The following is a 72089-nucleotide window of genomic DNA, read 5'->3' as shown; positions in this document are numbered from 1 at the left end:
AACACATTTGTGATGGAACTTCTTGCCTTAACAACTTTGATATGTATTTTATCTATTTTTTAATATTACAAAGAAAGACGAAGGTCTTTTTTAAATCAACCATCATGAGCCAGATACTTATTTACAATATTTAAAGACACATTTACACCTAACATAAATGAACATCCATAGATGTTCACAAACGTCATGTCATTAAGACGACTTGCGTCTAACCTGTGATACTGTGCAAACGTGGTGTTGACGTCGTCATTGGCACTGAGTAACTGCTCTATAAGCTTCTCGTCGCTCAGTCTGGGTATGAGCTCCACCATCCGGCCCTGCATATCTTTGGTCATGAAGTGGAGCTGCTACTGACCGGCAGAGAGAAGAGAAACAGCAACAATCCTTCACATATTTAGACCAAAAATCAGTGTGTACATGAAGGAAACTGAGGGTGTGTGATTTGATTCCCACCTGCAGCAGCTCTGTGTCCGACGGCTCAAGACTTGCAGGCTCCATCTGACCCATCATGTCAGACATCACTGATATATTATTACGCACCACCTCCAGTTCTGTCTTCAATGTCTTCATCTGAAACACAAACACACTTGAAACCAGCTGAATCCAATAATACAGTAATAAAATCAATCACTGTACAGCACGCAGTTACCTTGGTTAATGTTAATTTCTACATATAATAAGTTGTATAACATGTACTATAAACAAACAATATGTATATTGAGTACATATTTATTAATTATAAGTAATATAAGTATATTAAATATTAATAGTATTTTTAAAAATTAACATTAACTTGAAAAAATATTTATCTGTTACTCCATAGTAACACATTAAACCTTGGTACTAAAATGTTTTCTAATATTTATATAAGTGTCACCCTGTTGGGGTTTAATTTTGTAATTAGCAAAATTTGTAATTTATATTTTAATATTTATTCAAATAAATATTTATCCAGAAAATCTAGAAAAAACAGTAATGTTGTAAAATATTTCAAATGCAAATGTTTTCTATGTGAATATATTTTAAAATGCAATTTATTCCTGTGACGTGACGCTGGGTTTTCAGGATCGTTACTACAGTCTTCAGCGTCACATGATCCTTTCAGACATCATTATCAATGTTGAAAACGGTTGTGCTGTTTAACATTTTGTTGGAACGTGTGACACTTTTCCCCCCAGGATTCGTTAACAAATAAAAAGTTAAAAAGAACAGCATTTATCTAAAATAGAAATCTTTTGTAACAACATAAACTACTATTTAAAAGTTTTTGGATTTTGTTCTCTCTTTATTTTTTAAAGAAATTAATATTTTTATTCAGCAAGGATGTATTAAATTGATAAAGTGATAGCAAAAACTTGTATTGTTAGAAAAGATTTATATATTGAATAAATGCTGTTTTTTTTTTTTTTTTTTTACTTTTTTTTATTATTAAGCAGCACAGCTGTTTCCAACATTGATAATAAAAGTAATAAATCAGCATGTTATAATGATTTCTGAAAAATCATGTGACACTGAAGACTGGAGTAAAGGCTGATAAATAATTTATTATAATTTATATTTTAAAATATATTAAAATTAAAACTGCAATAACATTTCACAATATTACAGTTTTTTTTTTCAGTATTTTTGATCAAGTAATGCAGCCTTGATAAGCATAAGAGACATCTTTTTAAAAATAAATAAATAAATCTTACTGATCCCAAACTTTTGAACTGCAGTGTAGATATAATGTGTATTACAAATAAATATAATTAATTTAATTTTAATAATTTATTATTATACACAGCCAGTCAAAAGTTTTTGAGAAAGATGTTTTTTAAAGAAGTCTGCATTTATTAAAGTACAGAAAAAACTGTAAAATTTAGTAATATTTTTGCTATTTAAAATAACTGTTTTCTATTTGAATATATTTAATAAAATGTAATTTATTCCTGTGATTTCGAAGCTGATTTTTCAGCATCATTTCTTCAGTCACACGAACCTTCAGAAATCATTCCAATATTCTGATTTGCTGCTCAAAAAACATTTATTATTATTATGTTGAAAACAGCCAAGAATAGTTTTTTTCCGGTTGCTTTGACAAATAGAAAGTTCAGAAGAACAGCATTTATCTGCAATAAAAATCTTCTGTAACATTATACATTTTTTTAATTAACACTTTTGATCAATTTAAAGCATCCTTGCTAAATAATAGTATTAACTTCAATCATTTCTTCTTTATACTATCTCTAAGCTTTGTAACGGTAGAGTGTATAATGTTACAGAAGCTGCTCATTTAAGATAAATGCTAATCTTTGGATCTTTCTATTCATCAAAAAAAAAAAAAAAAAAAAAAAAAAAAAAAGGGACTCAACTTTTAAATATTAATAATAATACAAATTTTCTAGAACAGCAAATCAGCGTATTAGAATGATTTATAAAAGGATGATTTATAAAAGGATGTGACACTGAAGACTGCAGTAATGATGCTGTAAATTCAGCATTGCATCAAATAGAAAAATAGAAAACAGTTATTTTAAATAGTAAAAATATTTAAAAATTTTACATTAAACATTAACAATCTTTGACTGTTAGTGTATATTCCCCAGGGTGTATACAATTATCAGTCTATTGAGGTTACTTTTGCCATGATAATCATATCATGTAATACCAAATTATTATTTAAAGACAAATATTAATCTAAATATTAAAAAACATATGTTCTAAATAGTACTAATGGGCTACTGCACACACACACACACACACACACACACACATATATATATACACATATATAAAATAATGTGACAATTATATATAATTAATAAAATAATAAAAATAAAAATTAACAATATTAATATTAAATATTTTGATATTTAATTTAAAGCAAAATTGAGTCCTGTTGAATAGTTAATGCTGTAGTTGGCCAAGTCAATTTAGTCTATCCAAAACATTTTGTTAATTCCTAAAATATTCCAGTCCTACTCACATTCCCGCCTGAGTCAGTATTGCTGCATATGTGTGTGTGTGTGTGTGTGCTACCTGTTGAGATGACAGCGTGACAGGCGTCTCTGGATTCTGTGGCTGTGAGGATGTGACGGAGTGACTTTCTGTGTGAGCCATTACCGGAGACGTGGAGTCAATGGTCTGTTGGAGTCAAGCATTAATAAATAAATAAATGGATAAATCTAAATCTGAAATGAAACGCATAGCACATATTGGATGCTAGCAGTCTATATAGAGGATATATTGTTTGATTTTGAGATCTGCAGCTTTTCATAAACACATAGGAATCCCAGTATATCTTTATTTGGATTTATATCTGTTTATAAACAATGTGTTGTCATGTATTTGAGTTTATACCCTGTTGGGAGTGTGAATAGGGGAACAGCCATTCAGTTCAGTCATGGGAAACTCCACGCCTCTTCTCCTGAGATCCTCATAGACAGTCACAACACCCGTCAAATCTGGAGAGCTGCGAAAGGCATCGGACCACGCCTAGAGAGAGAGAGAAAGATACAATCTGATGCCAGACACACTCAGAGCTCTGTTTGAATACTTCACACTTGACAGCAAAAAATAGGAACCACATGAAGATGTTTACTGTGAGAGTTTATATAGGGTTTATCTTGACCTGTATCATGCTTAAGACTCTGTCCTGAAGAACCACAGGGGCGTTGTTTTTAGGCAGGATGGTCTGGACCAAAACATTCTCCACAAAGTCTCTGGTGGACACGAAGATGTGAAATCTGTGCCCGCAGTTCTTCACACAGGCCTCCAACACCTGCAGCAAAACCAGGAGAACGATTGCAAAGATAATGTGAGATATTATGTGAAACAAGACATTGAGTTGATGGTAATGGCAAAATGTTTGACACTTACACTCAAGGTCAGCATAACCTCTTTGAAATTCTTATTTCCCAGTATCCTCTTCTTTATTGCTCTGACTGCATCTTTAGGGCTGCAAACAGAGCAGCATCACAAACAATTATGTCATACAATGTATGGAATACTATCTAGAACCTCAAAGCACCATATAGTTACATTAAAGGAGAAGTTTACTTCCAGAACAAACATTTACAGATAATTTATGTTCATGTTCATGTCTTTCTTTAGTTGTGAAGAAACTGTTTTTTTGAGGAGACACTGGTACTTCTGCAGCAATGTTGGATGATTTTGAAGTTGGAGGAGAAAATAAGATGGGAGTTTTTTGACATACCCTAAGTGTCTTGAACCGGAATACACAGTACATGCATGCAGAGCTAGACAAGACGAGCATTTGAGGTTAAAAAGTATGTAAATAGTCTTTTTTTTTTTTTTTTTTTTTTTTTTTTTAGAAAATAACCGTTCTTTTCGCTAGATAAAACCCTTCTTCCTGAGCTGGGATTGTTTGGAGCCCTTTGAAGCTACATTTAAACTGCATTTACTGCAGAAAAGTTGTCTTGTTTCTAGCCAAAATATCTAAAAATCTTAAATCAAGAAGGATTTTCTAGACAAGTCAAATATTGTCTTGCTTTCAGACAAAAAGTGTTCGCTTAAAACAAGCAATGTAATCTGCCAATGAGGTAAGGTAAATAATCTTATTTCTATCAGAAAACTAGATTATTTTGCTTACCCCATTGGCAGATTATTTTGCTAATTTCAAGCAAAAACTAAATTAAAAAAAAAATATATTAAAAAAAAAATTAAAATATAATAACTTAGTTTTAACTTCTTTTTTATGAAAACAAGACAAGAATTGTTACTTGTCTAGAAAATCCTTCTTGATTTAAGAATTTCTAGATATTTTGGCTGTAAACAAGACAAAAAAAAAATTTTTTTTTGCAGTGAATGCAGTTTAAATGCAGCTTCAAAGGGCTCTAAACGATCCCAGCCGAGGAACAAGGGTCTTATCTAGCGAAACGAATGGTTATTTTTAAAAAAAAAGAGACTATTTACATACTTTTTAACCTCAAGTGCTCAACTTGTCTATCTCTACATGCATGTGCTGTGTATTCCGGTTCAAAACAGTTAGGGCATGTCAAAAAACTCCCAACTTATTTTCTCCTCCAACTTCAAAATCATCCAACACTGCTGCAGAAGTACCGACCCAGTGTTTACAAAGTGAACAGGCAAAGAAGATCAAACGCCCCTTTCCAAAAATAAAAAGGTAAAACAGCGATGTAGTTTTGAGATGGGAGTTTTTCAACATACCCTAATTGTTTTGAACAGGAAGACAAGCATTTGAGGTTAAAAAAACAATAAGGTATATAAACTATATAGTATATTTTTAGAAAATAACCGATTGTTTCACTAGATAAGACCGATCTTCCACGGCTGGGATCATTTAGAACCCTTTGAAGCTGCATTTAAAGCTGGATTTTGGAAGTTCAAACTCGGGGCACCATAGAAGTCCACTATTTGGAGAGAAATCCTGAAATGTTTTGCTCAAAAAACATAATTTCTTTACAACTGAAGAAAGAAAGACATGAACATCTTGGATGACAAGGGGGTGAAGACATAAATAAAAGCAAATTGTATTGTGACATTTTGTGGTTGTGAAACATTAGTTATTATTTGTTATGTAGTTCATTTCATCTAACACAGGGTTTCCCAAACTAAATAATTAAATCATAAAAATGTAAAATGAAGATAATTAAAAAAAAACTGTTAGAAATTGATTTTATTTGTTTACCTGCATATCATGTGAACATACCATGAACATACACATCTTGTTGAATTAGGAATTTATTTACTCAGTAGGAATTTCCTTAAAATGTACACATCTTCAGGTCAAGGTGTAGATGAGTTTGTTTTAAGAACAGATAAAACATCCAAGTAATCGGCATGACTCCACTCCATCAACTAAAAGGATAGTTCACCCAAAAAGGAAAATTACCCAGTCATTTACTAAACCCTCAAGCCATGTGTATATGACTTTCTTCTTGCAGACGATTACAATAGGAGTTATATTTAAAAATGTCCTGGCTCTTCCCAGATTCATAATGGCAGTGAATGGCTGTTGAGATTTTGAAGCCCAATAAAGTGCATCCATCAATCATAAAAAGTAGTCCACACAGCACCAGGGGGATAATAAAGTCCTTCTGAAGTGAACTGATGCATTTTTGTAAGAAAAGGTGAAGCACAACATAGGTCTAGCATAAACTCCAGTGCGAATATGCTAGTCTCGCGAGATCCAAAAATATTTTTACAGCAAAGAAAAAACTGTTTTCTCTTGGCTTATATTGAAATCATCCAACATTTTTCTTTACAAATCCTCATTTTGTGCTTCTAAATCCGCCGTTTTGTTTTAAAGATTTAAAATTTGATACTTTTCTTTCAAAAACGCATCGATTCACTTCAAAAGGCATTTATTAATCCCTGGAGCCATGTGGAGTACTTTTATGATAGATGGATGCACTTTTTTGTACTTGAAAATCTCAACAGCCATTCACTGCCATTATAAAGCTTGGAGGAGCCAGGACATTTTTTATGTAACTCCAATTGTATTCGTCTGAAAGAAGAAAGTCACAAAAATTTTCATTTTTGTAAGAAATAAATCTATCATGATCTTGTTAGGGCCCGAGCCCAGAATGGCCCTAATGTTCTTCTAAGGATTGTTATTTTTTTATTTTTTTCAACCCTCCGGGCACTTTTGGGGGCCTTAACATACTCAAAAACTCTTGAAAATTTGCACAGACATTGGAATCTGCGGCCATCAGGACGCCACAGAGGCTGGGACCCGGGCGTGGTTCAGGGCCTCTACAGCGCCCCCTGGAACACAGTCAGAAAACTTGATGTACTGCGCACACATACTTGCATGTATTGATATGAAACTCGGTACACATATAGATCTCACTGAGCCAAACAACTTTTGTACTCTACGTCATAGGCTCCACCCAACAGGAAGTGAGATATTTAGGTCAACGTAAAAAGCGCATGCTCTGGAATAACTGTTGCACACATTGCCTGATTCTGATGAAACTTCACCAGTTTGTTCATTGTATGATGCCGATTACATAAACGTGACTATAATGTGTCAAAGTTATAGCACCACCAACTGGCAGCAGGAAGTGTGTCATTTTGAAATCAGCCTCTTAATTTTACTCGATTTTCTTCAAACTTCATCAAAATAATGTCAAATCATGGCCGATGAGAATATGTAAAGGGGTCAATGACAAATCAAATGCTGTTGCCATGGCAACGTGTCAAACTTTAAAATTAGGTCCTGTATTTTCGAGGCAGATAACATGCTTAGAATTTCATGAAACTCAACACTAGGGATGCACCGATCCGAATCGGCCGATCATGCTTGCGCGTTTTGTCAGTAAAGCCGGTTCTGTAATCAGCGGTAAATGCCATCAGGTGCGTGATTTCACGTTGAGCCGTATATACTACACACAGCCGTTGTTTACCGACGAGCTGCGCAAATCAATGTTCATTATCAGTGTGAATGTGCGCAGCTCGTCAGTGAACAACGGCTGTGTGTAGTATATACGGCTCAACGTGAAATCACGCACCTGATGGCATTTACCGCCGATTACAGAACCGGCTTTACTGACAAAACGCGCAAGTGATCGGCCGATACGGATCGGTGCATCCCTACTCAACACACACATCAATATTAATGATAGTTAGACACTGGCAAAAGGCCATAAATGGGTGTGGAGCAGGCACTCTATAGTGCCATCTTTTGACAAAAGTTGGGGGGTAAGTATTTCCTACAGTCACCAAACTCTGTACATATATTGTTCTCATCAATCTGGACAACTTTCTAAATTAAACTCATTAGCTAAGACCAACAGGAAGCCGGCTATTTTGATTTGAATGTGGATTTTTGGAAAAATCAGGCTGTAAACAAATTCATACTCCTCTTAAGAACAACAAGCTGTTCACACCAAACTTTTTTAACATGAAGAGAAGATTCTGAAGATGCTAAATTGCGAGCGGATTTGGGATATCTTGAATGGTGTTGACGTGGTGATTTTTTAAAGATATAGTAAAAAAGATAAGCGTATTTTTTTTTTATATCTTTAAAGTGCAGCATCCAAACGCTGACAATGAGCAATATATTTGTACTCGATTTTCTTCAAACTTAATCAGAATAATGTAAAAACACGGCCGATGAGAGTCTGTAAAGGTGTCCCTGATGCATCAAATACTGTTGCCATGGCAAATTTAAAAAACATACATTAAAATATTTGTTTCCTGTGTTTTTGAGGCAGATAGCGTGCTTAGAATTTCATTTTCCATTTTTAATTTTCAGTGATTTATTATATCTTTAAAGTGCAGCATCCAAACTCTTTGAAACTTTTTTCATACAAAGAACTATTTATTCTGATCAAACACAGTTCATTTCATAATTATACAAAACTCCACGAATGAAAGAAAATTAAAAAACATATCTGATCTCACGCTGTTCTCTGCTTTGCACTCTGTGTGTGTGTGTGTGTGTGTGGTAAGTGGCTGAGTGTAAGGAGGGGGGATGGGTGGTAAGAGAGAGAGTCAGAGAGGAGGAGAGACAGTTAGGGTTAGTCCAGAGGGTTACTGTGAATGCATGTGACAACTGGGCACCATTTTCCTGATGCTATCGGGATGGCGACTGCGTAGACGGCGAGGGCCCGTTCATCGCTGCTTGCAGCTTTAATTTTAATTTAAAACCATTGCTTCTGGCCAAAATATGACTCCGTAATCCATAATAACTTTTACTGTAGTGAAAAAGTCCATCCCCTGTTGTCCTCTCACATCTAAATTCACTGGCATATTTGTTGAAAACTGTTTAGAACTCTTTTTGCTTGTAAACAATGCTTGATCTGTGCATTTTTTATGTATATGCAGCTTTTCACTTCACTGGAGTCATGTGGATTACTTGTGGATTATTGTGATTGTTTTATTAGCTGTTTGGACTATAATTCTAGATCTCTCCAAATCTCTTCTGATGAAGAAACAAACTCATCTACATCTTAGATGGCCTGAGGCTTGAGGGATTTTAAGATAATATATTAGGTCAAATCAGTGCATATTAGGTCAAATGTCAGTTCGAGAATCTAACACAATGACATTCAGCCATTTTAAGTGTAGTTTAGGAGCCCAAATACATTTAGGAAAGAATTAAAAAATAATTAACGGTCATGGCCATATAAACAGAAATCTGTTGTATCTAACAACATACACACCCTTCATCTGTTTCATTGACAATGTCACAGATCTCCATGTTGATGCCCCAGTCTTCAGCTGGGAGAGAAGAACTGGTGGCATGTTCTGAGAAAGAGACAAAAAACAGTCCTCAATCTAAACTAAAGGGTTCTTTTAATCACATACTAATTGTTCCCTTTTGTTAAGCACAACTGAACAAAATGCAGAAACACAGAAGTACCTAAAGTGATTATGTAGATGAAGCTAACTAATATTGTTCCCTGTTAATAGAATCAAGCAGGAACTTACTCTTGCTTTCAAACAACTCATTACACGCTCACACTCACAACAATCATCACTAAACCGTCAGTCGACTGGCTTGCTATTACATCATGACATTATTGCTATCTTAGTCATCACCAGGGTGGTTTATGATTCATTCATAACAACACTGGTGGTTACAGTTACAAACACTGAACTTCGGCTCCTTATTGGCATGAAGAGCCCAGACTAACTTTAAAAATAGTTCTTGTATTTACACTCAGCTGAGCTGAAAATTTAAACTAGCTTACTGAGTTTAGCATGACTTGTCGTATTGTTTACAGTGCTAAACGTTCAGCATCTAGGCAGGGAAAACAGGCTTTTCAACACTGTAAAAGGGCGAGTTCCATCAAAAGCTTTGTTTGTGTCATTGCATAAGGGGAAAACCATCTTTAAAGGGATAGCTCACACCAAAATAGAAATTCTGTCATTGTTTACCCACACTGCTGTTGGTAATTCTACACATGTATACATTATGGTATATTTATGTGACCCTGGACCACAAAGCCAGTCTTAAGTAGCACAGGTATATTTGTAGCAATAGCCAAAAAGACATTGTATGGGTGAAAAACCAATCAAATTTGCCAAAATGCCAAAAATGATTAGGATTTTAAATAAAGATCATGTTCAAATTAAGATATTTTGTAAATACTATAAATATGTAAAAACTCAATTTTTGAATTATAATATGCATCGCTAAGAACTTCATTTGGACAACTCTAAAGGCGATTTTCTCAATATTTAGATGTTTTTGCACCCTTAGATTCCAGATTTTAAAACAGTTATCTTAACAAACCATACATCAATGGACAGCTTATTTATTCAGCTCAATTTCTAAAAAAAAATACCCTTACGACTGGTTTTGTGGTCCAGGGTCACATATCGTGTTCCATATGGATTCTTAAAAATGAATCAAAACTCGTTTGTTGCACAGAAAAAACAAATGCATGAAAGTTTTGAATAACACTGAGGGAGGTTCAATTATGACAGAATTTTTATTTTTTGGGTGAACCTCTCTGGTAAGTGTATTTGGGCAATCTGACAAATGTATTCATCTGAAGGAGAAATCTGGGATGAGCAGAGCATTGCAAAGATAATTTTGCTGCTAATGCATAATTATCGTGCTTGACAGGAACAAACAGTTCCTCCCCAACTAATTGCTCTGTGCAGCCTATTTAGACGAGAGACTAGCTGCAATGACACTATCAAGAGAAGCAGAGCAGCCCTAGAAATGAATGAAAAGTAGCCCTAATATTGTATTTCCTGTGCAACCAAGCGTAAATACTGGAATGGCTTACATAACCGTTTTAATACTCAGATGTAAATAGCTCTTTTCTAAACAAGAGCGACGAAAAAATGGGTCAAAACGTTATTAGGCTACACGGAGACGTGCAACTTCCATCACAAACCCTCTTCGAGTTCGTCCCGCTTCTTCGTTACTATTTGCGGACAGCATTTGATTGACAGACAGCTCCGCCAATCGCGAACACAGCGGAGGGGCGTTGAGCCCGCCTTCGACATCGGATTGCACGAGTGAGGTGTCAATCTTAATTTAATCGTATCCTTTGCTGTCATCCTTAATTAAACAATGTATACGTGTTCATGTGTGCCTCCTTAGTAAACTAGCCACGAATATAAATAATACAGTTGAATTTTATGTGAATATCAAGCAGCCGCATTGGACACATCAAGTTTAACCAACGTTACACTGGCTTATCCTTGCCTATGATGCTCGGTTAAACGCATTGCGTGTGATTTGAGATCTCATCCAGCGTGTTACTCACCTATAAGTTGACCCACGGGTGTAGAAAAAGGGTTTCCTATGAAAAACTCCATGGTCCGAGCGTCTCTGCTGCTCAGTGTTTCAGCTTCGGGTTGATCAGCTGGAGAGCTAAAACAAACTTAACCGATTACATCATCTCTTAAAGTGACAGTAGCATTGGCGGGGATTTTTCTAAGTATACACTATATGGTGCGTACTATTTTCAGTAGTATGTAAAACAGAATGCATTATGCAACGATAGAGGTTTAAAACAACATATGCTACAGTTTTGTCTACACCAGCAGTGATTAGCTTTGCATGTTCAATTCAACAAGTGGCAAGTTGAATTGAACTCAATTTAATGTCAGTAAGTAAAAAGAGCAAAAAATGAATCAAGAACAGAGATTTAAAAACTTACTGCTGATACTCACCCATCACATTAGAAATTGAAGGATGTGTATAAGCACGTTTCATTGTGGGATATAGTATTCCATGCATTCAGCTTTGTATATGTTGCACATTATGGTAAAAATAGTTTTAGGTTATTTAGGTGTTCAGTGCAGACAAAAAATTCACATATTGTGCACAGATTATATTGCATACTATAGATTCTTGTCGTTTAGAACTGGACAGAGCAAAGAACATATTATTATAGACATATGCATAAATTACTGTATAAGGTGTGGTGCTGTGAAATGCAGGCCCTGCCCTAGTGTGTTGCCCACATGATTTGATTTGAGAGTGCATAACAAAAGCAGACTGGTGACCTGTCAGGGTGTGTGCTCTCGCAGAAAACTTCGGAATCCTTGGTGTATGCATTTTTTGTCTTGTAAACATTAGAATCAAATGGTTTATAGGATGTATTGTAAAAATGGTCATGGGAGGTCAAGGTCATTTTGTTCAGGCTTTATTGCATCTGAAATACTGCCTGCAGTAATATTACGTCTTTTTGTCTCGAAAGGTCAACCATGATCTAGATACAAGGCACAAAACCATTAACCTATCCATGTCAGGCCGTCCAGCTTTAGATAACAAGAGGTATACACTGCTGAGATATTCTTATTATAATCATAATATTTAATCTTCTGTGAGAAAGCTGTGTATTCTGAAATAGGTTTGCGAAGTATGGCTACTAATAAGATTAGGGATAAGAGTTTTTAATATTGAATATTAAAGGTGTCATATATATTCTCTATGCTCACCAATCTGATCTAAAATACAGTAAAACAGTAATATTGTGAATTATTTAAAATAGCGGTTTTATAATTGACTATATTTTAAATGTTTATAAATATATATTTTTGTGACGGTAAAGCTGCATTTTTATCATCATTACTCACAAATTTTGGATGTATGCACAAAATTGTATAATATCAGAGGTACACATTTTTAGTAATTGTGCAGTTAATTCTTGTATTGTATTTTCAGAAAGTTTTGGAATATTTGTCCTTTCCCCAAATTTGTCACTACCAAAACACAGCAATATTTAATTTAATAAAAAGGGTTATATCGATCTGTTAAGATTTTAAGATTTTGTCTACCTTGTAAATATATATTTTCTATTTTATTAAAAACAAATCAATCAGTAACATAGCAATTTTAGCAATATTTCAAGTGTGATTTATGAGATTTCTATTTTCTATTTTGAATCCAATCTTTTTTTGTAAACATATGTATATACACACACACACACACACACACACACACACACACACACACACACACACACACACACACACACACACACACACACACACACACACACACACACACACACACACACACACACACACGTACACACTACAGTATTTTAATGACATCCTTCTTTGAGTTGAGGAACTTTCGTGATGAACCACATGGTGGCGTATGTCTCTGTGTGATCTACTGAACTTAAATAAGAAACTCGCACACAAACAGACACCTGTGGTACTAACGTGAAATACTGCAGTTGTAAAGGTTAGAAATTCACACTACACAACAGGGAGATACTATATTGAAATGGCGGATTCTTCATTATTTTGTAATTTTTTTCATTTCATGGTCTTAATTTGCCCCAGAATACATAGTGTTGCATGTCATTTCAGATAATTCTAATTATAGCGGCAAGAAAATGTCAGCTATAATTTTTTTGGCATATGTCTAACTGTTGATTAACATACCTGGGAACATTTTCAAAGCATTTCGCAGTTGTTCATTAGATGTAGAACTCACAAGAACATCCTCCTGTAACTAACTTGGTCACGACTGACTCAGTTATGACTCACGGCACATTGCTGTGTGTGATGCAGATCAACAGAGGAAAAGGTTGAAAGCCAAAATTAATAAAGAGAGAGAGAGAGAGAGGAGAGGGAGAAATCATATTTTTGTTAGACCTAGCTAATAATTACCACAAAGTAAATCTAAACAAATTAAACGAAATCAAAAGTGACAGTACAGACTTAAATAATGTAATTATAACCTTTTTATTTCTAATAAATGCTGGTCTTTTGAATGTTCTTTTCTTTCCATCAAAGCATACTGAAAAAAAAAAAACACAGTTTCACAAAAATATTAAGTGTCACAACATTAGCATATTAGAATGATTTCTGAAGGATCAAGTGATACTGAAGACTGGATTAATGATGATGAAAATTCAGCTTTGCATCACAGGAATAAATTATATTTTAAAGGGGTCATCAGATGCCCATTTTCCACAAGTTGATATGATTCTTTAGGGTCTTAACGAGAAGTCTACAACATACTTTGGTTAAAATTTCTCAATGGTAGTGTAAAAAAAACACCCTTTTTACCTTGTCAAAATCAGCCGTTTTATTTTGAGCTTTTCTTTTGCATGTTCCTTTAAATGCAAATGAGCTCAGCTCACCCAGCCAATCACAGTTTGTTTCGTTCAGCGTCACGTTTCGGTGCATGGAAATGCCTCAACAACTGACTGGCGTGCAACAAGTCAGTCTTTGAAATAACCAGTTAAATAAGAAGAGGGAGAACAAGCAGTAAGTCAGTAATTTGTTTGCGAACGTCGCAAAAGTGTATAACAACAATCGCGTCTGCATAAGCACCTTTTAGCAAAACGCTGAGTAAATCAGTCTTCGCTTTGTTTCCCGGAAGACCAAAAGCAAACGTGACACTCACGTCTCCTGGAAATCCGGTCAAATTCAACTAATCATATGACGACTTCGACATTCCTGAAGTGTTTCCAGTTAAGTGTACCATATGCATCAGACGTTTAGCCAACGTTCTGTGGGCGTGACTCCTGAGGCTGAGACTATGGGATGCTAAGCCTTAAAGGGATAGTTCACCCAATAATGAAAATTTGATGTGTATCTGCTTACCCCCAAGGCATCCAAGATGTAGGTGACTTTGTTTCTTCAGCAGAACACTAACAAAGATTTTTAACGAAAACGGGTGCAGTCTGTCAGCCAAATAATATGAGTGGATGGGCACCAAACCTTTAAAAGTAAACAAAAACATGCACAGACAATTCAAAATTACACCCTGCGACTCGTGATAATACACTGATGTACTTGCGCACTTGCGGACTTGCACAAACTCATCTGGGACTTTTCACTGATTTCCCCTTCCGGTGTTTGCGTATACTACACCAGAGCGCATGCACGTGTCACGAGCCGGATGACAAGCTCGTGCTCATGACAGAAGGACGTGCCTGTGTATCAAAGGTAAAAAATGATATAAATACTGTTCAGTTTCTCGCAAAAAAACGATCGTTTCGTGTCTTAGGACATCAATGTATCGTCATGAGCCGCAGGGTGTAATTTGGATTTGTATGTGCATGTTTTTGTTTACTTTTAAAGGTTTAGTGCTCATCCACGTCCATTAAGGCGGGTGTACACGGTGCGATTTTTTGAGGTCGTACGAGCTCGCATGCGATTTTTGTGGTTATCGGAGGGAATCGTCTCTTCTCGTATGGTCAGGGCTCATATGGTGTATGACAACTTACGAGACGAGCAGAGTGCCTTACGAGCACTTCACGACCTCACGATCATTTTTAAACATGTCAAAAAACTTCGGGAGCTGTCGGATTGAAGACGTGACGTGTGTGCTGTTGAACGAGCTGATTTGTTGAGCAAACTGCAAATGACCAATCAGAAGCTAAAGAAAACCACAGAAGAAGATGAACATGACAGCGCCACACGGTGACTTGGACTATTGAGAAAGAGGATAAACTCGCTGAACTTTGGCAAGAACAGCGAGCGCTGTATGAGGTATCGATCGGTGATCGATCACCTATTGTTTGCTACAGCTATTGCTAGCTATAGTGGTGGCCAACTAGCCCCCTCGACGTGCATAATACTACGTTAAAACATACATTACAATGCTGTAGCATTGCAGTTCCAGTGTCTTTAATGCATATGCTTGTTAGCACTGCTGTAGAGGTGAAGTTTTGTCAAGTTTGCAACGAGTGTACACACGCAATGGTGATCACACGGTTCCTGCATGTGTAGCAAAGTGTCACAGCTCATATTTTTTATATGCAGTTATGAGATAGACAGAGAGCAGTTGTATTGAACAGTACATACACAGTATATTATACACAGCCTTCCTCTCAGAATGTGATTGCCTCGGAAATCGGCAGGTTTTAAAATCGTGCCGTGTACCACTGCGTCCGTAAAAAAAGTCACTCGTGACGTGTGCGTGACCATACGGTCTTCCGACTGTCCGAATTCGCACCGTGTACGGCCGCCTTTATATGGCTGGCAGACCGCACCGGTTTTCGTTAAAAATCTTTGTGTTTTTCTGAGGAAACAAAGTCACCTACATCTTGGATGCCCTGCTGGGGGTAAGCAGATAAACATCAAATTTTCATTTTTGGGTGAACTATGCCTTTAATGTTTACTTTAGCCACATTTTGCCACGTTTAGCGGTGAAACTTGTCAATAAGAACATTATTAAGAAAGGCCATTTGCAAAGATGCATAAAAACCCCTTATACTCACTTCTGCTGTGGGTGAAGCTGCATCAGGAACGATTTGACGAACATAGACGCATATGTAGATCGGGATCGGCACTTTCCTTTCAAAAACAAAAGTAACATTAAACCTCTGTGTCTTCAGTCGCTCAGATGTCGTGAGTAAATGACGACTGCTATGTTCATTATTACATCCAACAACAGAACACCTCAATCGCTCAGTCGGAGTCATTCTTGTCTTGCCCTGCACCTGAGTCACACAATGGCGATCAGAGTCGGACTCGGTGAGGGCGCGTTTAAGGTATGGAGCTCATGTCAATCAACTATCGTGGCAGCGGCCTCTGTTGGTGTGCTGTCTCAATGACAAGAAGCTGAGAATGACCTGATTTTAAAAAGGGGATATTACTTTAAACGATAAAAAAATTATTATCATTGTAGGGTGGTTGTGTACACAAACTGCCAACACACATTAATGTTCAAACAACATGTAAAAGTGAGTTTTGCATCTGATGACCTCTTTAAAACATATTCAAATAGAAAACAGTTACTTAAAATGATATCAATATTTCATAATATTACTGTTTTACTCTGTTAAGTAAATGCAGCCTTGGTGAGACTTTTTTCAAAACATTTAAGGAGCCCAGTTTTATGAGCTCTAAAGACACAAAGTCAAAGAAAAAAATCCTCCATTAATTCATAGTCAGTAACCTGTGCAGATAATGGACATAAAACACTGAAAAAGCAGAGAGCATTTTATTTTAAAAAAATGAATAAGCGTTTGATTTTTTCAGCTGAATGTCAATAATCAACCTAACTTGACGATACTGCAAAGGCCAATTAAAATATTCTTATTATGAGTACCATAATTTTAACACATGCAAAAAAAAAAAAAAACTGATCTTGACAGCAGAGGTAAACATCATTCTGCCAGCAGCGACACGGGAAATGAGCTGGATTTCCCTACAGCTGCGGACAGTGTTCAGCCAATCAACTGAAATGTCACAGACGCTGGATCCTCCGTGAGCGCTTGATGAAGAAGAATCGGCCATGTAAACTGAATCCTGATTACATTGTGCAGAGCGAGAGAGTCTGGTCATTCAAAATACCAGCAGATTTGACATTATCAGCCATTTATTGCCTGTAATTTCTCGGTTCCTTCCTGCCTACTGTAATAAGGAACCTGTCAATAAAGCCACACACTCTTATTAATTAAGTAAGAGCAATGCTAGTGCTCAGGAGCAGATTTGTTGGGACTTTTGTTGCGCTTATGGAGATGTTACTAATGAGAAATGAACTCTTTCCACAAAGTCTGACTAAATATGAGATCTTCATGTTCCAAAAGTGATTTTCTTAATATTTTGATCTTTTTGCACTTTCACATTTCAGATTTTCAAAAAGTTGTATCACAGCCAAATATTGTTCTATCCTATACAACTAAACATCAAAGCGTATTTATTCAGCTTTCAGATGATGTATAAATCTCAATTTCAAAAATGTGACCCTTATGATTCATAGGCCACATATTATTTAGCAATGAAAGATAATGTTAAAGGATCTTTAATATATTAGGCTGTCCTCTAAAAGACGACAAAGCATTGGTTCATTCATCAGAATTCTTTTATATTCATTAGTGGAAAAATATCATTTAGAGGCATGAAAATAACAATAGAAGCATTGGCACGAAGAAAAGTAGCATAATACATGTCAGGTATGTCTGTGAGCATTATATTTCAGTTTCCTGTTGCTGCACATAATAATACACAATTTTCACCAGCTTCACAATTTGATTTCTTTTTCAAAGATAAAATACTTTACATACTTCACTTTTTTGTTTTTGCATAAACACTGTAGTTAATACGATGCATCACAAATACACTACCACTCAGATGTTTGGGGTTGGTACGATTTTTTTTTTTTTTATGTGCTTGTTTATGCTCACCCAGGCTTCATTTCTGTGATTAAAAAAAATCTGTGATATTGTAAAATATTATTACAATTTAAAGTATTTTTATTTTCTTATATTTTAAAATGTAATTTATTCCTGTGATGCAAAGCTAAATTTTTATATCATTACACCAGTCTTCAGCATCACATTTTTTTTTTTTGCAGAAACTGACGTTTTATTTAGATATTGTTACATTATAAATGTCTTCACTGTCACTTTTGATCAATTTAATGTATCTTGCTTAAGTAAAGATTACTGATTAATTAAAAACCTTACTGACCCCAAACTTTTAGTGTATATAATTTGTACATATAAATAATGTTATTAATACTACAGCACATTACAGTGGAGAAAGATAAAGGCATTTCCTTATTAAATTCAAAAATTGGGTTAAAAATAAATATATTTGTAATTTTCAAACTGCATTTATATTATGTCAAGATAAACTGGGCACCACAAAACTATACAATTTTCATCAACATAGTTAAAAATAAGTTAATAATGAAGATGAGAACTGTGAAGGTAGAAGTCAGAAGCAAAGGTGCATATTCACTTAATTAGTAAACAGATCTTCTGGCAATTTCTGTTGTTTAATTAAACACCATTATGAGAAAAAAAAGATAATACTCCCTAGAACATCCAAACGTATGAAACATTTCTTTTTTTTTTTTTTGTTTAATGATAGTTGTTCATGAGTCCCTTGTTTGTCATGAACAAATGTCCTAGCATATTTGTGTATTTAAACCCTTTTCAACAACGACTGTATGATTTTAAGATCCATCTTTTCATACCAACTGAGGGACTCATATGCAACTATTACAGAAGGTTCAAACACTCACTGATGCTTCAGAAAGAAACACAATGCATTAAGAGACGGGGGATGAAAACTTTTGGACAGAATGAAGATGTGTAAATTTGGCTCTTAATGCATTGTATTTCCTTCTGGAGCATCAGTGAGCATTTGAACCTTCTGTAATAGTTGCATATGAGTTCCTCAGTTGTCCTCAGTGTCAAAAGGTGGATCTTAAAATTATACAGTCATTTTTGGAAAGGGTTCAAATACATAAAAATGCTGAAAAACCAAAGAATTTGTGGGACCTGAAAGATTTTTTCTGAAGAACAGCAGCCAGTTCAACTGTTCAGGACAAACGAGGGACTCATAAACAACTTTCACTAAGTAAACCTGCGGATCATTCAGGTAACAACACAGTATTAAGAATTAAGTGTATGTAAACTTTGAACTGGGCCATTTTTATAAATTCAGCTATTATTTTCTCTCGTGGACTATATATAAACATCTTTTATGTGAAATATCCTATTCAGGTCAGTATTAAATAAATAAAAACATGCATTTTGTATGACTCCTCTTATTTTGGTAAAATAATTAACATTTAGCAGATTCTGGACTTCAACTGTATATACAGTTAAAGCCATTTTTTAGCCATAAAAAACATTTTTGTTATTTGAAATAAAGCAAATGTTGACTTACTGTACATGAAACCTATACTTTATTTTAAGTAACATACTGTTTTATGGTTCATTTTATGTGAACTAAAACGAATTCATATGAGCTTTAGTAAACTAAAATTTACCAGTGCAAAAACTTTTGGACAGATTTTGAAGATTTTGGACAGGGCAGATCCTTATCACCCTCCCTACCATTAAAAATTGGCAGTTTTTTCATTTTTAGGTGAACTATCCCTTCAAAACCCAAGGACAATGTCAGTGTTTTCGGATGACAAACATTGTGGTTGGCTGGTGATGCAATTCAACAACAGATAATTTAGTCTTTTGTGAGAAGGAAGGCAGGAAATAATGTGCTAGCAAGAGCAAGAGCAAGCGCTTAACAACTGCTCATGGGAATTCTTCTGCTGAATCTGACGTTAGTCTTAGTGTGCTTTAAAAAAAATACTACATCCAAAAATGAGCATTCTGAGTTTACTCAGCCTCATCCAGACTTGTATCAATGTTTTTCTTCTGTGAACAACAGAGGAAGATATTTTGAAGAAATGCAAGCAACCTTATCAACTTGGTGCATGTTGTATAAAAAACACAATGGAAATCAGTGGAACTGAAACGGTTTGGTTATCAGCATTCTTCAAAATATTTTTGTGTTCAGCAGAATAAAGAAACTCATACATGTTTGAAACATTATGGTTGAGTAAATGATGACAGATGTTTCATTTTTAGGTGACTGTGTCTTTAAAACTACACCGCACCATCTCCTTGATTAGGTTATTGAAATCATTCTTCATTATATGCACATCAGTTTGGCGCTCATGCACTGCCGTCTGTTATGAAATGTGATGTGAAAGAGTGCTTGAAAATATTGTGCTGAATCACGGATCTGAGGGCTTGTTTACTCGTCACTCTGCGTTGAAATGTCTCCTGTTTCACACTGGCATATCTACATGATGGAGCAGGTGAATCCGCAGCACTCTTTCAGCAGGGTGACACCTGTCTTGGTCATGTAAGGAGAAGTGGTCTGCTGGGCTCTGGACGTCATTCTCCTGTCCTTGGCGTGACCTGAAAGAGAGCGAGCGAGAGAAACGCAGTGACCTTCTCTGAATCACACTCATGCATCTCTGAACACTATCGAGCATCAGCGCTGAGGTATAGTCGTAACAGAACATTTGAAAATATTTTAGGCTGAAATTCATTTCAACTGCATTAGATGAGCTGAAACGATCTGTGCTCTGTAAAAATATTTTTTATTAGGGACGGGTATTGACAATTCGATTTGATTTAGCTTTTGATTCTGATTTTGAAAATTCAGTTTAATATACAGTAGATTATTTTGGATATATATCAGGTACAGTACATGGCAAATTTTCTCAAGAAAAAAAATCTCTCAACTAATGCTGTACTTAAAAACTTAATTTACACTCAATAAAATAAAAATGACTCTCAATTAGGTTTTTAAAATAATAAGGGTATATACTGACTTACAAGTTACATAATCATATTTCCACTCCAAATTGTTTTTTAAATGCAAACATTTATAAATGTTGGCTGTGATTAAAAAAAACAAAACTTGACGGATTTTTTCAAACATGATTGAAACACTGAAGAAAAGTAAAAATTTAAATGAATATGTTTTATGGTGCCTATACAGTTGAGGTCAAAAATTTTCAAACACCTTGCAGAATCTGCAAAATGTTAATTATTTGACCAAAATAAAAGGGATCATACAAAATGCTTGTTATTTTTTATTCAGTACTGACCTGAATAAGACATTTCACATAAAAGATGTTTACATATAGTCCACAAGAGAAAATAATAGTTGAATTTATAAAAATGACCCCGTTCAAAAGTTTACATACACTTGATTCTTAATACTGTGTTGTTACCTGAATGATCCACAGAATTTTTTTTTTTTTTAAATATTCATTAGTTCCTTTATTGTCCCTGAACAGAAAAACCCTTCAGGTCCCACAAATTCATTGGTTTTTCAACTTTTGTGTGTATTTGAACCCCATCCAGCAATGACTGTATGATTTTGAGATCCATATTTTCACACCGAGGGACTCAACTATTACAGAAGGTTCAAACACTCACTGATGCTTCAGAAGAAAAAACAATGCATTAAGAGCTGGGGGTAAAAACTTTTGAACAGAATGAAGATGTGTACATTTTTCGTATTTTGCCTAAATATCTTTTTTTTTTTCATGTAGTACTGCCCTTTAGAAGCTACAGAAGATTCTTACATGTTTCCTAGAAGATAAAATAAGTTAAATTTACCCTGATCTTTAAATTCCAAAAGTTTTCACCCCTGACTCTTAATGCATCGGTTTCCAGAGTCTTTGAACCTTCTGTAATAGTTGCATATGAGTCCCTCAGTTGTCCTCAGTGTGAAAAGATGCATCTCAAAATCATACAGTCATTGTTGGAAAGGGTTCAAATACACAAAAATTCTAAACAAAAATAATTAATTTCTTAAGATTCTGTAAGGTGTATGTAAACTTTTGACTGAAAACAGGCTAGACTGATCGATTTTTTACACCCCCCTAGTTTTCAAAACTGTAAATAGAACAAAGATTGGAGTAGCCTATATTTGACAAGAAAATACTATTTCAAACTTTCTCATTCAACATGTCATGTTTCAGAATTTTCAAAAGCATAGGATAAAATATTTGTATATTTTTGTGAGACGTTTCAAACTCTCACCACAACACTGATTAGTAAGTTTGTGTTCCATTCTCTCTCATTTACAGTCAAGCCTTCCCACTTTCAGTGGCGTTCATGTACTTCCGCACTATTTATTCCACTTGTGAACTAGCTCATTAGTTTTGAACTAAAAGAAAACAAATGACGCCAGCTTATTAACACCCCGAGAACAGAATTAACATTCACGCTTCCGACAATACCACAACATAAGCAGATTCCTTATTAATTTCTCCTTCCATTTTCATTAAACTTGAGCAGGCAGTGAGTAAAACAATTATGGAGATGCTCAAAGAATGTATTATTCTGTTAATTTGTGCATTCAAAGCTGCAAACTGGAGGTTTAAGAGCTTGGCCTTGAGCTCACAGCACCACAAACACACACATACATACTTTTCATGCTGCACCTGTTGGGAAATTTGGCCTGTAGGAAGTCAGCCATCTCTTTGTCCTCCTCTTGCTCTCTGAATGGAGAAGAACAGGCGTCAGAAAGGCAAACGCACAAACACATACACCCCAAGTTTGAGGTCTTTTTTTAACGTTTTTTAAAAATGTTTATGTTTTTGAAGTCTCTTGTGCTCAACAAGGTTGTATTTATTTGATGAAAAATACAGTAAAAACACTGAAACACTGTCAAATATTATTACAATTTAATTCTATTTTAATATATTTTAAAATGTAATTTATTCCTGTGATACAACCTGAATTTTCAGCATAATTACTCCAGTCTTCAGTGTCACACGATCCTTCAAAAATCATGAACACAGTTGCGCTGCATAATATTTTTGTGGAAATCGTGATGTATTTTTAGGATTCTTTGATTAATATAAGTTTTTTTTGACACTTTTGATCAATTTAACACATCCTTGCTATATGAAAGTACTAATTTCTAAAAAAAAAATTTAATTAAAAATTGCTACTAATTTCCAAACTTTTATAAAAGCACATATCACCATTTTTTACAACTAAATATTTGTATACTGTATATACACTGTAGTATATATTAGTATGTTTCATCATGATATCAGGTTGTCACTATAATACATTTCAGACTCAAATGCAATAAATGAAAACGGATATAAAGTGCAAATGATCCTAATTTTCAACCTAATAATCACACTAAGCTTTCTGTTTAAATATTGTCATTGCGATATGATTCAGCACATTTATTAAGCCTTTGTTCTTGTTCAGTTGTTGTTTGCTACCCACAATGCCACAAAGTGTCTCGTTTTTTCAGTCCCTGAAATATTAAACACAGAGCATTAACCAAACATTCACACTCAAACCCCCAACAATCAATTACTCTCTTCGCAAGTCGGTTTAGTGTGCAAACCGAGAGTGTTTGACATCTCTCTCTCTCTCTCCACCATCCATCCGAGTAATAGCTGCTTGTCATGTGGGTGACGGCGGCTCATTTATCTCATGAATAAACTGTGAGGACTTCATTCGCGTTGGGCTCTGATGCGTGCGTCACTCACGATTACTCACGCGCACGTAGTCGTGAGGTCTTGGCAGATGGCAATCAGCCCAACCCAGCGAAAAAACACATCTCTTTTCTTTTTTCCATTACTTTCTTGCCTGCAAATCAATCTCTGTGGTTTCTCAGAAGCCGCTGGGACCATGTGTGAGCGTGATGTGAGGTGTGAGTGCGAGACAGCCTTGGTGAGGTAAGGGTGGATTATTGGCTTCAAGTGGAGGGTAATTGGATTGCAGTATCTTCACAGATGAGGGAACAGCCACAAGAGGCACAAAACACATTCTTGGGGCTGACAGTCACGCATGCTAGCTGGCAATCTTAAGGGTTGCGGCCCGTGTTCTTGTCTCTGAAGGCCAACGGTTCTTTAGAACTGACCTCAGCCTTTCAAACTCCATGTCGTCCACTAGAAAGTCCCGCGTCTCCACCAGCTTCTGGATTTGCTGAAGTAGTTCTTCCTCACGCTGTCTGTCCTCATTTGACTTGTCTTGGTCTGAAAAGGATATTCCAGCAAACGTGGCAGTGAAGTCAATTATAATGTTACAAAAAGATATCTATTTCAGACACAACTGTTCAGAATATTAGAATGATTTTTGAAGAATTATGTGACACTGAAAACTGGGGCGATGATCAGCTTAGACAACTACATTTTAAAATATATTTGTTGTTTAAAATTGTAATAATACAATTGAGGTCAAAAGTTTACATACACCTTAACCAATACACCAAAATAAGAGGGATCATACAAAATGCATGTTCTTTTTTATTGAGGACTGACCTGAATAGGATATTTCACATAAAAGACATAAAACTCCCACAAATTCTTTGGTTTTTCAGTATTTTTGTGTATTTGAACCCCTTCTAACAATGACAATGAATTTGAGATCCATTTTTTCACACTGAGGACAACTGAGGGACTCAACTATTACAGAAGGTTCAAACGCTCACTGATGCTTCAGAAGGAAACACGATGCAATAAGAGCCGGGGGTGAAAACTTTTTGAATTTGAAGATCAGGGTAAGTTTAATTTATTTTGTCTTCTGGGACACATGGGAGTATCTTCTGTAACCTAACTAAATGAAAACATATTTAACATTTAGGCAAAATAAGAAAAATCTCCATTCTGTTCAAAAGTTTTCACCCCCGGCTCTTAAAGCATTGTTTTTTTTTTTCTTCTGAAGCATCAGTGAACGTTTTAACCTTCTGTAATACTTGCATATGAGTCCCTCAGTTGTCCTCAGTGTAAAAAGTTGGATCTCAAAATCCTTAAGTCATTGTTGGAAACGGAAATACACAAAAATGCTGAAAAACCAAAGGATTTTTCTGAAGAACATCAGGCAGATTATCTGTTCAGGAGAAACAAGGGACTCATGAACAACTATCACTAAACCAAAAAAACACAGCTGTGGATCATTCAGGTAACAACACAGTATTAAGACATGTGAACTATATGTAAACATCTTTTATGTGAAATATCTTATTCAGGTCAGTGCTAAATAAAAATGACATGTATTTTGCATGATCCCTCTCATTTTGGTACTTTTGCTTTAAACTTTATTTCACAGCATTGCATTTTTGAATAAATAAATGCAGCCTTGTTGAGAATATTGGTAACACTTTACAATAAGGTTCATTAATTAAACATTAGTTAATGTATTAACTAACATGAACTAACCATGAGCAATACATTTGTTACTGTATTTACTAATCTTTAGTAACGTTAGTTAACGAAAATACAGTTGTTCATTGTTTGTTCATGTTAGTTCACACTGCATTAACTAATGTTAACAAGATTTTAATAATGTATTAGTAAATGTTGAAATTAACATTAACAACGATTAATAAATGCTGTAGAAGTGCAGTTCAAAATTAGTTAATGTGAACTAATGTAGTTAACTAATGTTAACTAAAGAACCTTATTGTAAAGTGTTACCAGAATATTAAACTTTTTTTTGAAAATTCTTCAAAATATTGCCTTTTGTTGTGACAACAGAAAGTCATTCTGGTTTGGATCAATAAGAGGTATGAGTAAATGAGGATAGTTATCATAAAACATCAAAATCCTGATGTCACAGATGAGTCAGAGAGCACCTGAAGGTCTCAGAATAAATGGACATCACTAGCACTGGAATGTGTTTCCCACTTGGATGGCACAGAGTATAAGACATTATTATCTGCTGGTTTGGATAAATAACCTCTTCTGTGCGCACAAGCTTTGTATGCACTTGTGAAATGAGGTTCCAGCAGTAAACAAAACGTGGTGTGCGCTTCATTCGTGCATCTCCTTGGAAACAGGAGACCTATAGTGAAGTATGTCACAACCATGTGCTGAAGACAGGCTGACATGAAAGAAGAAGGAATGATGCTAATAAAGAGAACCAGAAGGACATCTAGAAATTAAAAAAATGGTTGCATATGACTAGATAGACGATTCAGATGATTTTCTGGTTGAATCAATTTATTATTCACTATCGTTCAAAAGTTAAGGGTTGGTAAGTTTTTAATTTATGTATTTATTTTTTGTGCTCAGGAAAGTAGCATTTGTTGTTTACTGACATCGATGGTTCCATGAAGAACCTTTAACATCCATGGAACCCTTCAAATGCAGAAAAGGTTCTTTAGAATTTTAAAATGTTCCTCAAAATGGTCTCTTTACTGGAAGGTTCTTTGAGGAACCAAAAATGGTTCTTCTGTGGCATCACTGCAAAAACAGCCCTTTCGAGCTTTTATTTTTAAGAGTGTACAGTGAAATATTATTACAGTTTTGAAATAATGTTTTCTGTTTGAATATATTATAACTTGTAATTTATTCCTGTGATCCAGAGATGAGTTTTTAGCATCATTACTCCAGTCTTCGGTGTCACATGATCCTTTAGAAACCATGCTGATATGCCGAGGGACTCCTAAGATTTGCAGTAAACTCTTTTGAATGTACTAAATAAAAGTATCTAACAGACATGATGTTTGGTTTAGAGCTGATTAAAGCTTCAGGGAGCTGCTCACTATCTCCGCACTGTGTGGTAGGAAATAAAAACAGATGTTCTCCACCACTGAGAATGAGATCTGTATCATCTCACAGACTCAATGCACCAGCAGGATATTAATACTTAATATTCTGGTAAAGCATTTTTTGGAGAACATACCTGGGATGGAAACCAATTTCTGGAGTTCTTTTTTGAGCCTTGTGATCTCCTTACACAACTGGATGTCATCCATCCTGACAAAAAAGGAAACAAATAAAGAAAAATCAATGTAATTGAGATCATTTTTCTTTGAAATAGCAATCAAAATATACGTTTTCTTTCTATAAAAAACATAAATGCACGATTGATGTATTGATGAACTTTTTGCTTTAGTTGGATATTCGTAATCGTATTTAGAACGTTTAGAAAACATTAAAAAGTTCCATTACATTTTATAATGTTCACAAAATGATAACATTTTTAACATTATGATAACTGATAATGTATAAAAACATTTTTAAACATTTGTGATCCTGGACCACAAAACTAGTCATACACTCCTAAAAATAAAGGTGCTTTAAAAGGTTTTTCACAGCAATGCCATAGAAGAACCATTTTTGGTTCCACTAGAAACCATTCGGTCAAAGGTTCTTTAAAAGAACCATCTCTTTCTTACCTTTTCATAACTTGAAGAAACTTCTTTCACCACAAAGAACCTTTGTAAAACGGAAAGGTTTTTCAGATGTTAAAGGTTCTTTATGGAACCATTTAGACAAAAAAGGTTATTCTATAGCACCGTTGAGCACCTTTATTTTTAAGAGTGTAAGGGTACATTTTTAGAAATTGAGATTTATTCATCATCTGAAAGCTGAATAAATGAGCTTTCCATTGATGTTATGTAAAATCCAAATATTGAGAAAACGGTAAGAAATTTACGAAAATACCTTCATGGAACATGATCTTTACTTAATATCCTAATGATTTTTGGGATAAAAGAAAAAAAATCAATAATTTTGACCCATAATATGTATTGTTGGCTATTGCTACAAATATACCTGTGCTACTTGTGGTCCAGGGTCACATTTTTAAAAACTTGATGCTTTGAACATTCAGAAATAGTGTTTTCGTAACTTAATATGAATGTTAGCAAAACATTCTCAGAACATATTTTGTCAGCGGAGTAAGTGTGAATCCCATGACTTCATCGAAAACAGATTTCACTGGTTAATGCCAAAGTAGTCTCTGTTCAGCAATGAAAAAACATAATATGTTTTTCTAGATTCGCATTACTGTCATACACAAAGAAATAACAACACAGACACATACATTTGCAGCTGATGTTTGGCTCCGGCAGAGCTGCCGTAACAGACAAATTTTGAAGGGCTTGTGACAGACTCCCATCAGACGCTATTGTTGTAAATAAATGCAGTGCATCCCTTTATCAATAAATGTCCTCAACAATTTCCCCTGCTTTTATCTCGTCTAGGACTTTATCTCACACTCCTGCTCTGCACTGATGCTGGCTACACGTTCTTTGTGTTCGAACTGGTATTGAATGAAAAACAAACAAGGAATGACAATGTGTCAATGTGACACTTTCTCTGAGTAGCTTATTCAAAAATGAGCATTTCGCAGAATGTCCAAGCTGTCCAAGCATTATTAGGACTTGTATTTTAGCCGGAAGTTTCAGTTTAAAGTTAAAGGTGGATGTCTTTCTTACAAAGACTTTTTGCTTCACACGACAACATGGGAATTACTTGTGGAGTATTGTGATGTTTTTAGAAGCTGTTTGGACCTTCATTCTCATGGCACCCATTCACTGCAGAGGATCCATTGGTAAGCAAATGATATAATGCTTAGATTCTGCATATCTAATAAAATTTCATCAAATTTTTATGTCTGATTGAACTATTCCTTTAAACTTGTGTGTAAAAGAGCCACCTCAGCTTTTACCATAGTAAACGAACACAATAAAACTCATTCAAAAAACCTGACTCACATATATCTGAGCTCAGACTCTTTCCGGACCAATGCGTCTTTTATCCTCTCGATTTTGAACAGCTCTCCCTCGATGTCCTCCACAGTGATGGTGGAATCAGCCATGGACACCACATCCTCTTCAGCTGTGATGAAGAACACATGAACTATGATGAGAACTGTTCAAGCACATTACATTATACCCAGGTAAAGACGTGATTTCAGAAAAATATGCTTTTCCTTAGCAGGTAGTGACTGCGATTGGTGGTGCTGAATGATTTTTTTTTACTCAATATTTTTATCTTGTTTTCCATTACAAATATCTAAACATTCTTAAATCAAGACACATTGACTTGATTTTATGTGACACTGGATGTTCACTTTCAAATGGTGTTTGCATATAAATGTGTTTAAGCAGCCCTGCAATAAAAAAATATGTTCACTCATTTTTTAAATCCTCAAAAAACCCAAACAGTCTCAATTTTCAAGCTGTTTTTATTTTCCTGAGTAGTATGATGCCATACTGTTCAGGCTCCGCCCACAACCGCTGACTGACTGTTATATTACCATATTCCCGCCCTCAGCCAGTTTTACGCTGTCCGCCATTTTCTCCACGCTCGAGCAGCTGTAGTCACAACAGTATCTCGTAAGCATTGCAGGTGTTTTGTGTTTGGATGTAAAAGTGAACATAAGAGTCTTAAATTTCTCCAGAGATCAGAGCATCTGAGGACGCAGTGGATTAGTTTTCTTTTTGATGGGAACATGCCAACAAATACACAAAAAGAAGAAAGGGGCAGGGTGAGCAGTAGCTCATTATCATTTAAAGAGACATGCACCAAAACAGCTCGCTGTGAACAGAAATGAAAGCTCTAGCGTTAAGTTCTGCCGGGAAGACTTAATTGTCACGTCACTCAATTTTCATCTATCCAATCACATTCCAACACTTGTGGTATATAAGATCGGTACTTACTCATGTTTGAATTCGCAGATGCTGATGCTTCAATTCACCACCATCCCCCCCACCTCCTCCAAATTTAATCTTTCCCTCCATCTTCCTCACCACCACCACCAGGAGGGTCCCTTACATACCTCACGGGGGTCGGCTGCGCCCCTGCCTTGATCTTCAGGCAGGATATGCAGAGTCCGGACCCTCAGATTGCGAGTTATGGACGGGGCCTACGCCAAAGAACGTTATTGCTTGCTGGGCTGCTAATAAATGGATAATTGTCACAGTATTCATTCTCCTGAGTCTTTCTGGTAGAACTGTTTTTGACAAGGTAAAAAGGTGTTGCTTTACACTAACTAGGGCTGTGCAATATGGACAAAATAATCATATTGCGATTTTTTGAAGGAATATTGCGATTGCGATTTTATTTGCGATTTTTTTTTTTTTTTTTGCTTTTTTTTTTTTTGCTTTTTCAAACAAGCTACATACATACATTCTAAATGTATTCAGTGCACAAGAAGTGGATAACAAAACATTTCACCATGAAATAACATAGTATTAAGTTTAATAAACAAAACTGTAGTAAAATTGTCTTTAAAACAGACAACATAAAATAAATAAGCCATTTTACTTTTTTTCCCGGTACTTTAGCCTACTTTGTGCAATAAAGAATACATTCATTTCAGTGGAAAAATAAGTCCAAAACTCTCTATTTTAACATTTTGAGGGTTCTAAAATCTTTTGCTTTTTTTTTTTTTTTTATTTAGAATTTATGTTTTAATTTTTCTGATAATGAAAAAGCATAAACATTTACTTATTTTTAATCAAATGAAAAATAAACCCTTTTAATTTTTGTGAAACAAACAGAAATTTACTGTTAAAATCAATGTGTGGAAGAAAAATTATAATTAGTTTAAAACGTTTAAATAATAATTAAGTGGTTAATCTTGTTGTATTTTTTTTTATCATATATATTGTTTTATGTAAATTATTTAAATAGGAATATATAAACACCTACATCATACTGTACAAAAGTAATACAGGACTAATATTGTTCTGTTACATGTTAAACCGTACTTTTATTTTGACAGTTTGCCGTGAAGTTTCTTTGTGTATATGATGCTAGTTTTCTCAAATGAAACGGTAAAAGTGAAACTCACAGCAGCGATTTGGCGATTGAGTTTATCTGTTCGTGTGAGAATCGCAAATGCCAAAAATTAGCGGGAGCGTCACGTGTGCTTCAGTCTGCATGTAGTAAAGAAATAAAACGCGTCTCCATCATTCTTGCATACAGAAGCAAACGGAACATGCAGGATTCATATTAAAACGGTCTTTTTGCATTTAAGTTTTCACAGACACTAGTCCATATCGCGATTTGAATTAAGTGACAGACCAACTTTTGATTTATTAATCCAAAAATCGACGAATTACGTGGCATTCCGCGCTATAGTAGATTAGGTTTTTATGAATGGAGTCCGCGATCCAGTCCGTGTTTTCGTGGAGGAGACATTGTAATCACGCGACCATGAAGAGACAGAAATGACATGCCTTAGTGTAAATGAGATAAATAACATAAGGCAATTTAGTATGCTTAATAAAAGAACTATGTATAGACCTGTTCTATAGGAAAGATAACCTTAAATGACTTCTATTTGTGATGTGGCGCTATATCGAAAATAAAATGAACTTGACGTTCAAGGGGGGCGGGGGTGCTGTTGGGGGGATAGATAAAATCGCAGCCTTGTGCGGTTTAGAAATCGCATGTGCTTAAATCGCGATTTTTTTGCGATTGCGATTAATTGCACAGCCCTAACACTAACATTAAAGAATTTTAACCAGCGAACCCCAAAGAATGTGAAACTTGTGGAAAATGGGCACCTGATGTTCCTTTTAAGCCTTGTTTTCTAACAAAGACTGATCAAAATTAAGTGATTCATGCGTAGGGCGAGACACTGCAGGTGAATAGGGTAAAAAAACTAAACTAATAGTTATTACCTTACTTACTTACCTACTTAAAATGTTTTAATATGCAAATGAGGCATTGTTTACAGAAATATGTGCTCATTTGCATACAGTTCTAGTACAAAAATCTAAACATGGGATGAAGTCAGTTTCAAAATTCTTGTTTAGTTTTTTTTTTTTTTTTTGACATATTAGAGTGAAATATTAGAGTCCAATTTAAGAGGAAGGAAATTTGGGTATCTCATTTTGGCACTTATTATTTATGTCATAATTCATAAAATACATAGAATAGACAAAAAACGATAGATTTTTTAGTTTTTGGGGGGAATAAAAATTTCTATATGAACAAATCCCTCTCTCAAAAACCTTCAGGATATAGTCAGGAATAAAAATGTAAAGTTTGGTGTGTGTAAGAGTTACTGAAGTGGAGATTTATGGCTTAGTGTAGGAGGAAAAACTAATTTTGAGAAAACAGATTGTGAAAATATGTATTGTAATTGAAACCTATTGACACAAATAGATAAAGTGCTATTAAAAACCCACTAACAGTGTCTTTTGGATATTTTCTTTCCAGTAGTCTGAAAAAACACTTTATAAAAAAACAAAACAGGTGCCTGCTGTGTCTCCCATTAAAACAAGAAAGATATCAAGTAAACCTAATTTAAAAGTGAAACAATTTTTTCTTATCCTAATGGCAAACATTTTTTCTTTAGATTCAAGTCACTACATTTTGTCCCATTTTTCAGAAGAACAACACTTATTATCTAATGTCATTCTGATTAATGATTAAATATTTGTACTAGAAAAGAAGGATCATTTACATTTTTTTGCAAGGTTTCATCACCACTAGACAAATCTTTTACATTTAAATCTCTTTTTATGAATAGTTTATTTATTTGAGTTCTTACTGGTAATTACTGTATGATAAGATGTCTCTGCAAAACCAGTGTCCATACATTTAATAACAGTAAACCAGAGAAACAGACAAGCTAACAATGTCCAAACTTTGTATTAGATACTGCATACCATTTTGCCAGTTTGTTGTCTTCCCCTTGAACACAAAAATAACAGCATCATCACACATTTCTACAGAAGCAGGGCTTCTCTAATCTGGAATCAACTAACAAGCACCCTGGTGTTGACCAGCCACATTTCAAACCAGGCTGAAAACAAGGAGTTATGCGATGGTGGTGCAGCAAGTGTATGATGCTCGTCACTGTGCTAATTGGGCTCGTGCTATTATTACTGAACTTTGCATAAATCCGAGGGTGGGCGAGAATGTTCTGGTCACTCGATGACAGACCAACATCATTTTATCGCATGTAACGTTGATTCAGAGAGTCAGTGCTCTATATGTATGTGTGTGTGTATGATTACTTGGTTGTGTGTAAACATGCATCTGATGAATCATATACTAATAAAAGGAAAGAAGATCTAAAAAGTCTAAATAGGCAATAGCGAAGCATATTCCGGCATCCAATTTCATATTAAACATTGAAAATAATTTTTCATAATCGGTTTTTGATTCGTTTAGTTAGTTTGTCTAATTAAAAAAAACAGTTTTAGGATTAGGATTAATGTAATGTTTTTATCAGCTGTTTGGACTCTCATTCTGACGGCACCCATTCGCCACAGAGGATCCATTGGTGAGCATACATTTCTTCAAAATTGTTCCCATGAATAAGCTAACTCATCTGCATCTTGGATGGCCTAAGGGTGAGTATGTTTTTATTTTTGGGTGAACTATTCCTTTAAGTAACTCTGTCCAAATATCAAGATAAAACAAAGGTCTGTCAATGAGTTATTTCATTTATTTCCTAATGTGCACAAACACTGCACATTCATTTTTTTACAATGCCACTTCTCAAATCGATGTCTGCGTTTCAAAGACTTTCAGCCTTATGGAAAAACAGCAGAAATTTTTCTGAGCCCTAAAAAGCGAGACAGTTCGTATCCTCCGATGACTCATTTGGCTTATCCTATGATGCGTTCAACAACTGCAATGCCTCATAAACTAAGTTCTGTCTCTATGGCAACAACTTGGGCCTTCAGTTTTACACAGTTATTAGATTTCAAAACAATGGGATTGACCCCCAAATCCAGTAGCGTTCTGGTTAAGGCCACTGCGATCCCTGGTGCAGATCGACAAAGCAAATAGATGCAGCATTTCACTCATTTTTCAGCTATGCAGGTAAACATAAAAATAAATTAATATGAATTATGTGATATTCACTGGAACGATGATATGTGAATCTACAATGCCACGTCTATGTACAGTTGAGGTCAAGAGTTTACATACACCTTGCAGAATTTGCTAAATGTTAATTAGTTTGCCATAATAAGAGGGGTCATACAAAATGCATGCTATTTTTTAATTTAGTACTGACCTGAATAAGATATTTCACATAAAAGATGTTTATAGTCCACAAGAGAAAATAATAGTTTTAATTTATAAAAATGACACTGTTCAAAAGTTTACATACGCTTAATTCTTTTAGTGATATTTGTTCGTGAGTCCCTAGTTTGTCCTGAACAGTTAAACTGCCTGCTGTTCTTTAGAAAAGCCATTCAGGTCCCACAAATTGTTTGGTTTTTCAACATTTTTGTGTATTTGAACCCTTTCCAACAATGACTGTATGATTTTGAGATCCATCTTTTCACACTGAGGACAACTGAGGGACTCATATGCAACTATTACAGAAGGTTCAATCGCTCACTGATGCTTCAGAAGGAAACACGATGCATTAAGAGCCGGAGGGTGAAAACTTTTGAAACGGAATGAAGATGTGTAAATTTTTTCTAATTTTGCCTAAATATGATATTTTTTTTCATTAATTACTGCTCTTCAGAAGCTACAGAACATACATGTTCCCCAGAAGGCAAAATAAGTTACATTTATCCTGATATTCTAATTCAGTGCAACGTTTTTCTTCTAAAGCATCAGTGAGCGCTTCGCAGATTCTGCAAGGTGTATGCACCTTTTCAGTTCAACTATATATGGATATATATTACAAATATTGTATGCAAGTGTGAGGCTGTTGGGGTTGTTCAATATTTTTCATTGCAGCCCTTTGTATGTAAGTGTGTCAGAAAAAGAAAGCTGAGTTAAAAGAACAGTACCGTTAATTCAAATTTTAGCGCATGTCAGCTTAAAAAAAAGCATGTGTAAGCAACCGGTTCATTTCCTTTGGGTAACATATTCCATCTTTATTAAAGGAGTCTGCTGTTTTAATAGCCAATACTTATCAAGTTAGCATGATTTAAGAGTCCTCTCTGAACAATATCTCTCTGATATAATGGACAAACCTGATTTATATTTGATCGTGAACATATTTACTCATCAAAAGGTCAGTGTGATATTAGTTAATTCGTGACTCACCAAGAGACTATAATAACGGGATATCATGATTTACAGCGGGGATATTCATACTGGGATTGAGTGGGCCACAAGGGGGCACTAAGGGGTCCATGAAGAAAAATTACAAAATGTATTTTAACAGTAGCAAATAAAAAGTAAATATGCATGACAATAATATGCATACTCATAAATAAATATTCATATCGCTTTTCTTGTGATGCACATTTTCTTATACTTTAATAAAAAAGTTTTTTTGGTTTGTTTTTGAAAGAAGTATCTTATGCTCACCAAGGCTGCATTTATTTGATCACAAATACAGTAAAACTGTAATATTGTGAAATATACAATTTAAATGAGCTGTTTTCTATTCAAATATATTTCATATAAAATGTAATTTATTCACGTGATATCAAAGCTGAATTTTCAGCATCATTACTCCAGTCTTCAGTGGCACATGGTCCTTTAGACATCGTTCAAGAAACATTTCTTATTATTATAAAAGTTGAAAAAAAAAATGCGATGCCTAATATGTTTTTAAAAACTGAGATTTTTCAGGACTTTTTCAGTTCAAAATAACAGCATATCTGAGACAGAAATCTTTTGTAACATTATAAATGTCTTTACTGTCACCTTTGATCAATTTTATGCATTAATATTGAATTTGTCATTAATTTATTAAAAAAACTGTTATCCTCAAACTTTTGAAAGGTATTGAGCATACAGTAGCTTAGGACGTACAAAAAAAAGACACATTTTATGTGTAGAGTATAGAAACCAAGTTGGTTTGGAACAGAGATGTAGTGAATTTGAGTCTAAAAGACAAAAAAACATTCAAAGGAAACTAGAAATCCCACAAAATCATCTATTGAAAGGTGAAGAGTCACCAACGCACACAGCATCTTTATGGGTTTAGACTTTATATCTAGTGATTAACGGAAATCTCAGGCAAGGTCACTGGCTTACAAACGGTGCTATCTGTGTTTTTACTGGCGGCTGACACTGACACCTTCCTCAAGCTGTAAAGAGCGAACACATAGTTCTGATATACGGTACATCTTTTATCCTTCTATCTCTCTACTTCAATGCTTTTTCTCTCTCTCTCTGCCCTCGGAAACACTATAAACTATGAGTCACCTCACAGCGCTGAGCAGATATTGGCTTTTAATTGCCTGACAGTCAGTGAGAAAAGACGTCTAAACAAACCACATCCACCAAGGGAAAACAAAAGGGATGGAAAACAGGGGTAATAAATCAAGAGCAGGATTATGGGATACCCTGATGCGGTCTGGTCAATGTGCCGAGACGTATGTGTGTGTGTGTGCGCGCGAGTAACTGCCACCCAACCAAATGTTTCAGATCAAGCCTGACAGATTTATTCTCATGTGTCAGTTCACCACAGACTTGCTCCGTCTCACTCGTGGAAAACTCTGCAGGACTGACAGGAATTCACAGCTTCATGTATCAACACAACAGTGATACTCTGACAGGGAACAGGTAAGAAGTCAGCGATGAAAGAAAAAAGCAAAAACATGTTTGAAGATCAACTAAGCCATAAGTCATTTTGATTTTGCTTTGTTAAACCTATAAAATGAGCTATAAACCGTCACAATGTGTAGTGGACAGAAAGGCAGAGAGTTCAAAATAGTACAGTCTTAATACAAAACGCCAGTGTAAACAGAACAGACAGGGGTCAACAACATCGTCAACGTAAATGAGAACACAGGAAAAGGAAGAACTTAAATACTGATACAAACAAGGTAAATTAATGACACACAGCTGAACTCAAGAACTAATCATATTAGTAACAATGACAACCAAAGAAAGAGTGGTCAGATCAAACTAATGAACTCAGGAACAAAGGAATACGAACTAAAAGTCTATTGAACTGAAACTAATTGAACATAACTGACAAAAATGAGTATAAATCAATATTAGAGAGTGAGTGTTATGAAACTGTCAAGAATTGTTCATCCTTACTGAAAATTAAATACAATACAATAAAAAAAGCTTATAATTAGTAATTTGTGATTTTGTACTATGAGATTTATTTTCATGAAAATTAAGCGCTTTTAAATTCCCTTTCACATTTTTTATTTATATACTAATAATAATGAAATAAATATGTTTAAAATATATATTTAAATATAATATTTTTTCTATATTTTATAAAATATAATAAACACACACACACACACACACACACACACACACATATGGGCTATTTTACAGAATTTGTTCAAAGTATGAGTTGGAAATGTCGTGAAAAAAAACCCATTTTCCACAAATTTAGTATATATGCTAATTGTATAACATCCAAGGGACACATTTCTAGTAATTGTTCAGTTAATTCTCATATTGTATTTTCAGAAAGTTTTGGAATAATTGTCCCTTTCTCCAAATTTGTCACTGCAGAATATATAATTTAATAAAAAGGGTTTTACTGACCTATTAATATTTTCAGAACATGTAAGCAGATATACTTATTTATTTTATTTAATCAAAAACAAGTTTTTAGAGGTAAATCAATAAGAATGACAATTTTAACAATATTTCAAGTGTGATTTATAAGATTTGTTGTATTTTGAATCTAATTTGTCTTTGTAAAAGGCAAAAAGCTGATCATACTGATTTCAAAGTTAAGGATTCATTATTTTGTATATATAGAGAACCAAATACTATCATAACATCTTAGTTGATAATTCAGTATACTTTATTTTTGACAAAACTGCATGTTTCGGTCATGACTTGACATTGAGAGTAATGTTTTGGTAGTAATGTTCTGTATCACATTAAGGAATTTTAACCCATTTACTGCAACATACTAAAATACGAAAAAAAAAAAGGATTATGTGTTCTCTTTTGTCAATTTTGACAAACAGGATTCCTGATCCACATAGGATGGAAAAGCAGATCATTTTGAATTGTTGATAGTGTTTCACACAAACTTTTGATGTTTGATGGCGTAGTTCTTGCTGTAAGATGTGATGAAGTGCTTTGTGTGTGTGTTGTGGTGCTGCATGAGCTGGTGTAGGAGTGTCTCCAGGCATTGTGACTGAATCTGTGAAGACTGATTGACACTGAGATCACAGTGTGAGATCCCAACGCCTCCTCTGTTCCAACACGAGTGACGTAGATTTACAGTCTCCAGGTTTAAGTGATTCTCAAGCGTAGGAGATGTGCCAACCTGATCTGTTATTGTCACATTAATGATTTAAAGGCTGTTGATCCACCTACTATCACCATTCATAATGTATTGTGTTCAAGGTTTTTTGTTTTTGTTTTGCCAAAGTACAGACTCTAGTAGAAGACCAGCTTAGATCAGAATGATTTATTATGATGGTTCATGGCTGATGGCCATTCTACAGAATTGGTACCAACTGCTGTTCCACTACCAAAATACACATTTAAAAAGCATTTAAGTAATCAAGTCTTAGATGTTTACTAGGATCCTTCTATTATCTATTGAGGAAAACAGTGAGGAAAACCGTTTTTATATCCTTATTTCTATTTACGTCTTATGAAAGGTGAACCTCTATCCATCAACAGTGTTGGGGAAAGTTTAAAAGTAATGCATTTCAATATTGAGTTACTCCCTAAAAAAGTAACTAATTACGTTACTTAGTTACTTTTAATCAAAGTAATGCGTTACGTTACTTTTGCGTTACGTTTTTAATCTGGGCAGGGCTTGCTTGTTTCTTTTTAATATACAGTGCTTTGCAAAAGTATTCATTTTTTTCACATTTTGTTTTGTTGCAGAATTATGTTAAACTGCTTTAAATGAGTTTTTCCCCACATCAGTTTACACTCCATACACCATAATAATGACAAAGCAAAAACCAGATTTGCAAATTTTACAAATTTGTTAAAAATAAAACACTGAAATAAGTACATTGCATAAGTATTCATACCCTTAACTCAGTACATAGTTGAAGCACCTTTACAGCCTCAAGTCTTTTTGGGTATGATGTGGCAAGCTTTGCACGTCTGCATTTGACAATTATCTGCCATTCTTTGCCTCACCTTTTCACCTCTCAAGCTCTGTCAGCTTGGATGGGGGCTGGCAGACATTTTCTAGAGTCCTAGTTGTTCCAATCGTCTTCCATTATGGATAATGCTTCTGTCAACCTTCAATGCAGCAGATTTTTTTCTGAACTCTTCCCTAGATCATTGCCTTAACACAAGTCTGTCACTGAGCTCTACAGGCAGTTATCTTGACCTCAGGACTTGGTTTTTGCTCTGATATGCTTTTTCAGCTGTTAGACCTTTTCTGAGAGGTGTGTGCCTTTCTAAATCAGACTCATTAAAATTAATTTGCCACAGTTTATCTCCACTCGAAGTGTAGTAACATCTAGAAGCAATATGAATGCTCCTGAGCTAAATATGAGTGTCCCAGAAAAGAGTATGAATATTTATGCAACAGGATCTTTTCAGTTTTTTATTTTTAATACATTTGCACAAATTTTAAAAACCTATTTTTTGCTTTGCCATTATGGAGTAGGGAGTGTAGATTTATGGGGGAAACATGTGTAGAACATGAGGCAGCAACATAACAAAATGTGAAAAAAAATGAAGGGGTGTGAATAATTTCGCAAGGCACTGCAAAAAGTTCTATTTTTGGCCAATATAAAAGCCTTTTTTTTTTTTTACAACAAATGCCTCAGACTTAGAGAAAAGTCAATTCACGTCTGTATAGCAGACCACAGAAGAAAACATGTCAACTCTTCAGCAATAAAAAAAAGGAAAACAATTAGATTATCTTGAGTAATTTTTGCTTATTAGTATGGATGAATTGGATCATCGAAGGCCGGCAGCAAAGACATTGGTTAATAAAATGGGATTAAATACATAAAGGATATTTGTATTATTTAACATTTAATTATTGCAGGTTTGTGTTGAATTTCACTGTTTTAATTCATTTTGAGGAATACTGTATCTGTTTTTTAGTGAGTGAGATGAATTAATGCAAGTTCACATTTATTCTAGAACTTAAGTAACATCATACAATTTCTCTCAACATTGAAACAGGAGAGCTTTTAATCAATAAATGGTGGGGGGGAAAGTAAAAGTAACTCAGATATTTTCTTGTCAATCAAAAAGTAATGCGTTACTTCACTAGTTACTTGGAATTTCCTTGCAATTATTACGTAACTTGCGTTACTTGTAATGCATTTCCCCCAACACTGTCCATCAACGCCATTGAATCCAAAGAGCTGAAAAACTGACTGAAGGAGTTTTTTTTACACTTTTCTGGGCAGATCCTGTCAAGATCTATCAGATTTAATGAGAAGTGCCTGTGAACTGCAGTCTTCAGGGTCTCTCTGCAGATTTTCGCTATGGGTTAAAGTTCAGGCCATGCTCGGAAACACTCTTGTCTAGAAAGCACATTTTAGATTTGATCTGAGCTTTTTCAACTGTAAATCCAAACTCGTTTGAAGCTGACACCTAGCAAGCAGAGTGTGGGATCGGTGCAAAGTGGATTTGCATGATTCTCCCTGGAGCGAAGAGTGTTTTATCATGTTTTAAACTTGCAACCGTTTAAAGCCAGAAACAACTTTTTAATTGATGAACTAGAGTCATGTGGTTTACTGTGATTTTATCAGCTCATTCTGGTGGCACCCATTCACTGCAGAGCATCCATTTCGTGATGTAATGCTAAATTTCTCCAAATCTGATATGATGAAAAAACCCATCTACATCTTGGATGGCCTGAGGGTGAGCAAATTTCAGCAAACCTTCATTTACTAGTGAGCTATTCCTTGAATCAATGCCATTTGTGTTTGTTTTTGTGAGAACCACAACAGAGTATCTTACATAAGCTGTGCGCGACGGTTCGGCTAACAGATGAGACTTCCCAGACCACATTAGATTAAACTGAAAGCCTTTAACAGACTCGTACATCTACGATGAACCTCCTCTGACTTCTCTTATTCAATTTACTGAGATATTCAGTTATGTCATGCAGAAAAGCTGAATCACAAAGACAGTTTTCAATTTGCTCAGTCACTTTGCATAAAAACCTCTTGAGCGCGCCACTCCGATTTCCCCGTTCGCACGGCTGTTTGCTGCGGCACGTTGTCATTTGGAGATCTGAATTTTTCAGTTAATGAAGCGGAGTGTTTCTGTAACAGTTTTAATTGCATGATCTAAATTTAACGTTTTGCCATATTGTGCCTCGTGATGAAAATTATAATGATGGGAGGTTAACAGAACGTATTTTTGGCATCGCCACACATTATAGGGACCCCATCTGTTAAAGATGTTTTTCTCTTACGTGGGATAGAATTAAGCGCCATCTTGAATCTCTCTCCAACAAACCTTTACAGATCTGACTGTTCAGTTCAGTGACTGGTGAGGACCATCATCAGTAAATAATTGGATTCAATTTTTTGTTTTATTTTTTCACACAAAGCTAGTGTGAGAGTTGCATGCACCACTCTCTAAATGCCTCTGAAAAACAGATACTTCGACTCCTCAAAATGTTTCATATTGTGTTTCACACAAGAAAGTCCTGGGTTTACAATGAGTTTGGGTAAACACATTATGCTTGATTATAACCAACAATCCTCAAAGTACTAAAAGATCAACTAAAGCGTGAAGGGACATTTTAAGGAATAACTGGCAAATTGGCATCACAAACAATGCTTCTGGTTCTTTTCCTCGCTCCACACAAATGTCTGCTCTCAGAGTATGTAAGTTTAGTGTGTGGGAAAACAAAAATTTGCTACGCGGGTACAGTATTTAGCAAAAAAGTATTGCTTCAAGGCAGCAGTAAATACACTTATACAAGTACAACTATCCAATATAATTATGACAGTAAATCCCACTAACTTAAAGGATTAGTTAAGGATTAGAAAGTCGCAGAATATACACAAAACTATGGTTGTTTTAAGCTCCAGTGGGATGGGAAACGTTCAGGTCTCACAAGGTCTGTTTATTAGGATTTCTTTAGTCAGGATTAGTCATGGCAGCTTAGAGAAACACAGCAGCCTCAATGTTTTTCACCCTGCTGTCAATATCTGTATAATGATAAAAACAGGATTGTATTTCCTTTGTCGGATCATTAGAAGAAAGCAGGAATGAGCAAATAGCTGCTTCCTGGGGTGAAAGCGATATTGGGACCTGACAGGAAAAACAACTTCAAATGTAGCCTACTGTTAAATGAGGGACAAATCACGCCTTTTACTATTAGTACACTTCAGGTAAAAAAAAAAAAAGCAACCAAGCTATTTTTTTTTCATTCACTAAATATACTGTAAGAAAAATTGTGAAAGCAGCTACTGTATATTTCATAATTGGTTAAAATAGTGACTTAAGCACAAAAAGTAGCTTACATCAAGTTATCTATTTAGAAACGCGTTAGTTGCACTTACTGTAGGCGAGACACTGCAGGTGTATAGGGTAAAAAAATGAACTAATAGTTATCGCCTTACTTACCCAGTTGATTGATTACATTGATAATTGCAAACATTTTTTGTATTACAAGTTTTCTAAAATGTAAGGTTTAAATATGCAAATGACCAATTTGCATACATTTCCAGTACAAAAATCTAAACAATGGATGAAGTCAGTTTTAAAATTCTTTTTAAATTTTTTTTGACATATTAGAGTCAGAGAGCGATTTTGGGTCTCATTTCATCAAGACATAATTCAGAAAAAACTTAGAACAGACAGGCAACACTATATTTTGGGGAAAATAAATGGTTGTATAAAATCAAGCAAATATGAACAAATCCCTCTGTAAAAACCTTCAGAATATAGACAGGAATAAAAATGTAAAGTTTGTTGTGTGTAAGTGCTACTGAAGTGGAGATTTATGGCTCAGTGTAGAAGAGAAAAACTAATTTTGAGAAAACAGCCTTTAAAAATATGCATTGTAATGGAAATCTATTGACACAAATAGATAAAGTGCTATAAAAGAAGCACCTGTTTTCTTTCCACTAGTCTGATAAAACACTTTATGAAAAATCAAAAAGGGCAAAATCTCAAATTTGACAGGTGCATGAAAAAACAGTGTTTTTGCCAGCAGTGTCTCCCCTTAAAAAACATTCATTTTATTCAAACAGACCTTTCACGTACGTTGCACGTAGCTTTCTGTAACTATGGACTGAATTAGCGACACTATTAATAACTTAATTTCTAAGCGATTTGACGATTTTAAAAAGAGAACAGCATCGATGTAAAAGTAACGTCTTTTATTTATACATTACACAGAAGTCAAGTACGCAACGATAAAGCAGTCAAACACCTTCATAAACGCAGAGATAGACTTCATTATATAATTCTCACCTTGTTTGCTTGTGTCTCCGCAGAGCTCTGTTTGATCCAGGGATCCGTACAGTTTCGGGGTGCTGCGCCCTTTCTCCATTCTTTCAGGCTCCACAACACAGTTGAAGTTTGAGCTGGATCAGAATGTCGCTGCTCTGCTCTTCTGCCGGTGAATTAAAGCGCAGTTTGACTGATGGAGATTTTTAACTCCATGTCCTTGGTGATGCGCGCGCCCGCACCTGCTGCCGATGCTGTGAGTGAGTAGGCTATGTGTGACACATCGTAGAGATGCTCAGCACAATTATTCTCCCATTACCTGAAAGCGCCACCCTGTGAATAACGGCAAAAGTGACATTAAGCTCAAATCTCTTTCTTTTCTTTCTGAAATTAATTTTTAAATATAAAATATAGCCTAACTCATGACAAATATGACAAACATTTTTGTATAGCTTAAACTTTACCGTTTAAATTTAGAAAATGTGCTAAATATGTGCTATTGAACATTTACATATTATATGAAAAAGCAGTGCTGGGCGGTTTGACCAAACATCTGTAGCCTATCGCGTTTTTTTGTATTCTGACAGTTCCACGGTTTATCGTGCGTGGTATCGATGCGCGGCCATATTGGCAATACTCGGATGTAAACAACAGCATTGATTGCACAGTTAATGTAGGCTGCTACAACTAAATATGTTGTTCTGCTCATTTAAGATGTCTAAACCATGGAAAAAACATGTGGAAGTTGTTCAATAATATAGAGAAGGTCTTAGTAAGCAGGAAAGGGCGCAATATTTTGACAAACTAAAGTTAATCGGTAGTCCCTGGTGAAAAAAAACAACCAGCCTGGTTTTAGCTAATCATAGCTGGTCAGCAGGCTGGTTTTAGAGGGGTTTTGGCCACAAGCTAAAACCAGCTACTTCTAGCTTAAACCAGCTAAGACCAGCTGGTTTTAGCAGGGTTTTTTTTAGCAGGAGTAAAGGTACATATGAGCGGTATTGATTAAGATATTAGCCTAATATTTCACCTACCTGACCGGAAAGGATAAGAACAAACACAAATGTTGTCAAGATTTTTGCTCTGGAAATCCTGGTTCAGTTTGGCCAACCACAAAAGCCTTTTGACAGTTTTTTGAACTCTTCTCCTTGATTTGTTAAAACTTTTGGCAGTCTATGGTACTCCAAAATGCTTTTTTCCCGGTCCGACCGATTAGTACAGCCCACAACATGACAATATCTGACCATTTTCAGCAGCAATAATCAGCAAAATATGCAAGTTTCGTTCGGTTCAGTGGCATTGTTTACGTTCAGTTCTGCCAATATGGCCGATTGATGACACAGAGTTGAAAACACTATAGGGAAATAACAAGAAAAATCACAATGTGCAGTAAACGGTAAAACGGTTTGCAGTACAAACCAGTGTGCTCCTAATTAAAATAATACATTAAAATAAAATGGTAAGACACACCAGTTTGCAATATCAAACAACAAAACAAACTGTTTTGTACAGCTACAAAAAAAATAACTGGAGGAGGATGAGACCGGAAACCAGACCCATGAAATTTACAAATGTAAATTTACACTCTTACGGGAACGTATAATTAAACAATTTAAAGCAAAAATAGTATGGTCTGACCTTAGCTTTGTGAAACTATGCTACATAACAGCACAAAACAAAATGAGAATGCAGATTCACTCACTGACAGCAGGTGGCGCTTATGTAACAGCAGCGATACAGCATTTACTTGATTACTGCTGTAAACAAAGCAGCACTGTTTTTAAAAACTACATTAATATGCATCATATTGAGGTAAGATGAAAAGAAAATACCATCTAAACTTAAACTGACGACCCAGTCAGTTCCCCTTAGAGATACAATTATATAAACCCCCAAATTAGCATTTAGGATTTTCTTCGAATATTTTGCGCACCATGAACATGAACAGTGATCTTACTCTGCCTGTTTCTGCCTGCCAGTATTTTCTCGTCGTTGTGTTCGTCTGCAGCATCTCTGACTTCTTTTAGTCTAACGGTTGTTTACAGTTTTATGTTTTATTTGCCCAGTTAAAGAATTAGTTATTTGTTATTAATATATCTATTAGTCAGAAGCATACGCAGTTAGGATCTCCTCTCAATTCATGAATATATCATAAAATGTATATATAAATTGGCTCATAATTGAATAAACAATATAAAAGTAAGTTAAATAATACTTTTTTAAATGACCATTTATCTGTAATTCGAATTATCACGTGGAAAGCAAAATGCAAAATACCACTTGAAAAAAAAAAGCCTTTGAAAAATACTGTTACTTGGTAGAGGTACAAATTTATGTAAAATCATATCATTTACATATTTTGTTGGGATGTTTTCTGTTAGTTCAAGTTGTCAAATATTTGTGGAAAGTCAAAACTCGTAAACTTAACCAAAGTAACTTACGACTAGCACTTACCTTTAAAATGTGAATCGCTTTCAGTCCTTGCGTTAGTGGACTTGCTGATTTTGTAAAATTTGTTCATATTCATTAAAAGTAAAAACCTGCAACATTAACGCATTGTTTCAAAAACACTTTACAACTGGCTATACATTTTAACACGGTCTCAGTGAAAGATTATCTATGTCAACCCATGACAGCGATACAGCATTTCCTCTATGATAACAAGCATTGGCTTAAAGTAATTTGAATTGTAAAACAAGTGGTTTATCCCAATCAACAGTCAGGATATAAACGTTAAACACACAGTATGTTTGCACTGTGAATGAGGCATACAGAAAACGTTTGTGTGGGTTGGGTTCTGCTGAACCATTGACAGCCTGGTTGCATTGACAGATTATGCTTTTGAAGCAACCCTTTGAGGAGAAAGCACTTTTAGCTATGCAGGAAGACCCTGGTGTCAAAGCTTGCTGTTAGATTTGAGCAAAAACATCAACACTGACACACTGCTATGCCATATGTCAACATCATAAATTTACGTTCATTATTGACATAAAATGATTAACACTGGGTCAAAGTACACCACTTGTTACAATGTAAAGCTTATACAGACGTTTAGACAAAATGAAAACACTTGACTTTGTGCATGTTTAAAGAGGAAATAATCATTTAATAGAGGTTTTTGATTTCAAACATGAAATGTTATGAATTTGTATTCCCATCCTTCCTCTCATTTTTAATTTAAAAAGAGTTGTCAGTCATAAATACACCGCTCTACAACCTGCTCTACAAGCTGTTCAGGAAAATTTACTCAAGAACAAGTTTGGGAAGTTCTTCTTTTCTCAATACAAGTTTGGCAAACTTCATTTCTAAGCCAAGCATCTTGTTCCCAATGCTTTAAACTGGAAATAAGATACTTTTATGATGATCATCTTCAATAAACCCCTGTTCTAGCCCCAAATGTGCAAAACGTGAGTGCCTCATGCACAATAAATAAAAAAGGTCTCTGCATAACATGTAACTGAGGCTTACCGTCAGATCACAAATATTCACAAAAGATAACAATGAGTGCTAACGAAAGGGTGTGAACATGAAACAATAAGCACTATTTGCTCACGTGCTTACTGCTGTTTGGCAGAGACGACATGCTGACTGTAAGCCAACAAACCAGATTAGCACATCTCCAGCTCTTCAGTTTATGACAGGGCTGGCCTGTTAAATAACAAATCTTCACACACAAATGATGATGTACCTTTTAGGATATTTAAATATACTGCAATTGGAGCTGTAATTCTGTTTTCAAAGCCTTGAAAGGATAGTTCACCCAAAACTAAAAATTATGTCATTAATTACTCACCATCATGCTGTTACAAAGCCGTAAGATCTTCATTCATCTTCAGAGCACAAATTAAGATATTTTTGAATTAAGAAATTAAGAAATTGTTAAACAAAGTCGTTATTTTTGGTTTATTTGTGCACAAAAAGTATTCTCGTAGCTTTATAACATTAAGGTTGAACCAGCAATGTCATATTGACTATTTTAATGATGTCCTCACTACCTTTCCGGGCCTTGAATGTGTCAGTTGCATTGCTGTCCATGCAGGGTCAAAAAGCTTTCGGATTTTATAAAAAATATCGTAATTTGTGTTCCGAAGATGAACGAAGGTCTTACAGTTTTGGAACGACATGAGAGTGAGTAATTACAGACAGAATTTTCATTTTTTGCTAAACAATGCCTTTAAATATTCCCAAATAGAAATGAATCTGGCTTGATGAATGAGAACATGCCTTCATGGAGTGCAAAAAAATGATTAACCTACTTATTTATTTTTACCTAGTTTTGTCTTGCTTTCCATCGCAAATATTTAAAAACTAAATCAAGATACATTTGAGAAGGAAAATTACTTCAGATATTAAGTCATTAATGTGGTGTCAACGAGGTAAAAAATAATAATAATATTGGTTTCCATTTGAACTGTTACTTTTCTAACCCCACTGACAAACATTTTTTTTCTTGTTTTAAGCATAAACTTGCTTATTTAAATTTGCATTTATTTATTTTTTTTCAGAAAACAAGACTTAATTTCTTGAGAAGTATAATGACATAATCATCCTTCCTGGTCTCATGACAAAAACATACCTGTGGGAACTTTTTTGCAAGACGCGAAATATGTACCAACAAGTACCTATCACTTCAGTTCCCATCAGAAATGAACACTAGAGGTGGTAAAACAGTGAGCACTTGCAATCAGTTATGATTACAGCTCTGTATGTTTCACTTTCAAAATGTAACAATCTTGCTCAGTGGCTCAGCCGGCAAAGAATTGGACTTAGGATGCGGAATCCTTAGGTACAAATCCTGTGAAAAACATGACTCACGATGAAAGAGCTGAAAGATGAGAGCGAAAAACAAGCTAAAATGTGTGTTTTTACGTCACATTCGCTTTTGTTCATACTATCAGGTAGGTTTAGGTGTAGTGCAAATGGTACGTTATTTCAAAAGATCACAGAGCATTAGAGTTACAGCACCACTCAACAGACATTTCAAGTCAGAACTGGAGTAACATGTACAAAACCAACGTCACATAAAATGTACCATATGTACATTCATCTGTTCCAGGAAAAAAAAAAGGAACACTCTTTTAGTGCCACTCACACATTTCACAAAACATACATGGCGGTACGTATTTTGCACCTTGCAAAAAAGTTCCCACAGGTACGTTTTCGTCATGAGATGAAGTTGGACATTAGATACTGAATCATTGTAAATCTTGTTTTTTTTTCTCACTCCACTTTCTTCAATTTTTATACATTTCTTAGAAAACGAGACTTGTGTTCTTGTTTATGTCATTGTACTTCTCAAGTAAATGCATATTTATTTAAAAATGTTTGGAGAATGAAAAACATGACGAAAATATTGAGTAAGAAAATTATTCTTTGCCGTGTACTGAACAGTATTATCATTATTTTGCTCTTAGTTTCTTTTATTTGCCGTCCGTTAACAAGCCACTTTTTCCTTCCACTGCTTAAGACTTATCTTTTGTCCACTTGTCATTCCCTCTGGCGTCTTCCATTGCTGTCTCAAGCCAGTCTTTCTCTTGGTCCGACTCAGATTCGCTTATCTCGGTGTCGGCGGCAAGCAGGCGTGAGTAGTTTATCCGGCGCTGCCGGGGAATCTTCCACTTGAGTACGGCAAGAGCACTGCTCCACAAAGCCAGAGTGACCGCCATGCCTTGGAAAAGCACCTGGGCACCAAACTTTTGCACCACAAATCCAGCTGATAGACTGCCAAGCGCTGCTCCCAACTCCAGAGAAAGCACCTCAAATAGCCTTAAAATGGTCTTTTCGGTGCCGGGAGTGGCGATGTCTTCGCTTTGCGATGTTACGGACCACCAGAGGGCACCGGTGCCGAAGCCCGCCAGCAGTTGAGCGGGTATTACGACCCATGGGCCCCACAGGAAGGAATAATAAAGACATTGCATGGCTAAAGTAACAACGGCGATTACTAGTAACCAACCGTGGTACTTTAGAAACCGGGAGAGACGCCCAGCAAATGGAGCAAAGCCAGCTTGGCTCAAGTGCGCCAAGGCTAAAGAGATGCCCATGTGGATTTCTGTGGCACCGCGGTCCTGCATGTGCCATAAGAGGAAATCCGACACAGCTGAGCTCACCATGCCCATCAAAACGACAGTGACGGCACAAAGTATCGCCTGCGAGTTCCCATGCACCAGTTGCAGTGCCTTAAAGCCTCCACTAGTGGGGCGCTCACGCTTGCGGAGGTAGATTGGAAGTAGGGCGGCTGTAGGAATGGTTAGGATCATAAATGCTGTATAGGAGTAAAACTCCAGTGCAGTTCCTGTAAGACAAAACAGGCTAGTTACAAGAACTCCAACCGCACAGTTGCCAAACGCAGCTCCAAGCTGCTTCCAGAGCTTCACGTTGTTATGGCGGTCAGTGGCGTCTACGAAATCCAAGTATTCGTAGAGTCCATCATCCGCCGTCCATTCTAATGGGGCGGCCATGAACTCCCACAAACTCATCACAATGAGAACCAGAAAGAACATCTGATGCTGGGCATCCATAGCTTTCAGGCTCCCCAGGAACTCACTGTGAGGAACATCTTCCTGTTCAGGCTTCTTCAAAGATCTCAAGCCTCTCGCTGACCAGTTGGAGGTTACTCCAATTGTGGAAACTTCGACAGGTTGTTTGGTACTTACAGATGTTTGGTCTATTGAGTAAACAGTAGTGTTTGATTGCGATGCAATCGTCGTCCTCTCTAGAAAGGAGGTAGGATCAACATCAGGTTGACTAGTGTTGCACCGTCCACTTTCAATTTGAATTCCTGCGGACGGAAAGAGCAGAAGAGCAAAAACCACCAATGCAGAGCTGAGCAGAGAGCCCACTACAATTGTCCGCCGTTTGTCATAATGCCTGGCGAGGACGCTGGAGAACGGGCGCCACACAAGGGCGAGCAGGTGCTTGGACGCCATGATGATTCCAATCATGGAGGCGCTGAGACCCAGGTGCCGAAAGTAGAGGGTCAGGAAGGGAAGGAGGCAAGCGGAGCCACAGGAATGGAGGAAGTGAAAGACGCCCGCCAGCCGCATGGCTCCCTTCACATTCCACTGCTTGCTCTTCTGCATTGCTCCCTTCTTCACCATGTTTGTCGACTTCAGTTAGAGCTCTGTGTGTTTAAAAAATAAATAAATCATTTAATTAAAAAAACAAGAAACATTTATTAAATTAAAGGGATAGTTGACCCAAAAATTTAAATTCTGTCATTAATTACTCACCCTCATGTTGTTCCAAACCCGTAAGGCCTTCGTTCATCTTCGGAACACAAATTAAGATATTTTTGATGACAACCGCTTTCTGATTTTTTATAGACAGCAACTCAACTGACATTGTTCAAGACCCAGAAGGGTAGTAAGGACATTGTTAAAATAGTCCATGTGATATCAGTGGTTCAACCGCAATGTTATGAAGCTATGAGAATAATTTTTGTGCGCAAAGAAAACAAAAACGACTTTATTCAACAGTTGCTTTTCTTCTTGTGTCAGTCTTGGACGTGTGTTCATAAGAGTATCACGCATGCGTGTGGTGTTGCTGATGCAGGAGCCGGCGTTCTAACTAGGGCTAGGAACCGATTTAAAAAAGAATGGTTTCCAGGCATTGGGAATCGAGAGTTGATTACAAAATTTGGAATCGATCCCATCAAGGGGAATCGACGATTCATACAGAGCCGTTTTCAGTTCAGCAAAGCTTATGCCTCTCAAACGGAAGACTGCATCCTACAAGACTGCAAATCACGGCTGCTATGCTATGTCATAAAACGTCACTGAACGTTTATTCACGCCAAAAATTTTTTTATGAAAACGAGTCTGTACTGATTTTGAGGATGCAGCCTTCCATTTGAGGAGCACCCATTAATGTGCCTCTTGCTCACTAATGGTGATTAAAAATCGATTTAATATATTTTTATTGAACCAGTTCAAAAACGATTCAGAGGTTATTCTAAGGTAGAACTGGATTATGTTGTCCACAATTTTGAGCGCTGTACACAGAATAGATCATGACGTGATCGAGGGTCTTGATCTTATTTCCATCTTTTTTACCTTTCTATCAGCAATTATGAAAGAAAATGCAGAGAGTGCTTCTGTTTGATAGATAAACCACGAACTCCTATATCAGTGTTGTCGTTCATGTTCTGGCTATTTTGTTTCTGCGTACAGTTTGTTTATTTTGTGCAAAGCTTACAAGTGTATTTTAGACATGTTCCAGTCGTGCAATAAACACATGTCTACTGCTGAAGCAGTGGGCTATGACTAATTTCATGGGCAATGCAGACAAAATTACAATTTAAAATCAATCAGAGCTAAAGAAATATATCGTATTTTTACGAATAAAGTTCATATTAAAGGCTGTATCAGCGATTTCAAGCCTGAAACATAAAGTGTCAAATTCAGCTGACCTTTCTTCACGATCCGCTCGCTGCCTGCCCCATAAATTGGCTGTTAAAAAAACGCATCTCTGTGGTCAGCCTAGGGTCCAAGATATGCCAAAAAAACAATCGGTGCTACCAACCTTTCCACAGAAAAACAAACAGTGTTCCAACTAATCACCGTCAGGGGGTTGGTGTTGTGGACTTTCGTACTGGTGCAGGGATGTGAGTGAGGCGGAGCGAAAGTCCACAACACCAACCTGTTTCAGGCTTGAAATCGCTGATACAGCCTTTCATGAGAAAGCTACTTTCTACAGCCCCAATATCCAGCAGTCATTGTGAAATTAGGTTCCTTCAATCTAAAAAACAAGAAACAACACTGAGGAATCGATTCTTGAAATTGAAACCCATCGATTCCAGAACCAGGAATCAGAATCGGACTCGATTCCAAAAATTTCAGAATCAAACAGCCCTAGTTTTGACGTAGAACATCCAACTCTATTAGGTCATTGTCTGTATATTCTGGTTCATAACATTACGGTTAAACCACTGATGTCACATGGACTATTTTAACAATCTCCTTACTATCTTTCTAGGCCTTGAACATGGTAGTTGTGTTGCTGTCTATGCAGGGTCAAAAAGCTCTCGGATTTCATCAAAAATATCTTTTTTGTTCCGAAGACGAATGAAGGTCTAACAGGTTTGGAACCACACGAGGGTGAGTAATTAATGACAGAATTTCCATTTTTAGGTGAACTATTGCTTTAAGCAGGGGCGTAGCAACCGGGGGGGACGGGGGGGACACGTCCCCCTCACTTTTAGAAACAGGTGATTCTGTCCCCCACACTTTTTTTGACCTAGCGCCAATATTTCCGCCCCTGGTCTGTGATTTGTTACTTAGATTTGAGTGAAGTAACATTTAGCCAATCACAGCGCGAATCTCTTGGGCATCTGCCATGAGCTTCAAATCTTGTTGCTCTTGTAAACAGAATGTATTATACCGTATGAACATCACCTTTGGGTCACATGACCATACTGTCCCCCCCACTTTTAAATTGCCTGCTACGCCCCTGGCTTTAAGTACAGTATACAATGGTAAAGGAACATGGATAAATGCAAAAAATAACAGTTAAATAAAAATTAAATATATGGGTAGAAAATATAAATAAATATAAAAAAATCCAAAAAACATTTATTATTATACCATTATATCAGTACTATAGTATAACCACAGTACTCTTTGATAGAAGAAATATTTCATTTTACATGGTCTATTTTTAAAAGGTAACGCTATTTTACACCAAATAAAACAAATGTATTATTTTATTTAAATTTAAATTGTACTTCGAGGTGGATCATAGAGTACAGTGATTCATTGTACGTTACCACGCATAACATAACATAAACTGTTAATAGGCTCCATATGGAGCAAAACTGTGTCCAGTAAACTGCAGTTGAATCATATGTAGCCTACACATCCCCTCACCACGATTTCCCAAAACACTACACTTCTAGAAAACGACACTTCATTTGAGAGCAAAGTAAATTAAAAGTGTGTATTAAAAAATACGGAAGAGAGCGTGCAGTCGGTGTATCGCATTTTCACAAAATGAAACCTTAAAAGACTTCTAACAGAGTATAAGCAGATGTTTTCCATAAAGTCTCTCGTAATCTTGTAAATCGCTTAAGCTGGCCTAAAGAAAAAACAAATGACAGACTTTTCAACAACTCTTAAGTAGCCTACACGACAAACTCTCTGTAACAGGTAGCAGCATCGTGCACCTGTTGTAACACGTCACGAAGTTGCTGTGCGTTTGCTATTTACCTGAGATCTCTCGTATCCGTAAACTCATGGTTTGCTTGACAGAATATAGTCGATTAAAGTTTCCTTTGGTTTTTCATATCCACACCGTACGCAGATGAGGTGTAACAAGTTTTCTTTCTCTTTAACAAACAACCAATGGCCGACCTCAGCGTATCGAGCAAATTCTATATTTTGAGTTTACACCGCCACCTGTTGGTGAGATAATGAGTTTACAGTATACAACAAGCCCTGCGTCCCAATGTCCATACTTATACTACGCCCTTAAAACATGTACTCTTTTAGTGAAGAAAAAGTACACACTTTTGAGTGTGTAGTAGAAGAGTAGGCAATCTTTGCGACATAGCCTACATCCTCCACATTTCATGAGAAAAACGTTGATCTGCCGTTCACGGGTCTTTCATGCCGAAAACTCATATGTGACCCTGGACCACAAAACCAGTCATAAGGTTAAATTTTACAAAACTGAGATATATACATCATATGAAAGCTCAATAAATAAGCTTTCTATTGATGTATGGTTTGTTAGGATAGGACAACATTTGGCCGAGACACAACTATTTGAAAATCTGGAATCTGAGGGTGCAAAAAAAATCAAAATACTGAGAAAATCACCTTTAAAGTTGTCCAAATTAAGTTCTTAACAATGCATATTACTAATCAAAAATTACGTTTTGATAGGTTTACAGTAGGAATTTTACAAAAAATCTTAATGTAACATGATCTTTACTTAATTTCCTAATGATTTTTGACATAAAAGAAAAATCAATAATTTTGACCCATACTATGTACTTTTGGCTATTGCTACAAATATACCCCAGCGACTTAAGGTTTTGTGGTCCAGGGTCACATATTTTATGCATAGGCCTAATGATGCATTTAAAAGTTAACGACCAAACGAGTGTTTATAAAAGTTCACATTGCTGTTGGAGATTAAATATAGCCTAACACAGATAACATTAAATAAATATATTTTTTACTATAGGTTAAATGTTGATTATTGGTAATCTTTTCTAAACATCTCTGCCTAACCTCAGGTCGCGCACATCCGCCATGCTTGTAGTTTTTTTTAACGCGTTTTATTCGTGTTTGTAGTTCTGGACCGAATCTTTTTCCAAAGCGCAATGGGTTGTGGGCAATATTAGCCATCAATCGACCTGAAATAGTAGACCGTCCGGGGACTTTTGCCATACTCTTTTTATCATACTATGCTTTGGGACACACTTATTGTAATCTCACATGTATACTATAGGGATAGTATGAACATTGGGACGCAGGGAAACAATCACATGAGCGTTTTACGCTGTACGTTTAATTTAAGGAGTTATAAAATATATTACTTTATAGTTATTGGCAGTCTGATCAAATAAAAGAGTCAAGAAGAAAATGCTTGTTAGCTCAAATTCATTTGTCACACAGTAAATTTGAGCGCATTGCATTACCCTGTCGAAAAAAATAGCATATGCTGGTTAGGTATGTTTTGGTGCTGGGATGCGGGTTTTAGCTGGTTTATGCTGGTCCTTGACCAGCAACATGACCAGCTAAGGACCAGCATAAACCAGCAAAGGACCAGCTAAAACCAGCATCCCAGCACCAAAACATACCTAACCAGCATATGCTGTTTTTTTCAACAGGGTATAAGATACAGATACAATATCCCATATAAGGTGCTCTGTTGTAACAGGTTTCCATACTTACATATTCCCACAGTGTATATACTGCATACTGCAGAAAAACTAGGGTTTTTTGGTTATTCTGATGATCCAAAATGCTTACAACAAAGGCTGCATACAAAATTGCATACTGAATAGTAGGCAAAAAAACGGTGTGCAAAAAGAGTAGTATGTCCAAATTCACAGTATTCCTAAAACAGTAGGTGAAAAGTGACGATTCTGAAGTGAACATATAATGGACACTTGATGGCGTAGGTACGCAACGCAACTAATGGTGTAGGTCACATGACAGTGACCACATGGCGAATGTAGTACTTATAGATGACATACTATATAGAACATACTTTTTTAACAGTCGTGAACTAATTACTTATTCAAAAGAAGTACCTACTCAGAGAGCATGCGATTTGGGACGCAGCCATCATCTTCAAAGCATTTTAATTTCTGTAATTTTAGTTGTCAAATGAAAGTCTAAGTGCTTCCAAAGTGTTAAATTACATACCCAAGTATCATACAAACACATTATTGTCCTTAAAAAGTTAAAAAGTAGTGTAAACATGACATTTTCAAATGTGCAGACTGCAAGACGTTTTACAAAGATCGAGGTCAATTCACAGACACCATTTCAAACACATTCAAACAGTCTATGAACATCATGTCTGTTCACAGTTCAGCAGGAAGTCATGGCCTATTGAGGTTACATGTATTTCAGGCAACAGAGAAGAGATAAAAAGAGGAAATGCACACAAACGAAACACGAAAAAGCCTCTAGAGAGGTATCAGGTTGAAGTTTGTCTTGTGACTCGAGCTCTTATATCACGATTTCAAGTCAAATTGTCATTGCTCAATGCCACAGAAAGTGTTGATAGGTAGCGTGAGGATCCTGTTGACATATTTGGCCAACGGTTCACCTCCCACTCCCAAACTGTACTTAGATTTTGTACTCGGCTGATGGGAGTATCCCGGGTCCAAGCATGGAGAAATTTCAATACTGTGGGCAAAAGATGACATTTATGATTGCTCTGGGATATATGTTACACACAATAGGTCATGTTGGCCATTAATAAAAGCACAGAAGGTCAAAAATGTTTATATTTTATGTATAGAAATGCATTACAATCTGGCTGCTTACCTCTGGACGTTCTTGAATGTTTTACGTGGGTCTTTATCCAAACAGACTGTGAATGTCTGCTTCTCCAGAACTCTGATATTGGTGCTAACAGCTCTGAATGAATGCTAGAGAGAAAAAAAGGATTTTTACCTCAGTATTTCATTTGAGATTACTAAATGTAACATCTAGAATGTTAAAGAAAAGTCTTTTTTATGTTACAACTTGTTCACTTACTGTGCTGGGCCTTATGGGATTCATATCTTTGTAACTTATGCTGACACTAGGTAGACCTGAAGGACCAAAGCGCCACATTAATAATAAGTAAACCTTGCATATTTATTTTCTTTTCCTAATCTTATGTATCAGTAACTTCTTGTTGGTGAAGTTGGTGGTGGTAAGTCTAATACTGCTAAATAAGAGTCTGTGTAGGAAAGGGAAGCATGTAAGTATCTTCTGTAGCTTCTGAAGGGCAGTACTAAATTTAGGCAAAATAAGAAAAAATGTACACATCTTTATTCTGTTCTAAAGTTTTCAACCCTGGATCTTAATGCATCGTGTTTCATCAGTGAGCATTTGAACCTTCTGTAATAGTTGCATATGAGTCCCTCAGTTGTCCTCAGTGTGAAAAGATGCATCTCAATCATACCAGACATTGATGGAAAGGGTTCAAACAGACAAAAAAGCTGAAAAAATGAAGAATTTATGGGACCTGAAAGATTTTTCTGAAGAACAGCAGGCAGTTTAACTGTTCAGGACAAACAAGGGACTCATGAACAACTATCACTAAACAAAAACACAGCTGTGGATCATTCAGGTAACAACACAGTATTAAGAATCAAGTGTATGTAAACTTTTGAACGGGATCATTTTTATAAATTCAACTATTATTTTCTCTTGTAAACTATATGTAAATGTCTTTTATGTGAAATATCATATTCAGGCCAGTGCTAAATAAAAAATAGCATGCATTTTGTATGATCCCTCTAATTTCAGTAAAATAATTAACATTTGGCAGATTCTGCAAGGTGTATGAAAACTTTTGACTTCAACAGTAAATACTACAAAAGTATAACATCGCAACTGATCTAACAAATATTATGTTAACACTAAGAGTCTGACAGTTAATTAACCTATAAGAAACCAATCCCGGAAAAAGAGCAATGCTGTTATTTTAAAAATGACAAAGAATTTTGCAGTATGTAAAGTATGTGACATACTTTTGACTCGGCACGAAGGCAAGACATTGATCATCATGCCACTCGTCGGCAAAGACATTCCCATCTCCTTTTCTCTGTCACTTATTGAGGCCTAAAAAGAAAGGTAAACACCAAAAACTTATGACATAGATTCTGTATTGTAAGCACACTATGCACACAGTAGAAACGTTTAACATTATTATTAGTATTATTAAAATAGCAGGGACACATTAAATTGCACAAAATGTCATGTCAAATAACATATTAGACTGATTTCTGAAGAATCAAGTGACACTGAAGACTGGAGGTATGATGCTAAAAAATCAGCTTTGCACTTAATTTAAAATATATTCAGTTTTAAAATTTACAAATATACAAATATAGTAATAATATTTCACAATATCCGTGTTTTTACTGTATTTTTATCAAATGAATGCAGCCTTGGTGAGCATAAGAGACTCATTTCACTTGTAAAAAGTCTTCCCAACCCCAAACTTTGAAATGATAGTGTATACTGAAAAAAACATAATACTAAAGTTTGAAATGTCCCCCCAAAATACTCACCTTTCTATAATTAATTGACACGATTGCACCATAACATTCTTGTGGGCTGTATTTTCTGTAACGCACTGAACCTTTAAGGCAAAATTGATGACAAACGTTTAGTAAAAGCAGATGAAAAAGTGCCAAGATATATGATGTAATAAAAGCGAAACGTTGAAATGATGTCAGCACCTTTAATTGTGTCTTTAAATGTAGCTTTGTAGCGTTTGACCTCTGGAAAGTCCATGGCAAGTTGAGCCACAAACACCTCCTCCACTGTGGTGCTGCTGAGGCCAGAGAAGCAGATCTAGACATGAGAACATACAGACATTCACTTTCTGTCATGGAAAACAACCCACAATTTCTACAATCGTGACAAACTTTTGGTAAGCACAGGGACAATTTCCTTTTCACACAAGTATAGATTCATTCAGTAAACCAAGAAGATAATCAGTCTAACCTTGACAGAGTATACGGGAAGGTGCACCGGATGCTGGCTGACACGTGTGTAGTATGAGATGATATCAAGCAGGAAGGTGTTGGGGTCCGAAGATTCACTCTGAGCTGACTTCTACAATGACATCAATAAAGAAGAAGGGTTAAAAACTCCCTGAATTTAGATAAGTAGATAAGCATACTCTCAGTTTCAAATCCACACACATTATAGACATTATAGAGGCCAGCAAATCCTTCTCTTCTGTTGTAACATGACTCTAAATGAAACATTTCATTCATTCATAACCACTCAGACTGACTCGACTGTTGAATGTGAATGACTCTTATGAACCTAGAGCTGGGCGATATGGCAAAAAAAAAATTATCACGATAAATGTCAAATCTTTATAATTATATCTATCAATTTTAAAAATTTAAAGTTAATTATTATTTATGGTTTATTGTCAGAACAGGACAAATACTTTCCTAACAATAATCAATTGAGGTAGAATATATAAAACGTTTTTATAAAAAATAAGAACTATACAATGATACAGCACTTGTAACATGGCTCTGACTGTAAATGCAGAGTTAAAGTGATTTTTAAGTATATTGATCATTCAACAAAAATAAGAATAGACAAATCTTTTCAGCATGCCAATCCCTTTGTGCAGCTGATTTAACACATTTTGTAAAATGTTTTAGCTGTCTGACAATATAAATAAAAAAAAAATCACGTTTGAATACAGAAATATTAAAGATTTAAATAACTGAACAGATCTGCCAGCAGGTGGCGGCAAGACACTGATTTAATTACTGAATCATATCAGTCATTTGATTCGTTTGAACGGATGGTTCATTAGCGTGTTTTTTATGAATACTTATTTCGAACAAATACTTTAAAAAATATTTGTATTCGGGAACAAGAAAAACTTTATATCAAAAAGCTGCGTTTCCTCATGAGACCGCAGTCAGTGCATGTCCGCGTGAGTGAGTGACATTCAGGAGTCAGGGGGTAAAGAGGTGACTGACACAGGCTGCTACACACAGCAACAGAGAAGACTCGGCTGAGCGAAAAAAAAGACTTCACTGCATCACTATTTTTGATGAATAGATTTTTGTACCTTAACTGGGTTCTGGAGGCAGTTTATAGCTTTTGGGAAGCAGAGTTTGATCGGGAGATTATTCCATTAGGGGCCGTTCACATCCGTGCTCAAGTTCGTTGTTTCACATGTAGATGCGCGGTATGCACGCTCATAATGGAAGTGACGCGGACACGCACTCGTTTTTACCAGGCGCGTCCGTGCCGCATCCAGATAAATACATCTCAACTTTTCAGAATGCCACAAGCGCAGCGCAGGTCATGTGACCAGAACCAACCAATCAGCTTCACCCTTTCCCTTAATAACATTGAAAAACAGCCAAGTTGGAGGCACAGCTTATCATATCTGTACAGGAATAACCATTTTAAAATAAATTTAATAGCAGAGCTACTGCAAGCGATTTTTAATGCGGGAAATCCATTTATGCTTTGCTGAAGCTTCATTGAGAGATCAGGTCATGGTTGCTTAGCAACGGCAGACGCCACGGGAAAGAAGTTCATTCAGAAGAAGAACAGTTCTTTGAAGTATTATTTGTTTTTATTCTGTCTGTTCAGCGTCCTCCAACAAGGACGGGTGGTGGTGGTGTTCATAATGTTCACAATGGTATTTTATTAGTTGTTGGTTTAACCATGGATGAGGTAATGGCTGTTATGTTATTTTCTTTTCAATGGCGTTCCTTGTTACATGTTCAAAAACATCAACCAATATTGCATATACATAATTATTATAATGGATATAATTAAAGAATACTTACACTATAACGTAAATTATAAGTGCAACGCACAAAAAAAACAGGATTTTACACCTATTTTGAATTTTACTCGAATACAAATACAAATACTTTTCCCCCCTCAACAAATACAAATACAGATACAAATACCGGCTGCTTTTCACACCCCTAATATACAGCATCTCCAACGTAGTTTGATTCCTGAACGAATGACAAAACCACTTAAAAACATTGATGGAACAGCTAAGAAGTATTTATTCACCTTTTTTCTTCCCATAAGAGCGGGCACGGCCATTTGTAAATTTTACGGGTCTGGCTTTCAGTCTTATCCGCGTTTAGCCATTTTAAGATGTGCAAAACAGCTGGTTTTGCTACTTGATATTGCAAATTGGTGTCTTACCATGTTATTTTAATGTATTATCCTAATTATGAACACGCTGGTTTGTGTTGCAAACAGTTTTACTGTTTATTGCATGTTGTTATTCCTCTTGTTATTTCCCTATAGCAGATAATGAACCAAAAGTCTCACCCATAGGCTTACTTCAACGTTGAAGAAAAATATAAAAAGCCCCTTTCACACATAAAGTCTTTACTGGTAAATTACCATTAAGAGATCATTGGCCAAATTTTACTAACAAGTTGCACCAGCGCAAACTGTCTTTTGGTGTTAAAAAAGTACTGTCAGGATTTACTAAATACGTGCAACGAAGAATTATTTTTAAGCCTGACCTTACTGAATATGCATTTATAGGAGTTCCTCTTTCAGATGCAAAATTTACGGGAGGAGATGTTGCACTTGTCAAATACCAGTAGTATTAGTGGCATTATTTAACGCACAAAAAAAAACACGTCTTAAAGCAGGCGATAATTTGTGCTGCTCTTGATAGATTGGGCTGGTCATTAAGGAAATGAGATGTTGCGTCTGTTTTTTAATGTGCGCACATCGAATTTTCACTTTCCATCTGCACTTTTATGGACTTGCAATCTAACGCAAATTTGCCTTGTTTAGTAAATCTGGTCCCATGTGTGAACAGGACCTAATCAAAAATACCAGCAAATTTGTTCCAATAATTTACCACTAAGGAAAGTTGTAACATTGCCAGTAAATAACCGGTAATGTTCTCTGTGTAAATGAAAAATGAAGGTTACCGGTATGGGCACGTACGAGTTCAGAACGCACTGACGTAGGACATTTACTCTGGGCCAATCATTCTGACACAGATGATGCAGTTACTCTTCGCATTGGAGTTTGGTTTGATGTTGCCTACTGCAATGTCTCTAGGCTGCTGCATGAATGTGAACGGTGCAGCCGTTAAGATGTCATTTCTAGTTAATGGTTAATGACAAAATTTACCAGTATTTTAAAACAGATGTGTGAACAGTGAAAAAAAAAATGGAACATCATTGCCTGTGTTAATAGCTGGTAAAGTAATTCTGGTAATTTTACGTCAATTCATTGGTGTTAATGTGTGAAAGGGGCTATAGATAAAATGAACTGGACCGTATGTAGTTTGAGATGATATCTAACAGGAAGGTCTGAAGATGCACTCTAACTTGACTTCACTACAATGACATTAATTAAGAGGAAGGTTCAAAAAGTCCCTGAATCCCTAAATATAGGCCTAAATATATTTCAAGCAAGCAAGTGAAGAAGTTGTAAAAGTAAAGAAATTATAGTGATGCACAATGCCTTCTCTGCTGCTGTAACAGGAATATTTTGCAATGATTAGTTTACATTTTACCTCAAAACCAGTCTTAAAGGAGTAGTTCACCTTCAGAACAAGAATTTACAGATAATGTACTCACCCCCTGGTCATCCAAGATGTTCATGTCTTTCTTTCTTCAGTCGTAAAGAAATGGTGTTTTTTGAGGAAAACATTCCAGGATTTCTCTCCATATAATGGACTTCTATGGTGGCCCGAGTTTGAACTTCCAAAATGCAGTTTAAATGCAGCTTCAAAGGGCTCTAAACTATCCCAGCTAATGCAGAAGGGTCTTACCTAGTAAAATGATTATTTTCAAAAAACATTTACAACTTATATACTTTTTAATCTCAAACGCTCGTCTTGCCGAGCTAGACAAGACAAGAATTTGAGGTTATAAAGTATATAAATTGTAAAAAAATTTTTTTAGAAAATAACCCATCGTTTTGCTAGATAAGACCCTTTTTTCCTCAGCTGTGATCGTTTAGAGCCCTTTGAAGCTGTATTTTGGAAGTTCAAACTCGGGGGCACCATAGAAGTCCATTATATGGAGAGAAATCTTGAAATGTTTTACTCAGAAAACATAATTTCTTACGACTGAAGAAAGAAAGACATGAACATCTTGGATGACAAGGGGGTGAGTACATTATCTGTACATTTTTGTTCTGAAAGTGAACTAGCACAGGTATATTTGTAGCAATAGCAAATAATACATTGTATAGATCAAAATTATTGACAAAAATCATTAGGATATTACGTAAAGGTCATGTTCCATGAACATAATTTATTACAGTAAATATATCAAAAATAAATTTTTGATTAATAATATGCTTTCCTAAGAACTTCATTTGGACAACTTTTTAAGGCGATTTTCTCAATATTTCAAATTTTTTTTGCACCCTCAGATTCCAGATTTTCAAATAGTTGCATCTCGACCAAATATTGTCCTATCCTAACAAACCATACATCAATGGAAAGCCTTTTTTTTTTTTTTTTTAGCTTTCAGATGATGTATGAATCTCATTTTAAAGAAATAGACCCTTTTGACCAGTTTTGTGGTCCAGGGTCACATTATCAATGGAATTTACTTTCTTTTTCCACATATTTATCCAATAAAAGCACTTAAAAAATAGTTAATAGAACTTCTAAGGATCCGAAATAGATAAAAGGAACTGGAACCGGAATGATTAAATTCTAAACAATTCCCATTCATATTGTGGACTCTTCAAAAGTGTAATAATTACCATCTGGGCCAGTTTTAGGATCATGGCTCCCAAGCTGTTGATGTTACAGTCATACCACGGATCCACGCTTCCCAAATATCCTGCCAATGTCAGCATGTCTTCAGGAACACCCTCCTGCGAAGCACATGCATTACAGTGAGCTGCCTTTGCTGGTGTTGTTTTTATAGGAAAAGTAAAGCAAAATCTATTTTACCTGAACAGGAGAAAGCGTCTGGTCAGTCACTGGAATGTAATACATCTCCATATTCACTCTCTTTGTCAGCAGCAGATGTCGTGCCTCCCTTTTCCTGAGCACAAACATAGCAAGATGAAAACATGACAAATGTGACCCTGGACCACAAAACCACAAAACACAAAACTTTTTAAATCACCTGAAAGCTGATTAAATGATGCATGTTTGAAAACCTGGAATCTGAAGGTGCACAACAATCAAAATACTGAGAAAATGGACTTTAAAGTTGTCCAAATGAAGTTCTTAGCAATGCGTATTACTAATCAAAAATTACGTTTTAATATATATACAGTGGATTAGTAGTACAAATTACAAAATAGTACAAGTTACAAAATATGTTCATGGAACACTATCTTTACTTCTTATCCTAATGATTTTTGGCATAAAAGAAAAATTGATCATTTTGATCCATACGTATTGTTGGCTATTGCTACAAATACACCTGTGCTACTTAAGTTTTGTGGTCCAGGGTCACAAATTAGACATTTTTTTAAATGCTAAGGTAAAATGCATAAAACAATGGATGCAAATATCTTACCGTATAGTGTATAGAGTCTTGGCGAGCCGTCCTAGCGTTCTGTCGTCACCCATTACAACGATCCGAGCTGTGAGGTTCCTTTCCTCTTTAGTAAGGCTGCATCCTCCGTTTCCCTTAATGGCCTCCATCATGAGTGTCATTCTGTTGCCAGCTTTGGGACATCGCACACAAGGCCTCCTGTAGAAGTACTGAGAGCTGCTCTGCTCCTCTGGGCTTCCTGGAGACTCCAGCATTATAGAGGAGAGCTCACTGATGGGCATGTCTCCCTCTATGCCACTGTCCGTGGATATGGTGGACATGACAGAGGTACGCTTCAGCTCATCCTCATCCAGACAAGCAGAGTTTCGGTCTGTAGGAACCATCAGCGCAAAGTTAACCAGCTCATTCCCTGTTTAAAAGAAAATGTAAAATGCATTGTGTTAGATGTGTTTTATATGGAAGCCTGTTCCCACCATGGGGTAAAAAATAAAAAAGTACATTTTCAAGCACTTTTTTTTTTTAAATTGAGAGATGTTGACTTTTTTGAACAGAATATTCAGTTTACATTTTGCAATTCTCATTTTCTCTCTGAATTCTAAGCTTCCATCTTGCAATTCTGTTTTTCTTTTTGTTTCTGTACAAAACTAATTTTAACAGCAGTGTGCATTGTTAAATTGACTGTTTTACATTCAAATTTTCTTTGACCAGTTTTTTTGAAATCCAAAAGCTGAATAAACACGCTTTCCTTAAAAAAAAGTCTTAATATTGAAAAAAAAATCGCCTTTAAAGCTGTCCAAATGAAGTTCTTAGCAATGCATATTATTCATCAAAAATTTAGTTTTGATATAATTACGGTAAGAAATGTACAAAATATCTTCATGGAACATGATCTTTACTTAATATCCTAATGATTTTTGCCATAAAAGAAAAATCAATAATTTTGACCCATACAGTGTATTTTTGGCTATTGATATAAATATATCAGTGCTACTAAAGACTGGTTTTGTGGTCCAGGGTTACATCTGTTCTGTAAATGTGTTCAGTTATTCTGTATTTTTTACAAAAATTTTCTGACAACCACAGCTGCCAAAATTATTTCTAATAATTTATAATTACAGAATTTTTTCCAGTGTAAACTTGCAGTTTATATCTTAGAACTGAAGTCTGAATTGTGAGATAAAAGGTCACAATGACCTTTTTAATTTTATTTTGTTTTCCATGGCAGAAACAAGCTTTCATAGTTTAAAGGGTATAAGCAGTGGTTGAAATAACAGCAGTTAAACTTACATATCTCATCCTCTTTGGTCCAGACATTGAAGCTGACCTCAGGACTGGGCAGTTGAGTTTCTGTTCGCAAGGATGAACTCAGTGGATCTAAATAGAGTGAAACACCAAATGTGTGAAAAAACATGTCTGAGTTTGTTTGGATTAAATGATATTTTACTGGATTGTGGTGAGGACATTTCTACCTGTTGCAGCAGTCAGAATGTCTTGGTAGATCTCTTGTAATCTTGAGTTGTATTGAATATCATCGGAAGCGCCATCTTCTGTCCTCTGCTCCAGTATGGTGACGACATCCTGGAAGTGCAGCTCCAGTTCTTCACCTAAATGCTGAAATTAACATAATACACACACTCATTTATAGGATTTTTCAGTAAAGATTCATAGATGTCATAGATTAACAGGATCAAATGTGATTGTATTTATCAAGATGTGATATTGTGCTACAGGTATTTTCTCGTAAATTTGCTCTCATAGTTTCTCCAAACACTTTGTTTGCAGTATTTTCTATACGATTCTACATGTATACTACCAGTCAAAAGTTTTTGAACAGTAAGGTTTTTAATGTTTTATAAAGAAGTCTCTTGTGCTCACAAAGCCTGCATTTATTTGATCCAAAGTACAGCAAAAACTGTAATATTGTGAAATATTTGTACTATTTAAAATAACCGCTTTCTATTTGAATATATTTTAAAATGTAATTTTGATTTCAAAGCTGAATTTTCAGCATCATTACTCCAGTCTTCAGTCACATGATCCTTCAGAAATCATTATAATATGCTGATTTTCTGTTCAAGAAATATATTTTTTATTATTATTAATATTTAAAACAGTTACATTACAGAGTAAATTTTTTCAGGATACTTTAATGAATAGAACGATCCAAAGATCAGCGTTTATCTGAAATCAAAAGCTTTTGTAGCATTATACACTATACTATTAAAAACCTTGGTGTCAGTGTAATTTTAATACTTTTATTTAGCGAGGATGCTTTAAATTGATCAAAAGTGATGAAAAATACATGTATAATTTTACAAACATTTCTATTTAGATCAGTTCTGTTATTCTAAATTGTCTATTCATCAAAGAAACCTGACAAACTTTTACTCAGCTGTTTTCAACATCATCATAATAATAATAAATGATTTTGAGCAGCAAATCAGCATATTAGAATGATTTCTGAAGGATCATGTGACACTGAAGACTGCAGTAATGATGCTAAAATTCAGCTTTAAAGTCATAAGAATAAATTACACTTTAAAATATATTCTAATAGAGAACAGTTACTTTAAATAGTAACAAGATTGAAAAATGTTACTGTTTTTGCTGTGCTTTGAATCAAATAATTGCAGGTTTGGTGAGCAAAAGTGACTTCTTTAAAAAACATAAAAAAATCTTTTGACTGGTAGTGTATATTTACTTAAAAATGTATTTAATTAATTTATTTACACTACATTTAACCATGTAAATATATTTACCATGTAAAAAAATCTTTTTTTTTACATTTAGTTTTTTCTTTTTTGCTCAATAAAATAATACTTTTGAGCGAAAATGCATTAAACTGATAAAAAAAACTATTAAATTACTTTTAACTTTCTATTCATCAAAAAATGTATCATGGTTTCCACACAAAACATTCACACCTGTTTTCAACACAGCAAATTAGTATATTAGAATGACTTCTGAAGGATCATGTGACACTGAAGACTGAAGTAATGATGCTGAAAATCCAGCTTTGATCACAGGAATAAATTCCATTTTAAAATATATTCAAACAAAAACAATTGTAATATTATTTCACAAAACTAGTTTTTAACTGTTATAATATCTAACCATATAACTGTTTCTACTGTATTTTTGATTAAATCAACACAGCCTTGTTGAACATTACACACTTCTTAAAAAATTATATTCCAATTCCAGAGTGTATTTATTTATTTTTTTATAATTTTAAATCCTATGGCATAAGTATAAAATAAAATGTCAAACAGATGTTTTAAAACATGCACAAACCTCTAGAGCCTGTGAGAGCTGGTCAACCTGGCACTTCTTTCCTAATCCAGCTAGCATTGTGTGCAGTAAAACTTTGCGTTTGTGGATCAACGGGTCTCTACCAGAGTCCGCACACTCTACATCAGTCTTGAGCGCATTCACCAGAGACGGAGGAAACACAACAGGATCTACAAACACAAACACCCTGATGAAAGAAAGATGGAGAGAGAGTTGCACACAATGAATACAAAGACAATCAAATATGAATAAAACTTAAAAATGAATTGTGGCGTGGCCACAGACATGTACACTTCCTTCTTGTAAAAAAAGCGAGATAACACCTTGATTGCACGTGACTGAAAGCATCCCATCAATACAGCAGAATCATAAATGAGTCACTGTGGTTTGACTTACTGACCAATGTGGGCAGAATTTAACTATGTAGGTGAAATGAGTTATTAAGAAAAGTCTATCACTAACAATTAAAAATAGTAAAAAATAAACCAAGCATCAAACATTAAAACAGAATTTATTCCTGTGATGCAAAGCCGAATTTTCAGCATCATAACTCCAGTCTTAAGTGTCACATGATCCTTCAGAAATTATTCTAATATGCTGATTTGATGCTCAAAGTATTAATAAAATCTTACTTTCCACAAACTTTTGAACAGTAGTAGATAACATGACGATGATATTAATAACCTGGCATTACACTTACTTCTCATGGAGTGGATAAAGATCATTACGCAGATTGTGTTCGGCACTGACTCTCCTCTGATAAAGTATTCCTGGAATAGATTAAATACAGAATATTTCATTCCTATCTGTACATCTGAATGTCTTAAATTTTTAGATTAACTACAGTCAAGCCCAAAATTATTCATACCCCTGGCAAATTCTGACATTAAGTTACTTTTCTTCAACCAGCAAGTTTTTGTTGACCGGAAAAGACACAGGCTTCTCCCAAAAAATAATAAGACGATGTACAAGAGGCATCATTGTGGAACAAAATATTTCTCAGCTTTTATTTACATTTGAACAAAAAGTGGCATGTCCAAAATTATTCATACCCTTTGCAAACTGTCACAGTCTATGGGAAAATCCAAAGTTCTTTACCATTCCAAATAGTCCAAGCTGTTCTAAAGCATCCTATTTACCCTGATTCATTGGGAACAGCTGTTTTAATCAACTCAACAGGTGAAAAACAGAAGCTCTCTGCTGTTGGTTTGTAGACAGTCATGGCTAAGACAAAGGAGCTCACTGAGGGCCTGCGGCTGCGCATTGTGGCTGCTCACAAGTCAAGAAAGGGCTATAAGACCACATCTAAATGTTTTGAAGTTCCAGTGGCTGCAGTGCTAAGTATTATTAAAAAATACAAGACATTCTGCACTGTGAAAAGTCTCAGAGAACGTGGTCGGAAGCCACAAGTGGCACCTGGCCAGGAGGTTGAATAAAAGTTGGTTTAAGTCAGAATTTGCCAGGGGTATGAATAATTTCGGACTTGACTGTATATCCAAACATGCTATCTCTTCGCATGAACTGTGGTTGGTAAGAAATGCTCATGTGTATCTTACTGAAAATTTAACTGAGAATCTCCAATTTTACAATTAGTTCAATACATCCCAGCATCCCAGTTTAATTCCTGTTTAACAGTAGATTAACACTAGAAATGCTTTTATTGCTTTAATGTAACTGTATATATTACCTGGTGCAGTTTGTTCCATTTTCATCTGTCTTGTATAGTTGAGAGCGATTGCACAGTAGGGTACAGGCAACGTAATTAAACTTTTCAGGCAAAAATATATCCTTCGATATAGATCTTCTGGAATAAATACCGACTGAAATAAAGCAGAAAACCTGATGAGTAACATGCATTGCACATGGCTGAAAAAAAAAAAACCCTGATCATGTTGATTTCCAGTTAAGATACAAGGAACTGTTCCTACAATAACAAATCTGCCGGGAACTTGCTTACAGATGCATTCAGTATCACTGACTGGAAACAATAACACAACAAACAAAAGCATTCACAGGTACTGCAGAAAAAAAACAAGCTAGAAATCTGACCTGTAGGACTGTGTAGACAAGTGTGTGAAGTAAAGGAATAATGCGAATCTTGGAATCGATTCTCTCTGCCTGGAATAAATCAGATTAAAGGACAAAACAGCTCATCAGTCACTGTAAAAATCTTTGAAATGTCTACAACTTGAAAGAATGATTGAGCAACAAACCTTTTCAAGCTCTTTTATGAGAACCCTCAAAAGAGGGACACTAATAGATGGATTTTTGTCCACCCTGTTATGCAGAGTCCATCTCAACATGCCTGCACAAAAAAAATAGATGTTTATTCAATATACGCAACAATACAACACATAAACTCGAATTGTTTCCTTTTTGGTGCTTCTTGGCCTTTTTTGGGAGTTTGGCAGTCTGAAATCATATGGAGGTCCAATAAGGATAGTCTTCAAAATGCTTAGCATGCAGGTTTGATAAACAAGGGAACAGCATATTGTGTTTAACCTTTATCCAGATATCAATCACATGATATCTTTAGACTATATGACACATTTTAGAGATAGAAAATGAATAGATTTGTATTACCTCTTAGTTTAGATTGTCATAATAAAGCAGGTACCTTTATTGCAGCCTGATCCAGCCTGAGGTTCACAGTCCAGTTCTCTGAGGATGGAATGGACAATGTGGTAGAGACTAGACTCCACGACTGAAGACACGCCACCGACTGTAAAACATGTCACACAACTCTTTTAATTCTCATGTAACATGAACAATTCAGTTTGAAAACTTTGGCCTTCAATTAGCAGATTTAGACTTGTATGAAAAAGAAGTATAAATATATAAACTACTGTATAAAAGTTTTGGGTCAGATTTAAGTCTCTTGCCCTCAGAAAGGCGTCATTTATATGATCAAAAATACAATAAAAATAGCATAATGCAATATATTATTACAACTTAAAATAAGCATTTTCTATTTTAATATATTTTGAAATGTAATTTATTCCTGTGATGCAAAGCCAAATTTTTATCATCAATACTCCAGTCTTGAGTTTCACACAATCATTCAGAAATCATTGTAATATGCTGATTTATTATCAATGTTGGAAACAGCTGTGCTGCTTAATATGTACAGTATATATATCTCTCTCTCTCTCTCTCTCTCTCTCTCTCTCTCTCTATATATATATATATATATATGGTTATTTTTCAGGATTCTTTGATCAATAAAATGTTAAAAATAATAGTATTTACTTAAAATAGAAATCCTTTGTAAGTATGTAAGTGGTGTCAGTAAATGTATTTCTTTCTTTCTATTTTTGAAAGAAATTAATACTTCTACTCAGCAAGAATGTGTTAAATTGATAAAGACTTAAAGACTTATATTGTTAAAAATTATTTATATTTTCAATACTGCTGTTCTTTTTAATTTTTTATTTATCAAAGAATCCTGAAAAAATACTGTTTATTAAATTTTTCAAAATAAAGTAATAATTTTCAGAATGATTTCTGAAGGATCATGTGACACAGAAGACTGGAGTAATGGCTGATAAAAATGTAGCTTTGCTTCACAAAAATAATTTATATTTTAAAGTGTGTTAAAATAGAAAACTGTTATTTTAAATTGCAATAATATTTCATAATTTTACTACTTTTTCAGTACTTTTGATCAAAGAAACTTTGGAACTTTGAAGAGACTGATCCTAAACTCCTATACACTCTTAAAAATAAAGGTGCTTTTAAAAGTTCTTCACAGTCATGCCATAGAAGAACCATTTTTGATTCCACAAAGAACCATTCAGTCAAAGGTTCTTTAAAAAACCATCTCTGTCTTACCTTATTATAATCTGAAGAACCTTTCTGTTTCACAAAAGGTTCTTTTTTGAGAACATTTTTTGTGAAACAGAAAGGTTCTTCAGATGTTAAAGGTTCTATATGGAGCCGTTTCGACAAAAGGGGTTCTTCTATGGCATTGTGAAGAACTTTTAATTTTAAAAGTGTAGTGTTAACTATTAAATAAATATACTATGATAGGTGAATTAAACTACTAAAATGTAAGATATTTAGACTATAAATGACAACTGAAGCTTTGACCATTTTAACATCAAACTCAGAAAGAACATTTCCGTTCAATAATAAAATTATACGTAATGTATGAAACTAAACTCAGTAATCTATAACAGACTAGCAAGTGTCAAGAAAGAGAGTTTTTAGTACATGCTTCTTCCATGGTGGGGTTCACAGCTCAGATAATATCCACATGACATGGATGAGTCAATTAGAAAGGTCCTTCATGTCTGCAAGCACACAAAAAAGAAAGAACACGCTTTTGTGAAAGCACATAGACACATCAGCTACATATCACAACTTTAGAATAAATTTGATAACATGATAACTTTGGTACAATATCGTTTATCTGCACCTTCTGTCCATTTCCTGCATTGAGATTAAAGTGTGTCAATCTAGAGAGCACAAGACAGATGCAGAAAAGACCCTGCAGTTCTCAGCACAGGAAGCAGAATTCAAAGGGGTGAAAACCTCAGGGGTTTTCGTGTTGTGAAAGAAATGTTGCTATTTCTTATAAATCATGCGTTAGGCATAACTATATGTGTTAGTTTAATACACGAATAAGCATAAAACGCATTAAATCAGTAATTCTCAACTGGTGGTTCGCAACCTTAGAACAGGCCGCTGATCTAATCTGATAAGGTTGCAAATGGCGGGGTTAAAAACAATGAAAAATGCAAATAATGCAATTCAATTGGTCACATATTTTAAAAGGAAGATGAAAACGCTTCCCATATGTTTTGTTGTTCATGTAAAAAGCTGTACGGAACTTGTGTTCAACAGTAAATCATATTTTCATGGTTTATGCAGTTATGTATTTTATTAATTTTGCATATTGGTGAGCCTATGCAGTTAACTGTATAAGTAAGAAACTTCATGCATGATTTTAATTCAGTTTAGTTC

The 72089-nt window shown here is 35.4% G+C and overlaps 4 protein-coding genes across 7 annotated transcripts in view; all 4 read right to left on the bottom strand.

The window, feature by feature from the left end:
* Positions 1-11326, bottom strand: part of tom1 (target of myb1 membrane trafficking protein) — a 22281-nt gene extending 10955 nt beyond the window's left edge. For 3 of the 4 annotated variants that reach the window (XM_073833555.1, XM_073833557.1, XM_073833556.1), the window contains exons 1-8: positions 11199-11326; positions 9135-9219; positions 3862-3940; positions 3614-3763; positions 3343-3477; positions 3022-3126; positions 454-570; positions 214-347 (exon numbers count right to left, since the gene is read on the bottom strand). In XM_073833555.1, coding sequence (XP_073689656.1) covers positions 214-347; positions 454-570; positions 3022-3126; positions 3343-3477; positions 3614-3763; positions 3862-3940; positions 9135-9219; positions 11199-11250 — 857 coding nt within the window. In that variant the 5' untranslated portion in view covers positions 11251-11326. The remainder of the gene's footprint in view (positions 1-213; positions 348-453; positions 571-3021; positions 3127-3342; positions 3478-3613; positions 3764-3861; positions 3941-9134; positions 9220-11198) is intronic. The other variant, XM_073833558.1, reaches the window with a different exon arrangement.
* Positions 11327-17738: 6412 nt separating this feature from the next.
* Positions 17739-43394, bottom strand: LOC141324596 (bMERB domain-containing protein 1). The gene is made up of 6 exons (XM_073833554.1): positions 43175-43394; positions 28645-28768; positions 26826-26899; positions 24061-24175; positions 22602-22672; positions 17739-20570 (listed from the first exon to the last, which is right to left on the bottom strand). The coding sequence occupies exons 1-6, from the start codon at positions 43251-43253 to the stop codon at positions 20452-20454; spliced, it is 582 nt and encodes a 193-aa protein (XP_073689655.1). The 5' UTR covers positions 43254-43394; the 3' UTR covers positions 17739-20451.
* A 2838-nt stretch (positions 43395-46232) lies between these two features.
* Positions 46233-53486, bottom strand: mfsd6l (major facilitator superfamily domain containing 6-like). Its single transcript, XM_073833553.1, has 2 exons — positions 53350-53486; positions 46233-50267 (listed from the first exon to the last, which is right to left on the bottom strand). The coding sequence occupies exon 2, from the start codon at positions 50242-50244 to the stop codon at positions 48610-48612; it is 1635 nt and encodes a 544-aa protein (XP_073689654.1). The 5' UTR covers positions 50245-50267; positions 53350-53486; the 3' UTR covers positions 46233-48609.
* Positions 53487-55000: 1514 nt separating this feature from the next.
* pik3r6b (phosphoinositide-3-kinase, regulatory subunit 6b) lies at positions 55001-71418 on the bottom strand. Its single transcript, XM_073833552.1, has 19 exons — positions 71337-71418; positions 69742-69846; positions 69338-69429; positions 69174-69242; positions 68812-68944; positions 67825-67894; positions 67128-67311; positions 65303-65444; positions 65121-65207; positions 63855-64242; positions 63278-63371; positions 63085-63198; positions 58330-58440; positions 58062-58176; positions 57891-57961; positions 57348-57438; positions 56365-56420; positions 56152-56255; positions 55001-56010 (listed from the first exon to the last, which is right to left on the bottom strand). Exons 1-19 carry the CDS (start codon positions 71347-71349, stop codon positions 55857-55859), a joined length of 2193 nt encoding a protein of 730 aa, XP_073689653.1. The 5' UTR covers positions 71350-71418; the 3' UTR covers positions 55001-55856.
* Between the last annotated feature and the right edge of the window lie 671 nt (positions 71419-72089).

This window comes from Garra rufa, chromosome 1 (assembly GCF_049309525.1).
Source record: "Garra rufa chromosome 1, GarRuf1.0, whole genome shotgun sequence".
Taxonomy (NCBI): Eukaryota; Metazoa; Chordata; class Actinopteri; order Cypriniformes; family Cyprinidae; genus Garra; species Garra rufa.
This window is presented reverse-complemented; position numbering and strand designations above follow the sequence as displayed.

Coding starts and splice junctions, on each gene's coding strand:
- mfsd6l (XM_073833553.1), bottom strand. CDS start 50,244: ATGGTGAAGAAGGGAGCAATGCAGAAGAGCAAGCAGTGGAATGTGAAG.
- pik3r6b (XM_073833552.1), bottom strand. Junction 65,208..65,302: donor CATTCTGACTGCTGCAACAG/GTAGAAATGTCC, acceptor CACTCTATTTAG/ATCCACTGAGTTCATCCTTG. Junction 63,199..63,277: donor AGACGCTTTCTCCTGTTCAG/GTAAAATAGATT, acceptor TGTGCTTCGCAG/GAGGGTGTTCCTGAAGACAT.
- LOC141324596 (XM_073833554.1), bottom strand. CDS start 43,253: ATGGAGAAAGGGCGCAGCACCCCGAAACTGTACGGATCCCTGGATCAA. Junction 28,769..43,174: donor CGGAGACACAAGCAAACAAG/GTGAGAATTATA, acceptor TCTTCATCACAG/CTGAAGAGGATGTGGTGTCC. Junction 22,673..24,060: donor ATGGAGTTTGAAAGGCTGAG/GTCAGTTCTAAA, acceptor TTCTCCATTCAG/AGAGCAAGAGGAGGACAAAG.